The sequence below is a fragment of the Manihot esculenta genome, chromosome 4 (genome assembly GCF_001659605.2).
Source record: "Manihot esculenta cultivar AM560-2 chromosome 4, M.esculenta_v8, whole genome shotgun sequence".
NCBI classification, from domain to species: Eukaryota; Viridiplantae; Streptophyta; class Magnoliopsida; order Malpighiales; family Euphorbiaceae; genus Manihot; species Manihot esculenta.
In genome coordinates, this window is record NC_035164.2 from 30042718 (window position 1) to 30113957 (window position 71240).

At 34.4% G+C, this 71240-nt stretch overlaps 7 protein-coding genes and 1 pseudogene across 8 annotated transcripts in view; 7 read left to right on the forward strand and 1 right to left on the reverse strand.

Moving 5' to 3' along the window:
* The first annotated feature begins 5222 nt into the window (after nt 1-5222).
* On the forward strand, nt 5223-11677 carry LOC110613569 (potassium transporter 4). The gene is made up of 9 exons (XM_021754773.2): nt 5223-5424; nt 7489-7729; nt 7822-8067; nt 8646-8696; nt 8828-9088; nt 9337-9389; nt 9493-9607; nt 9705-9959; nt 10302-11677. Exons 1-9 carry the CDS (start codon nt 5380-5382, stop codon nt 11387-11389), a joined length of 2355 nt encoding a protein of 784 aa, XP_021610465.1. The 5' UTR covers nt 5223-5379; the 3' UTR covers nt 11390-11677.
* Nucleotides 11678-27599: 15922 nt separating this feature from the next.
* LOC110614040 (non-specific lipid transfer protein GPI-anchored 30) lies at nt 27600-28406 on the forward strand. The gene is made up of 2 exons (XM_021755488.2): nt 27600-27981; nt 28131-28406. Exons 1-2 carry the CDS (start codon nt 27648-27650, stop codon nt 28253-28255), a joined length of 459 nt encoding a protein of 152 aa, XP_021611180.1. The 5' UTR covers nt 27600-27647; the 3' UTR covers nt 28256-28406.
* A 573-nt stretch (nt 28407-28979) lies between these two features.
* On the forward strand, nt 28980-33575 carry LOC110612902 (syntaxin-22). Its single transcript, XM_021753746.2, has 8 exons — nt 28980-29298; nt 29383-29476; nt 29582-29721; nt 29840-29911; nt 30163-30320; nt 30440-30540; nt 32870-32934; nt 33354-33575. Coding segments are annotated over exons 1-8 (813 nt in total). The 5' UTR covers nt 28980-29116; the 3' UTR covers nt 33355-33575.
* Nucleotides 33576-34966: 1391 nt separating this feature from the next.
* On the forward strand, nt 34967-36219 carry LOC110612499. The gene has a single exon (XM_021753261.2). It carries the CDS (start codon nt 35097-35099, stop codon nt 35997-35999), a length of 903 nt encoding a protein of 300 aa, XP_021608953.1. The 5' UTR covers nt 34967-35096; the 3' UTR covers nt 36000-36219.
* Nucleotides 36220-39273: 3054 nt separating this feature from the next.
* Nucleotides 39274-46751, forward strand: LOC110614205 (annotated as a pseudogene).
* Nucleotides 44755-53306, forward strand: LOC110614204 (protein SUPPRESSOR OF GENE SILENCING 3). 2 transcript variants are annotated; one of them, XM_043956120.1, is made up of 8 exons: nt 44755-45059; nt 47128-47370; nt 48851-49511; nt 49640-49940; nt 50037-50281; nt 50477-50864; nt 52030-52102; nt 52780-53306. In XM_043956120.1, the coding sequence occupies exons 3-8, from the start codon at nt 48924-48926 to the stop codon at nt 52826-52828; spliced, it is 1644 nt and encodes a 547-aa protein (XP_043812055.1). In that variant the 5' UTR covers nt 44755-45059; nt 47128-47370; nt 48851-48923; the 3' UTR covers nt 52829-53306. The 2 variants fall into 2 exon arrangements, with proteins under 2 accessions (XP_043812055.1, XP_021611406.1); XM_021755714.2 differs by lacking the exon at nt 44755-45059 and having other exon boundaries at nt 46784-47370.
* Nucleotides 53307-58656: 5350 nt separating this feature from the next.
* LOC110613898 (4-coumarate:CoA ligase 1) lies at nt 58657-63960 on the forward strand. The gene is made up of 5 exons (XM_021755297.2): nt 58657-59737; nt 62712-62910; nt 63067-63280; nt 63412-63514; nt 63614-63960. The coding sequence occupies exons 1-5, from the start codon at nt 58739-58741 to the stop codon at nt 63731-63733; spliced, it is 1635 nt and encodes a 544-aa protein (XP_021610989.1). The 5' UTR covers nt 58657-58738; the 3' UTR covers nt 63734-63960.
* A 3500-nt stretch (nt 63961-67460) lies between these two features.
* The window catches only part of LOC110614018 (uncharacterized monothiol glutaredoxin ycf64-like), a 3985-nt gene continuing 205 nt past the window's right edge, over nt 67461-71240 (reverse strand). The window contains exons 1-3 of the mRNA XM_021755465.2: nt 71115-71240; nt 70658-70927; nt 67461-67855 (exon numbers count right to left, since the gene is read on the reverse strand). The exon at nt 71115-71240 is cut by the window's right edge and continues 205 nt beyond it. Coding sequence (XP_021611157.1) covers nt 67800-67855; nt 70658-70927; nt 71115-71240 — 452 coding nt within the window. The 3' untranslated portion in view covers nt 67461-67799. The remainder of the gene's footprint in view (nt 67856-70657; nt 70928-71114) is intronic.

The window sequence follows — 71240 nt, forward strand, 5'->3', positions numbered from 1 at the left end:
CCTCAACGAGGCAGAAGACCTCAACGAGGCAGAAGACCCCACTGGGGCAGAAGACCCCATTGGGGCAAAAGACCTCAACGAGGCAGATGACCTCAACGAGGTAGAAGACGTCACTAAGAGGCAGAAGACCTCAATGAGGCAGAAGACCTCAATGAGGCAGAAGACCTCAAAGAGGCAGAAGACCTCAAATGAGGCAGAAGTCCCCAATGGGGCAGAAGACCTCAATGAGGCAGAAGACCTCAAAGAGGCAGAAGACCTCAATGAGGCAGAAGACCTCAAAGAGGCAGAAGACCTCAAATGAGGCAGAAGTCCCCAATGGGGCAGAAGACCTCAATGAGGCAGAAGACCTCAAAGAGGCAGAAGACCTCAATGAGGCAGAAGACCTCAAAGAGGCAGAAGACCTCAAATGAGGCAGAAGACCTCAATGAGGCAGAAGACCTCAATGAGGCAGAAGACCTCAAAGAGGCAGAAGATCTCAAATGAGGCAGAAGTCCCCAATGGGGCAGAAGACCTCAATGAGGCAGAAGACCTCAAAGAGGCAGAAGACCTCAATGAGGCAGAAGACCTCAAAGAGGCAGAAGACCTCAAATGAGGCAGAAGTCCCCAATGGGGCAGAAGACCTCAATGAGGCAGAAGACCTCAAAGAGGCAGAAGACCTCAATGAGGCAGAAGACCTCAAAGAGGCAGAAGACCTCAAATGAGGCAGAAGACCTCAATGAGGCAGAAGACCTCAATGAGGCAGAAGACCTCAAAGAGGCAGAAGATCTCAAATGAGGCAGAAGTCCCCAATGGGGCAGAAGACCTCAATGAGGCAGAAGACCTCAAATGAGGCAGAAGACCTCAATGAGGCAGAAGACCTCAATGAGGCAGAAGACCTCAAAGAGGCAGAAGACCTCAAATGAGGCAGAAGTCCCCAATGGGGCAGAAGACCTCAATGAGGCAGAAGACCTCAAAGAGGCAGAAGACCTCAAATGAGGCAGAAGACCTCAATGAGGCAGAAGACCTCAATGAGGCAGAAGACCTCAATGAGGCAGAAGACCTCAAAGAGGCAGAAGACCTCAAATGAGTCAGAAGTCCCCAATGGGGCAGAAGACCTCAATGAGGCAGAAGACCTCAAAGAGGCAGAAGACCTCAATGAGGCAGAAGACCTCAAAGAGGCAGAAGGCCTCAAATGAGGCAGAAGTCCCCAATGGGGCAGAAGACCTCAATGAGGCAGAAGACCTCAAAGAGGCAGAAGACCTCAATGAGGCAGAAGACCTCAAAGAGGCAGAAGACCTCAAATGAGGCAGAAGACCTCAATGAGGCAGAAGACCTCAATGAGGCAGAAGACCTCAAAGAGGCAGAAGACCTCAAATGAGGCAGAAGTCCCCAATGGGGCAGAAGACCTCAATAAGGCAGAAGACCTCAAATGAGGCAGAAGACCTCAATGAGGCAGAAGACCTCAATGAGGCAGAAGACCTCAATGAGGCAGAAGACCTCAAAGAGGCAGAAGACCTCAAATGAGGCAGAAGTCCCCAATGGGGCAGAAGACCTCAATGAGGCAGAAGACCTCAAAGAGGCAGAAGACCTCAAATGAGGCAGAAGACCTCAATGAGGCAGAAGACCTCAATGAGGCAGAAGACCTCAAAGAGGCAGAAGACCTCAAATGAGGCAGAAGACCTCAATGAGGCAGAAGACCTCAAATGAGGCAGAAGACCTCAAAGAGGCAGAAGACCTCAAATGAGGCAGAAGTCCCCAATGAGGCAGAAGACCTCAATGAGGCAGAAGACCTCACTGAGGCGGAAGACCTCACTGAGGCAGAAGACCTCAGAAAAGTAGAAGACCTCTCGGAGAGGTAGAAGACCTCACTAAGGTAGAAGGCCGGCGAAGATCTCAAAGATCTCCCGGAGCAAAAAATGGCCGGAATCCCCAAGATCATCCGGTGCTACAAGCAAAAACAACTCATAAGAACACAGTTCTGATCTCACATAAAAGATTGGGGCACGGGACCATAAATGAAAAAGCTAAACTCCGACCTCCCAAAGGAGCTCAAGTCATCAGGTAGAGAGGCTTTGATCTCACACAACAGCCAAAAGTACCAAAGCACCATGCCAATCTCAAGAAAACGAGCGCAGTACTGGTAAAACCAATAGGCAGACCGAATTAAGGCAAGGCGATTCTTAAGCAAACTGCATACCAAAATACAAAGCCAAAACAGAGAATCAGGGGCAATCATAAGAGGCACCGACCTCGGGAATTGACCGCTCACACTAAACCAACTCAACTGGCCTAGAGAAAGGTCCAGGCAACAAAAAGCCCGCAAAACGCTCGAGAGAAGACAACCCATAAATACTCAAGGGCAAAAAACATACACGAGAGTCCGACGCTCAGACAAAAATAATAAAAAGGCAAGAAAGGGATACCTTCGACAAGAACAGTTCTCGGACCACACGGTCATAAATAGAGTTTAAAGATTTATCCCCTCACCAGTCATGGAATAACTGCTGAGGAGATAAAGGGGCAATTGATGATCGCTGGATTTCTTCACCCCGGTTTAAAAGGCCAGGCCCATGAAAACAGTCCATGATCCGAAGGCTTCAAAATTTCCTTCGAGAGCCAGGTCCAGCCCGCTCAGTCATAGGGTCGGACTCCGCCTAGACTCCTCAATCAAACCGGCCCAAACCTCTCGGCCCAGTAATCAGGCCCTCACCAGGCCCAACTTCAGCCCTACCATTCAACCTAGCCCGGAAAGGGGAAAATGACCAAGATGCCCCGCTGGTAGGTCCTTCCGCATGCGTATCAGAGGAGAATCATACGTATCAGAGGAGAATTAATGGCCGTTACGCATGGAGCAGGCGCCTGACACATCCGTACATACGGAGCTAGGCGACAGAAGACAGCTAACATTGTGGCAGAGAGACAGATATATATATCACGGTAGAAGCCACGCAGAAGGGGACTCTCTTCTTCTTCTTTCTCCTTCCTGGACACCATTTTTATTCTTACTGTAACCATTGCCTAAATATATTACTCTGAGCCATAAAATCTGACTTGAGCGTCGGAGGGCCTCTGCCGGGGCACCCCCGGTAGGCCCCTGACCATTCTTTCTTATTTTACAGATTCTTTCACCAGGTAGAACATGGAGAGATCCATCAGGGAGCCCAACAAGAAAGGACCCAGAGTAAAACCAGATCTATCATGGACCAGGAAGAGGAAAATATTTATCAGTTTTTAATGAAAAATTTAAGATTATTATGAAATTTAATTGATGAATTATAAAAATAAAAAAATAATTTTTTTTGTTATTAATTCATTTAAAAGGAAATCAGCTACCTACTTATAAAAGCGAAGTTGGAAAAAATTAAGTTGATTGATGGGAAGGCAACAGTCCAGTTGATTTAATTCAATTTTTATGATTTGGAGTGTTTTTCACATGGCAAGCCTGAATTGCTTTTAAATCAATTTATATATTTTTCATCTTCAAAATCAATTTAAATTATGTTGTAGTTTAACATGTTTTAATTATAATTTTTTTTAAAAAAAATCATTTTTTTAAATTATTTAAAACAAATTTCTTAAAAAGGTTTTTATATGTTTTTTAAACTTAATAATAATTATAAAATCTTAATAATAAGATTCTCAGAATATTCTGTCATTTCTTCTTATAAAGAATGCTCACCCTCTGTTAATACTCTTTAACTCCTTTTTTGGATTTTTTTTTATATCAAATTTTTTTTTAAAAAAAAAACTATTTATTTTCCTATTATTTTCGCTTTAATTTTCACTTAAATAACAAAGAAAAATAGGAAATAAATTCAAGAAAAAAAAGTAAATATACATGAAATAAACCTTGTTTGGATTTATTAATAATATTATAAATAAATCAATAAATTAGCTAATTCTCTCGCCAGACAAGATTAAACAAAATTTTGTCTGCCCATTCGTTTGCGCCTCATCTCCACGCCCCTGTGTTGCGTCTCATTTCCACGCGCTCGTGCTTTTCGCTGTCGGCCTCCCGCGTTCAAAGCGTGGGAAGGATATGAATTTTGGATAATTAAGAAAGTACAAATATAAAAGGTCATGCGATCGTAAACAAAATAGAAATTTGTTAGATTTTATCCTTACAAAAAATTTTATATTGAAAGATTCGATTAATTTAAAAGAAATAAAATCTTTTATCGTCTGAATTTTTTTTTTTGAGATTTTCGTGATCGAATATTATAATTTAAAAAGATTTTATTATGTGGTTTATTTATAATATAGTTTGGATAAATATTATGTTATATTAATTATATTTTTTATAAAATTAATACATAAATTTTCATTAATTTTTAGCAATTCAAACACTCACACACACATACTTTCTATTTAAAATTAAGAATTTTATAAAAAAAATAAATTATGCATGATTTTATATTATTTAAAATTAAAATTATTAATTGTTGGATAATGCAATAAATAGAGAACACTTTATTTCTACTTTTAGTTGTGGGGGACAAGGAAATTGTGAAGGCATTGAAATTTCATCCCTTTAGACTAATTCTAAAAAGGTGGCCAAATAACATTTACTTAAACTCTTATATTTTTGAATTCCTACAAACACTTTAGCTATGGCCGGATGATTTTCAAATTAAACATTCTTTCATCCAGTAGTGGAGTCAGAAGCTTTTCTTTGATAGGACACCGACTGCGCCGCCGCTGCGGCACCTTCATTCCCTTTAAAGCATTTTTCGATTGTCGGTTCGGAACATGCCCCTTGCCGTACCTTTCCTTCGCCCTATTTGCATCTTATTATATTTACTGAAATTTATAATCTAACTTATATAGTAAATAATTTATATACCATGATGGATTCAAAAATTTTATTCTGAGTATTCATTTTAATAAATGGTTAATATAAGAGAAAAATAAAAAATTTTATTTTCTTATTTTTTTTTCTATAAAATATCCATTAATGAATACTTATCTTTTGTTTGAAAAAAAATCATATGAGATTGATAGCAACATACATGAGATTATCCGTTTATTTATATAATTTGTCGGAAAAGATTTTGGATCCAATCGCAAAATGCCAAATGGATGGATGGGCTGCAATTGCATGGGAGTGAGGATGATGGTATTGAGACGCACGTGACACAATGTCTGTTCAGTTCTACACGCGCTGCTTCCACGTGAGCATCCCCCACTCCTAGATTCATTAATTTAACAAATTAAAAAGGATTATATGAGCGACTGAGAGAGCAGTATCCTGTGAGATGACTCTATAATTGAAAAATTAATTAAGAATTAGAGAGCTTGGAGATTATTATTAATATATTTTTTTAATTATATAAATTTTATTTTTTCCATTGTTTAGCTCTTCACATACACAGCGAGTTCCACCAGATTGGCTTTGCTAAAATGGAGCCTGAATCTGGACTTCGCAGTCCTTCTAATCCCTCTCAGGTTAGGTTTTCGTTTTTTTTCATCTTCCATTTTTGTTCTTGTTCTTTTTATTTTACTGAATATGATTCATTTCTTGGTTCTCTGCTAATCTTCCTTTCTTATTTTGGATCATTCTTGATTTCGCTTCCCTGTTTTCTTTGTTTCTTTCTTTCTCTCTCTTTTTTGCTGTGTCCTGCTTTTTTTTTTTGCCCATTTTATTGTGTAATTTATGTTTGAATTTGAAGTTGGTCTATATGGGATTGTTATCAATTATTTGTTGTGCTTTATTGAGTTAATTGCTGATTGAGGATTTTGAGATCTTAAGTGGTTTCATTGTTGAATTTAGGGAATTTAGAATCTGGTAAATCTATCTTGCAATGGGTTTCAATTAGTTCAGTTGGTGTGGTGGCCTGTTCTACTAGTAAACTTGTTGGAATATGCTTATTTTACTGTTGAAAAAATACGTTGAATGATTTTAGGAGAAAAAAATCAATATATGAAGATAGAATAAGATTCTACTTATTTATGATTTGTGTAGATTTGATTTGGTAGATATAGAGATTATCTGTTATGTTTTTTCCTATATAAATTCATGCTTCAAGACCATTAAGTCTCTTGTTTTACTTTCCTCATAAAAATTCAGCTAAATTCTTAAGGGGCTGTGAGAGATTAAGATGAAAAAAAAGAGAAAAAAAGTGAGAAGATGGAAGATCAAGAAAAAAAAATGCCATATGAAGAAAAAAAAATCTAGTTAGAGAACGAAGAAAGATTTCTCCATAAACTCATGCCACAACAGACCCATACCACAACAAATTCAAGCCTTCTATGCTAGGAGAAGAAGAACTTGTCCAAAAACACAACAAAAAACACCATGCCAAGTGAATTGACTTCTCAAACAACAATAATGCCAATGCCAACCTAAGCATGTCCATAAAATACAAATGAAAAAAAAAAAGGCTCGTGAAGAGACCAACATGTCACAAAACTGCAATAATCTATAACAAAAGATTCAAGGAGTGTTGAAATATGTCTCTTTTTGCTATTCAAAAAATATGTCGAATGATTTTAGGAGAATAATTGAATATTTGAAAGACAGAATAAGATCAAATTATTTATAATTTTTTTTAGATTTGATTTGGTAGATATAGCGGTTAAGATTTATATTCTGTTAAGATTTTCAATTATGTTTTTTTCCTATATAAATCCATATTTCAATGAATATAATTGTAAGACCATTAAGTCTCTTGTTTTCCTCTCCTCCCAAAACGCAACAAAACTTATTGTCACTGGTTGTTTGGCCTCTTGAGTTATTTTTAAATATTTTTAAATCCTTACTCAGGGGTTGGTTTGTTTACTTTAATATGCTTATATAAAATATTCTTGGAGTTACGAGTCTGCTCTTTATGCGGGGAAAGGTAATGGCTTTAATGTTTCTGGAATATTGAGGTCATTAAGCCCCATAGGGGTTTGGATGTTGGTTTAAGCCAGAGTTTCAGTGGTTTCATAGGTCTGAGCCAGTATTTTCTTTTTCCTCCATCTATCTGATGGAGACTTTTGAGAATATGAATCACTGCCAAGACCTGGTTTTGCTATTTGTTGGCTTTTGACGTCATCTGAGGAACAATAGAGATCTACTCACCAGTGGCATCACTGTTAACAAACAGTTAATCCTAGGCATTTTACTTTTGACCAAGTAAAAAAATGATAATATTACCTTACATCTATGGTCAACGAGTTGGCCATACATTGGTTATACTAATGGCAAAAATCAGGTCCCCTATTTACGATCAAATTTGGATGAGTAAAGAAAGTATTCCTTTTTTCTGTTTATTTCTGCCTGACCAATAGCATGTCAATCAATCTGTACACCATGGCTTTGCAACATTGAGTGCTATGGTATCTCATCTCCTTCTGTGTTTAATTATTTCCTTGTAAAGTCAATTTGTGCTTTTTTGGAATGTATTGTGTGCTTTCTAAGGAAGCTAATATTACCATCTTATGATGCAACAAAATTAGCAGTATTTTATGACGCAATAAGCTGAGGATTCAATTTGTATCTTAACTTAAATTTGTGTGGCTTTTCAGCTTTCATGGGTTAATCTCTCCAGGAATCTAATATTAGCATACCAAAGCTTTGGTGTAGTGTATGGAGACCTGAGTATTTCACCTCTCTATGTTTATACAAGCACATTTACTGGCAAGTTGCAGAACCATCAAAATGAGGAAGCAATATTTGGTGCATTTTCTTTGATTTTCTGGACCTTTACACTGATGCCTTTGATTAAGTATGTCTTTATCATATTGAGTGCAAGTGATAATAATGAAGGTAAGATAACTCAAATTAACTGGATATTTCCCTCCTTTGAGGGCTGGTTTCATACTCTCAAGTCTTTACTGATACACTTTGTTTCATGTCAGGTGGCACATTTGCTCTCTACTCACTGCTTTGCAGGCATGGGAAGTTTAGTTTACTTCCCAATCAACAGGCAGCTGATGAGGAGCTCTCAACCTACAAATATGGTCCGACAGCACAGCTTGCACGCACCTCTGTGCTGAAGAGATTTCTAGAGAAGCACAAAATGCTACGGACTGCCTTGCTTATTGTTGTACTATTTGGTGCTTGCATGGTTATAGGAGATGGTATACTTACTCCAGCAATGTCAGGTAATGGGTTGCTATGGGGTTACCAAGAATGTTCTGGACCTTGTGGTACCCAGTCTAATGGATACATCATATCCATCTCTATTTTCCAAAGTTGAATCTGCACTTCTATGTCAAACCATCATTTAAACAATAATAGTAAGAAAATGTTTTACGTCCATCTTTCACTCAAGTCATTTATCCTGTATGAGTTATCTATGAACACATGGGCAATGCAATTTACAGAGCACATATATATGGTTTTTAAAGCAGAATTTGTAGGTTAATATATTCAGTTGATCTCTCTCATTTGCAATAGGGTGTAGATGATTGACCTTGATTTTATCATGAGAACCTTAGTGATCATATTAACAGCTGTCAATGGCATATTGAGTTTTAGTTTCCCCATTCAGTTAAGTTCATGAATTCCCTTTCCCCCCACGTTCTGATAATTTATTCTTCAGCAGGCTCTTCTGCTTGGTCTTTTCTTGTTTGCTATATATATATTTTTTTTCTAGAAATGGCAACATTCTTTTTCTTAACTCAATTATTTTTGTTTGTGGATTGATGCATTATCTGATGGCAAACATTTTTCCTTGCAGTTTTATCATCAATGTCAGGTCTGGAATTTTATGAGAGTAGATTAACAAAGGGTAACTTTTCTTTAAGCCAATTTCTCTTAAATTTATTGATCTATTATGCACGTTAATTCTTGCATATTGCTTTAGGGCATCATAGTATTTTTTTTTTCCTTTTGAAATACTATTCTTGTTATTGTTGTTAGGTGAAGTTCTCTTGCTTGTGTGCATCATTTTGGTGGCCCTGTTTGCTCTTCAACATTGTGGCACTCACAAAGTAGCATTTATGTTTGCTCCAATTGTGATCATCTGGTTGGCGTCTATATTTTCCATTGGGTTGTATAACATTATATACTGGAACCCAAAGATTGTTCGTGCAATTTCGCCCCATTATATTATCAAGTTCTTTGTTCAGACTGGTAAAGATGGTTGGATTTCTCTTGGAGGGATCCTTCTTTCAATAACTGGTATGCTTTCTCTGGACATTATTGAAATTTTTACTCGCATATGCGCATGATTCATTTATTTGTCTTGGTGGAATTTTACTCTATATACTGATTCAATACATGTGATTTTATGGCCACATCTTTGTGAACTTGGTTCAGTTAAAGTGATGATTTGGTTCAATGAAAAACTGCTGAGTTCTGCAAACATAAAATACCTGATCCATAATATTTTGGTGTTGACTACTAAGAAAATTTCTGGAACTGACCAGGCACTGAAGCTATGTTTGCTGACCTTGGTCATTTTACTGCCTTGTCCATTAGGGTGAGTATAAAGCCAGAACTATCCTATTTGCAATTCAAATGCTATTTTATATATTTTTTTCTTGTTGAAGTAATTAATTTAAATAATTTTCTTGCATGTGCAGATTGCATTTGTATTTGTTATATATCCATGTTTGGTGGTGCAGTATATGGGTCAAGCTGCATTTCTATCTAAAAACCTCGGTGCCCTTAAAAATAGTTTCTATGACTCAATACCTGGTATTTAATGACTTTGACTAGTATTACTCCCAGAATTCTGCTTCCATGTTGGACTTGGTTTTATTTTGAGTTTTTGACACCTATCTGTATCTTGCAGAACCTGTATTTTGGCCAGTATTTGTTATTGCAACCCTTGCAGCTATTGTTGGAAGTCAGGCAGTTATTACTGCCACTTTCTCAATTGTTAAACAGTGCCATGCCCTTGGTTGTTTTCCGCGAGTTAAAATTGTCCACACCTCAAAACACATTTACGGGCAAATCTACATCCCTGAAATAAATTGGATTCTCATGGTCCTTACACTTGCTGTAACTCTTGGATTTCAAGACACAACTCTCATTGGAAATGCTTATGGTAATTCATTCCTCTAAGCATTAGGCATTCATGTCCATCAGTTTTGCAATCATAGCATGTATAGCTGTCAGTCTTAAGTAGAAGTTTGAGATTTTATCTCCAAGTGTTTAGTTTAGAACTTCAGTAAACAATGGTCTTTGCTCATCTATGGATTTTCCACCTCTCAATTTTGTAGTCTGGTTATTTAGGCACTGAGTTTTATGATTATTTATTTGAATTCTTAGTCTTATGGCTGCCACTATTGAAAGAGAGGGGAAAAGGGAGGACATATTTTCTTTTCCGATACTATTATTATTATTATCATGATGTAACTAAAATGACTCTAGGTGTTTCCCTTTGCAGGACTTGCATACATGTCGGTTATGATCATCACAACATTTCTCATGTCGCTTGTCATAGTCTTCATTTGGCAGAAAAGTTTCTTACTGGCTGCCGCTTTCCTGCTATTTTTCTGGTTCATTGAGGGTGTCTACCTTTCAGCAGCACTCACGAAAGTGCCCCAGGGGGGTTGGGCGCCTATCGTGCTGTCTGTCATCTTTATGCTCGTTATGTACATCTGGCATTATGGGACTCGTAAAAAGTACAACTTTGATCTGCATAACAAAGTATCTTTAAAATGGCTACTGGGCTTGGGTCCCAGCCTTGGCATTGTTCGTGTGCCAGGGATAGGCCTCATATACTCAGAATTGGCAACTGGAGTACCTGCAATCTTTTCCCATTTTGTAACAAACCTGCCTGCTTTTCACCAGGTTCTAGTTTTTATTTGTGTAAAATCAGTCCCTGTTCCTTATGTTTCCCCTGAAGAGCGCTTCCTTATTGGCCGAGTATGCCCAAGGCCATATCGCATGTATAGGTGCATTGTGAGGTATGGGTACAAGGATATCCAGAGGGATGATGGGGATTTTGAGAACATGCTTATACAAAGCATAGCAGAGTTCATCCAGATGGAAGCTGTAGAACCACAATTCTCTAGTTCTGAGAGTTCATCACTTGACGGCAGGATGGCAGTCATGAGCACCAGATCTGTCCAGTCAAGCTTGAGTCTAGTAGTAACTGAGGAAGATACTATTGGTGTTGATAACTCTATCCGAAGCAGTAAATCTCCAACCCTCCAGAGCCTGAGGTCTGCTTATGACGATGATACTCCACAGATGAGGAGGCGCCAAGTGAGGTTTACATTGCCACAAAATCCTTCGATGGATCCTTCAGTTAGAGAAGAGCTGATGGATTTAATCCAAGCGAAGGAAGCGGGCGTTGCATATATAATGGGGCATTCATATGTGAAGGCTAGGAGAACATCCCCGTTTTTGAAGAAGCTAGCTATTGATATTGGGTATTCATTCCTTCGGAAGAACTGCAGGGGTCCTGCTGTGGCACTTAACATTCCTCACATCAGCCTAATTGAAGTTGGCATGATATACTATGTGTAGCTATTTGGAGGAGTTCTTCATGAATTGACCAAAGTTGCATCAGATTTTTGGACAGATGGAACACAATGGTAGCTAATGCATTGCTTGTGACGGTGGAAAATTTGTGAAAGTACAAGGATCATAGGTTGTTTTGGTGCATATGTTTCAAGAAACATCTGTTCCTTTTTCCTTTGTTACTCTACTTTCCCATATGTAGATAACTTTCTGCAGCTTTTACTTTCATTTGATGCATTGTTTAGGCATTTCACTTGGTTAGTTATTGAAGAAAAAAAAAAGAATGTTCAGTTCTGAATTGGTCTCTTTTGCACGTTGCCATTTCCCTCTGCCCCATCTCAGTGATCCCCAAGTTTTTCATAGAACAACAAACTTATGAATGTTTGACATCTGTATCCAGTATAGTTAGATTTGCATAGCACACAGTTTAGAGTTGATATATCTTTGTCTTTTAGAATAAGCAGTATTTGATTCTGAAGAATTTTGGAAAAATTTAGAGAATTCTTATATTTCACTCTTAATCTTTACAATTGGTTTATATGACTATTTATACACAAAAAATTATATCTAAACAGGAAGTAAATAATCAAATAATAATTACAAAAATAATTAAGGATTCTAATGAAATCAAATCAAATCATATCATATCCCTAGAATCAGTTAGGATCAGCAAATAAGTCAACATTCCCCCTCAAGTTGGTGCAAAGATGTCGCATATACCCAACTTGCAAATCAAATTATGGTAGATCTTGTTGTTGAGCCCTTTAGTAAACACATCCGCAAGTTGTCCAGTAGAAGTCACATGAACTAGGCTCAAGATACCGTCTGTTAATTTTTCTTTAATGAAGTGCCGATCAATTTCAATGTGTTTCGTCCGGTCATGGTGGACTGGATTTTGTGCTATACTTATAGCAGCTTTATTGTCACAATATAAAGTTATCTTGTCTCTCTTGAACAACCTCAACTCCTCCAATAACTTCTGTAATCATAAGAGTTCACACACACCTTGGGCCATTGCTCTGTATTCTGCTTCAGCGCTTGACCGAGCAACAACACTTTGTTTTTTGCTCCTCCAGGTGACAAGATTCCCTCCCACAACTGTGCAGTAGTCAGAGGTGGATCTCCTGTCATCGAGAGATCCTGCCCAATCTGCATCTGTAAAAGCTTCAACTCTGTAACACCCCTTACCCTATCAAAGAGTAGATAGAGCAAGGAATGTCACAAACTATACCTTTTTAGATATATCAGGACTAAACAATTTCTTTTATCTGTAAATACCAAGTTTCATCAAGATTAAAATAAGCGTGAGATTTTTAAACCAAAATTTTCGGCAGAGTTTTCTCTGTTTTATTAGCACTTTAACCTGTAATACATATGAACATCACACTTATAATAACACTAACAACTGTCACTTGATATCTTACTATTCTTTGATTTACATAACCTTCACAACTCACTCTATTTAATATGTACATGCCAAAATAAAACTGTACTATGACTCCGAGACTCAAAACAACCAGCTATGATGATGGCCTTGATATCTGATGTAGATCTCTGATAACTTCTGTTGCCCTATTTTATCTACAACCTGCGTGAGGTAAAAACCAACACGCTGAGCTAATGCTCAGTGGGTGATAGCAAACAAATAACAAAATAGAGCAAACAAGTTCACGTATACAGATAATCGGAATAAAAACATCTTCTTTTTCCGTTATTGCACATTTTCTATTTATAATAAATTACCACAGCTTAGGGCATGTAAGAGATGCAAACATATTAACACTCACTAATAAGTTCACAAAATCAAGTATCAATCTTAATTAAGATCTTAGCCCTTATAAACACATAGTAGGATCGACTAGGTAGATAAGGAGTTATAACGGTAGGCACAGAGTGCCGAACGGTAGGCTCAGAGGCCAGAACTGTGAGAGCAGGGCTCTGTGACCGTGCTTATGATGTCCCTGATAAAAATCATGTATCGGTAGCAGTACTGCGAACTCTGTATGTTTATATGGCATGCCATACCCTTATACTAACCTCGACTCCTATTACGTTTACCAGGGCCAAGCACTATTAATTCAATGTATCAATGTAAAATGCATGCCATTTGAAGCTATTTGAATTCATTTTCCAAGTTACATATATCATATGCCAAGATTTACAATATGGAAAACTCATGGCAAATAGTGCAAAACTTTATTGACTTAGCATTTTAATGTAGAAAACTACATTCTGCCATATATTGCATCAACTTTTCAAGTAGTTTAGAGTTATAATTTAACTTCATTTTCTTCATAAGAAATGTACATTTATGTCTTATCTTTCCAACAAGGTATGATTCATGCAATTCTGATCATCCTAACTTAAGTTATGAATTTTTCTTTACAAGCTGCTCAATCAGGTCTTAATCAGTCCAGTATTAGTACCTGTTATAGTATCACAAAATTATCAGATTCATACATTTCCATACAAATTCAAGCTTAAGTGTCTTCTACAAAGTTTTAGGTATACTTCTTAAGATTCAATTGGAACTGGTCTTAACAAATTTCACTGAGTACAAAATTAGTTATGGTATCATCAATAGACTCTGTTCCGGATGCACTACCACTGTATCCAGTTTAGGTTCACTTGCAATTTTCATCATCTTAAATACAGATTTCGAATTTGGTCAATTCATAAAAGTTTTAGATCTTTGTCTTATCTTTCATTTGGTATATCTTAGGACTAATTTCAATAAATACACAATAAGTTATAAGGCTTCCAACACTGACTGTCCTGTTAGAACCTATTCTGGCAGATTTGCACTTTTAGCTCTCATGTTAAATTTCTTTACTCTAAGCCTTTCAAACATCATTTTAACATTCATATAACATATTTATACAGTCAAAGCAACATTTCCAGCAAGTAAAATCAACCCCTAATTTCACTTATTCATGGCAGAATCCAAGGAAAACAGAAAATCATACAAACACCAAACCTTTCTTGAATTCCTCCTTTCTTTTCCTCTTCTAAGCTCTAGCTATCTCCTTTCCCTTTGATGTTCCTTCACCTAGGTCAATTTATGTCTTAGGAAAGGATTGAATAAACTATAAATTAAAGCTTTATAATTCAAATCCATGCATGAAGAAATGAGATGATGCTATTTCCTACTCATTTCTAAACTTACCTTTGATTTTCAAGCTTGGTGTATATGGAACCCTAAACTTTTCTTCTTCAATCCCTTCAATATATGGCTCTTCCTTTAGATCTTGATCTTAGGATGAATTTTGGTTAAAGAAAGAAGTTGATTTGGTGAGGTTTGGCTTGGCTTTGGTGGGAGAAAGAAAAGAAATTCTTTGGTTTCCTATGGTGTGAGCTACGGCAAAGTGAAATGGAGAAGATGACAATCCCTTTTTCAAATTGCTTGGTCATTTCTTCATCCAATAGCTAGGTGACACATGGAAAGTAAAATTTGACTTTTATATTTTAACTTTCCATATTTATACTTTAACCCACTAAACTTTTTACCATATTTCAATTTAGTTTTTAAACTTTCAATAATCATAGATTGACCTACTAAAATATGCTTTTAGCCTTTAGAAGTCCTTTCCACTTAAGCAAGCATGACGGATTTAAAACAAACACCTCAAGCAAGCACGTCAGAAAACCCTAAGCACCTCCCAAAAGTGACTCGTTCCCGACTCGCTAATCACACTGTCTACTTTATTTCTGAATATGTCCGTTTCTATATTTGAGTTTTCTATAATTCAGTTATTAGCAGATTAGAGTTATGCTAGTACCTCCCCTAAGTAGCTCGGGGTAAGCTAGCACCTCCCCTAATGCCACTTACTTTAGTAGTGAAATAGCCTAACCCATACCTAGTGATGTCACTGCTCTAGCTATGGGTTTGAGGATGTTACAACTCTTCCCCTCTTAAGAAATTTCGTCCTCGAAATTTTACCTGCTTTGAATAGCTGTGGATATTGTTGCTTCATCACCTTTTCACTCTCCCATGTAGCTTCTTCTGCCTTGTGATTTCTCCACAACACTTTCACTAAGGGAATCTTCTTATTCCTTAACTCTTTTATTTCCCTTGCTAAAATTTTCACTGGTTCTTCTTCATAAGTCAGGTCAGACTGTACATCAATGGTTTCAGCTGGAATGACATGTGATGGGTCAGATCTGTATCTTCTTAGCATGGATACATGGAAGACATTATGTATTCTGTCTAACTCTGGAGGTAAAGCTAGCCTGTAGGCTACTGGACCCACACGCTCAATTACATCATATGGACCAATAAACCGAGGGCTTAGCTTACCTTTCTTGCCAAATCTTAGCACTTTCTTCCATGGTGAAACTTTCAAAAACACTTTATCCCCAATAGCAAATTCTATATCTTTTCTTTTCAAATCTGCATATGATTTTTGCCTATCTGTTGCAGCTTTCAATCTTTCTTTGATAATCTTCACTTTCTCCTCAGTCTGTCTTATCAACTCTGGACCTACAAGTTTAGCTTCACTGAGTTCTGTCCAGCACAATGGGGTTCTACATTTTCTGCCATATAATGCTTCATAAGGAGCCATTTTAATACTAGCCTGATAACTGTTGTTGTAAGCAAATTCTACTAGTGGAAGATATCTTTCCCAGCTTCCTTCAAATTCAATTACACAACTTCTGAGCATATCTTCCAAAACTTGAATTACTCTCTCTGACTGGCCATCTGTCTGAGGATGAAAAGCTGTACTAAAATTCAATCTTGTCCCTAGAGCTTCATGTAGTTTTTCCCAAAATCTGGATGTGAATCTTGGATCTCTGTCTGATATGATAGAGATAGGAACACCATGCAGTCTCACAATTTCATTAATGTACAATTCTGCATACTTCTCCAATGTGTAATCCATTCTGATTGGCAAGAAATGCGCTGATTTAGTTAACTTGTCAACTATTACCCAGATGGCATCTTTCTTCCTTGGTGTGAGTGGCAATCCTGTTACAAAATCCATGGTAATTCTATCCCATTTCCATTCTGGTATAGCGATAGGCTGCAACAACCCTGATGGGACTTGATGTTCTGCTTTTACCCGTTGACATGTCAAACATTTTGTTACAAATTCAGCTATATCTCTTTTCATACCCGGCCACCAATAATGCACCCTCAGATCTTGATACATCTTAGTGCTACCTGGATGCATAACATATGGACTATTGTGTGCCTCTATAAGAATACTCTGTTTCAGCTCTCCAATGTTAGGTACACATACTCTGTTACCATAGTACAAGTAACCATCATCACTTATTACATGCTTCTGCTTCTTCCCCTCTTGTACTTGTCTAGCCCATAAAGCTATCTCTGTATCTTCTTTCTGTGCTTCTTTAATTTGTTGCAGTAAGTTGGGTCTAACCTTCAATTCTGCTATGATAGCTCCATCATCCGCTATAGTCAACCGCGCATTCATCGCTCTTAATGCAAATAACGATTTCCTGCTAAGTGCATCTGCTACCAAATTAGCTTTGCCTGGGTGATAATCTATAATGCAATCATAATCCTTCAGTAACTCCAGCCATCTTCTCTGTCTCAGGTTTAGCTCTTTCTGTGTGGGCAAGTATTTCAGACTTTTATGATCTGTATAGATGTAACATTTCTCACCATATAAATAATGTCTCCATATCTTTAGTGCAAACACTATGGCCGCCAACTCTAGATCATGAGTAGGATAGTTCTTCTCATGTGGCTTCAGTTGTCTAGAAGCATAGGCAATCACTTTACCTTCTTGCATCAAAACACATCCAAGTCCATTGTGAGAAGCATCACTGTATATCACAAATTCCTTGCCAGAAACAGGTTGTGTAAGTATAGGTGCTTCAGTGAGCATAGTCTTCAATCTGTCAAAGCTTGCCTGACATTTATCATCCCAAACATACTTAACATTCTTATGTAGTAATTTAGTCAATGGAGCTGCTATAAGTGAAAACCCTTTCACAAACCGTCTATAGTACCCAGCTAGACCCAAGAAACTCCTAACCTCTGCAACATTCTTTAGTGGCTTCCATTCCAGAACAGCTTTAATCTTCTGTGGATCTACTCTGATTCCCTCTGCTGATACAACATGTCCTAAAAATGTTATTTCATTGAGCCAAAAATCACATTTACTGAACTTAGCATAAAGTTGCTTTTCCCTCAGAGTCTGTAATACTATCCTCAAATGTCTGTCATGGTCTTCTCTAGTTCTAGAGTATACCAGAATATCATCAATGAATACTACAACAAACTGGTCTAAATATGGATGGAAGATACGGTTCATCAGATCCATGAATGATGCAGGTGCATTTGTTAACCCGAATGGCATAACCAGAAACTCATAATGTCCATATCGTGTTCTGAATGCAGTTTTAGGCACATCTGTCCCTTTAACTCTCAACTGATGGTAGCCCGATCTCAAATCTATCTTAGAGAAAATGCTGGCCCCTTTCAACTGATCAAACAAATCATCTATTCTGGGCAGTGGATATTTATTCTTTATAGTTACCTTATTCAATTGTCTGTAATCAATACACAATCGAAGAGATCCATCTTTCTTTTTCACAAACAACACTGGTGCACCCCATGGTGAAACACTAGGTCGAATAAAGCCCTTATCAAGTAACTCTTGCAACTGTATTTTCAACTCTTTCAATTCTGTAGGAGCCATTCTGTAAGGAGCAATTGAAATAGGTGCGGTGCCTGGCACAACTTCTATAGCAAAATCCACTTCCCTTTCTGGAGGTAACCCTGGCAACTCTTCAGGAAATACATCTGGAAAATGACATACTGTGGGTAGATTTGACACACTAGGACCTTCCTTCTTAGTTTCAATCACACTAGCTAGATAAGCTGTACAGCCTTTTCTAATCAACCTCCTAGCTGTAGTGGCAGATATGACATTAGAGAGGTAATCTGACCTCTCACCCACAACTATAACCTCAGAACCCTCTAATGTTTTGAGTGTAACCCGCTTTAACTTACAGTCAACTATGACATGATGTCTAGACAACCAATCCATACCTAGAATCACATCAAACTCTCTAAAAGGTAACTCTATCAGGTCACCTAAAAAGGTATGACCTTGCACACATATAGGACAATCTCTGTAAACTCTATTCACAATCACAAGATGTCCTAAGGGATTGGTCACTGCTATGTCATGCTCTAAAGGTTCTCCTTCAATTCCCATCTCATTATTAATGGGTATGCTGATGTATGAATGTGTGGAACCAGGATCAATTAATGCATAAATATATTTGCCAAAGATAGAAAATTTACCAGCAATAACATCTGGTTTGTCCTGGTCTTCCTTTGCACGAATGGCATATGCCCTGGCAGGTGCTCTAGTGTCTGGTCTATCTACTGTCTCTGATACTCTGTGACTCTGAGCACTGCTAGATTCACCTCTACCTCTACCTCTGCCTCTAGACCCTGTCGGCAAAGATCTCTCTGTCTGTATAGGCTGTACTGACTGGCCTCTAGGACAATCTCTCATAAAGTGGTCTGAGCTTCCACATAAGTAGCAAGCCCCAGTTAATCTCCTGCATACTCCGCCATGTCGCCTGCCACAATGCTCACATACAGGTGGCAACCCTCTACCTGGTCCTCCTGTACTGGATACGGAGGTTGTCTGCTGTCCAGACCTCACTACTGAACTTTGCCCAGGTCTTTGAATCTGCCTAGGTGGCCCTCTCTGCCCTGTCTGCTGAAATTCCCTCTGTCTCTTACTACTTGTCTGAGATGCAGAGGATTGTCCCTGATATTGGCTCTGGCTCCTCTTCTGCTGCCCTTTCTGCCTTCTACTTTGCTCTTCTTCTTTAATTCGCTCCAGACTGTGGGCTGTCTCTACTAAAACTGAGAGTTCCCTAATATGCATAACTGTGAGGTACATCCTTATATCAGCATGCAATCCTTGCTCAAAGCGTTTACATCTCTCTTCCTCTGTAGGAACTATCTCTGTGGCATACTTACTAAGTCTAACAAATTCTCGCTCATACTCAGTTACTGTAAGCCTGCCTTGTCTGAGGTATAAAAATTCCCTTCTTCTCTCCTCTATATATAAGGCCCCAATATATTTCTTCTTAAACTCTGCTAAAAAGAATTCCCAAGTCTGCCGCTCTAGTCTAACCATCTGTGTCAAAGTTGTCCACCATCTATAAGCTTCATCTTTCAGCAATGATACTGCACACATCAAGCTCTCTGCTGGTGAACACTGTAGCTGCTGTAAGACCCTTTCTGTACTTTCTAACCAGAATTCTGCAGCTGAAGGATCATCTTCCTTTTTACCTCTAAACTCTGTGGCACCATATTTCCTGAGTTTTTCTATTGGAGGCCTAGGTTGTGCCTGGGCTACAACAGATGGTGGTGGTGGTACCTCTGGTACATTTTGTGTAACCCTCCTAATCAACTCAGCTATTTGCTGAAACAATGCATCCTGCCCTGGTCCGCCAGCAGCAGCAGGTGGAGGAGCAGCAGCAGGTGCAGGAGCAGCAGCAGCAGCTGCCTCAGAGGGAGCATGACTCTCTACCTCTTCATCTGCTGCTCTCTGTGACTCAGATGACATCTTTTATATGACCTAAAGACACAAAGAAGAGATTTACATCAGAACCATACCATAGCTGTAACTCATTTTTGGCATGTATATATATGACACATATACACATACATACTATGACCTAGAATCGCCTAAACCTTTGCTCTGATACCACTAATTGTAACACCCCTTACCCTATCAAAGAGTAGATAGAGCAAGGAATGTCACAAACTATACCTTTTTAGATATATCAGGACTAAACAATTTCTTTTATCTGTAAATACCAAGTTTCATCAAGATTAAAATAAGCGTGAGATTTTTAAACCAAAATTTTCGGCAGAGTTTTCTCTGTTTTATTAGCACTTTAACCTGTAATACATATGAACATCACACTTATAATAACACTAACAACTGTCACTTGATATCTTACTATTCTTTGATTTACATAACCTTCACAACTCACTCTATTTAATATGTACATGCCAAAATAAAACTGTACTATGACTCCGAGACTCAAAACAACCAGCTATGATGATGGCCTTGATATCTGATGTAGATCTCTGATAACTTCTGTTGCCCTATTTTATCTACAACCTGCGTGAGGTAAAAACCAACACGCTGAGCTAATGCTCAGTGGGTGATAGCAAACAAATAACAAAATAGAGCAAACAAGTTCACGTATACAGATAATCGGAATAAAAACATCTTCTTTTTCCGTTATTGCACATTTTCTATTTATAATAAATTACCACAGCTTAGGGCATGTAAGAGATGCAAACATATTAACACTCACTAATAAGTTCACAAAATCAAGTATCAATCTTAATTAAGATCTTAGCCCTTATAAACACATAGTAGGATCGACTAGGTAGATAAGGAGTTATAACGGTAGGCACAGAGTGCCGAACGGTAGGCTCAGAGGCCAGAACTGTGAGAGCAGGGCTCTGTGACCGTGCTTATGATGTCCCTGATAAAAATCATGTATCGGTAGCAGTACTGCGAACTCTGTATGTTTATATGGCATGCCATACCCTTATACTAACCTCGACTCCTATTACGTTTACCAGGGCCAAGCACTATTAATTCAATGTATCAATGTAAAATGCATGCCATTTGAAGCTATTTGAATTCATTTTCCAAGTTACATATATCATATGCCAAGATTTACAATATGGAAAACTCATGGCAAATAGTGCAAAACTTTATTGACTTAGCATTTTAATGTAGAAAACTACATTCTGCCATATATTGCATCAACTTTTCAAGTAGTTTAGAGTTATAATTTAACTTCATTTTCTTCATAAGAAATGTACATTTATGTCTTATCTTTCCAACAAGGTATGATTCATGCAATTCTGATCATCCTAACTTAAGTTATGAATTTTTCTTTACAAGCTGCTCAATCAGGTCTTAATCAGTCCAGTATTAGTACCTGTTATAGTATCACAAAATTATCAGATTCATACATTTCCATACAAATTCAAGCTTAAGTGTCTTCTACAAAGTTTTAGGTATACTTCTTAAGATTCAATTGGAACTGGTCTTAACAAATTTCACTGAGTACAAAATTAGTTATGGTATCATCAATAGACTCTGTTCCGGATGCACTACCACTGTATCCAGTTTAGGTTCACTTGCAATTTTCATCATCTTAAATACAGATTTCGAATTTGGTCAATTCATAAAAGTTTTAGATCTTTGTCTTATCTTTCATTTGGTATATCTTAGGACTAATTTCAATAAATACACAATAAGTTATAAGGCTTCCAACACTGACTGTCCTGTTAGAACCTATTCTGGCAGATTTGCACTTTTAGCTCTCATGTTAAATTTCTTTACTCTAAGCCTTTCAAACATCATTTTAACATTCATATAACATATTTATACAGTCAAAGCAACATTTCCAGCAAGTAAAATCAACCCCTAATTTCACTTATTCATGGCAGAATCCAAGGAAAACAGAAAATCATACAAACACCAAACCTTTCTTGAATTCCTCCTTTCTTTTCCTCTTCTAAGCTCTAGCTATCTCCTTTCCCTTTGATGTTCCTTCACCTAGGTCAATTTATGTCTTAGGAAAGGATTGAATAAACTATAAATTAAAGCTTTATAATTCAAATCCATGCATGAAGAAATGAGATGATGCTATTTCCTACTCATTTCTAAACTTACCTTTGATTTTCAAGCTTGGTGTATATGGAACCCTAAACTTTTCTTCTTCAATCCCTTCAATATATGGCTCTTCCTTTAGATCTTGATCTTAGGATGAATTTTGGTTAAAGAAAGAAGTTGATTTGGTGAGGTTTGGCTTGGCTTTGGTGGGAGAAAGAAAAGAAATTCTTTGGTTTCCTATGGTGTGAGCTACGGCAAAGTGAAATGGAGAAGATGACAATCCCTTTTTCAAATTGCTTGGTCATTTCTTCATCCAATAGCTAGGTGACACATGGAAAGTAAAATTTGACTTTTATATTTTAACTTTCCATATTTATACTTTAACCCACTAAACTTTTTACCATATTTCAATTTAGTTTTTAAACTTTCAATAATCATAGATTGACCTACTAAAATATGCTTTTAGCCTTTAGAAGTCCTTTCCACTTAAGCAAGCATGACGGATTTAAAACAAACACCTCAAGCAAGCACGTCAGAAAACCCTAAGCACCTCCCAAAAGTGACTCGTTCCCGACTCGCTAATCACACTGTCTACTTTATTTCTGAATATGTCCGTTTCTATATTTGAGTTTTCTATAATTCAGTTATTAGCAGATTAGAGTTATGCTAGTACCTCCCCTAAGTAGCTCGGGGTAAGCTAGCACCTCCCCTAATGCCACTTACTTTAGTAGTGAAATAGCCTAACCCATACCTAGTGATGTCACTGCTCTAGCTATGGGTTTGAGGATGTTACAAACTCGGAGGTGACCTTGTTTGGAGTAAAGGAGCCCTTTCCCTGGCGCAGACTTTAGGTATCTTAAGATGCGAAGTACAGCTTGCATATGAGTCTCGCGAGGGTCATGCATAAATTGGCTGACTAAGCTAACAACATAGGCTATATCCGGTCGAGTGTGTGAGAGATAAATCAACCTTCCTACCAATCTCTGGTATCTTCCAATATCCACGGACTTACTAGTTCCTGCTGAGATTCTGCTGGTTTACACCCCATCATACCAGTTTCTTTCAACAGATCCAGAATGTACTTTCTTTAGGAGATGAAATTCCTTTTTCTGATCTAGCCACATCGATACCTAGGAAATATTACAGTTTTTCTAGATATTTGATTTTAAATTCCTGAGCTAACAACCTCTTTAGTTGAGTCATTTTCTCTTTGTCATTGCCTGTCATCACTATATCATCAACATAAACAATAAGAAAGGTGATCTTACCCTTGTGATGTTTGATAAATAGAGTGTGATCAGCATTGCTTTGTTGGTAACCAAAGGACATCATGGCTCTGCTAAACCTGTCAAACCAAGCTCTAGGAGATTGTTTTAGCCCACACAAAGCCTTTTTTAACCTGCACACCTTTCCTTGTGTCTTCTCATCAGCGAACCCAAGAGGAATTTCCATGAACACTTCTTCCTCTAAATCTCCATGGAGAAAAGCATTCTTCACATCAAACTGTTGCAAGTCCCAATCCAAGTTGGCTGCACAGGATAACAAAACTCTGATTGAGTTCATTTTTGCAACTGGGGCAAATTTCTCTTGGTAATCCACTCTATAGGTTTGGGTGAATCCTTTATAAACCAATCTGGCCTTAAACTGTTCAATTGTGCCATCAGTTTTGTGTTTCACTGTGAACACCCATTTACAGCCAACGAGTTTCTTCCCAGGTGGGAGAATGACAAGCTCCCAAGTCTCATTTTTAGCCAATGCTTTCATCTCTTCAATCATTGTTTTCTTCCATTTAGGATTTGCAAGAGCTTTCTTCCAATCCTGTGGAATAGACACAGAGAAAATAGACAAGACAAAGGCTCTATAGGAAGGAGATAAGGATTCATAAGAAACAAAGTTAGAAATAGGGTGTTTAGTACAAGATCTGACCCCTTTTCTTTGTGCAATAGGTTTATCTAAGTCATTGAAACATTCAAGAGTTGTGGGTAACTCACCAGAAGAAAGAGTTGTGGGTAACTCACCAGAAGAAGATTCATGACTGAGTAACTCACCAGGAGAAGATTCTTGACTCTGAGTAGACTGCATAATGGCTTTTTTTTGCCTTGTCTCTCCTCGAATACCTTCTCAAATCTAGCTTGTCCAAACGTCCAGTTCTCTCTCCCTGATTGGACATCTCCCCTTGTCTACTAGAACTCAAACTTTCTAGTTGAGCCATATCATTCAGAATCACAGAATTCGGGATCACCTCTTCTTGCTCATTATTCTCCCCCTGAAGAGGTGAGTGGGTGGTACTAAAGTAGGGTTCGGTTTCTTGGAAGGTAACATCCATACTAACTAAATATTTCCTAGAGGGAGGATGATAACACTTGTATCCCTTCTGTGTTGGAGAATACCCAACAAACACACATTTAAAGGCCTTGGAATCCAATTTTCCTGCCGTCCTACTATGGACAAAGCAAACACACCCAAATACTTTTGGTGGAACAACGTATGAATTCTTCCCTTGTAGAACCGCCAAAGGACTCATAAAGTCAAGGGTCTTGAGAGGCATTCTATTGATAAGATAAGCAGATGCAAGAATTGCATCTCCCCAATATGCTTTGGGTAGATTCATCGTGAACATAAGAGATCGAGCTACCTCCAATATATGCCTATTTTTCCTCTCAGCAACGCCATTTTGAGTACTAGTATAAGGACAACTAGTCTGGTGTACTATCTCATTACTCTCCAAATAAGTAGAAAAGCTACTATCCATGTATTCTCTTCCATTGTCAGTTCTCAAAATTTTGACCTTAGTATCAAATTGAGTACAAACCATCTTATGAAAGGATTGAAAACAAGAAAAGACATCACTTTTAGCTTTAATCAAATAGACCCAAGTCATTCGAGTGCAACAATCAATAAAGGTGACAAACCATCGATTACCAGACAAGGAGACAGTTTGAGTAGGCCCCCAAACATCAGAATGAATAGTCGCAAAAGGAATTTGACTTTTATTATGACTCAAAGGATAGGATGTTCTAGTGTGTTTAGCATACTCACAAGCATCACAAAATAGAGAATCAAACTGAGTTTTAGCAAACAAATTAGGATAAAGTTTTTGTAAGGCAAAAAATGATGGATGCCCTAACCGTTTGTGCCACTGTATTATTTCCTGATTGACATCCTTATTTTCTCCAAAATAGGCTTGAGATATCGAAGAACTTGGATCACTCTCTAACATATATAAACCATCATGCAGCCTACCATTGCCAATTCTCTTTCATGTGCGAAGATCCTGAATAACACAATGATCAGGAAAGAATTCAATTTTACAATTAAGGGCATTGGTAATAGCACTGACAGATAAAAGGTTGACAGGAAAGTGGGGAACATGAAGGACAGATGATAATTTAATGTTGGATGTGCAAATAACAGAACCTGTTCCGGATATGGGAGTAAAAGAGCCATCAGCAATTCTGACACTATCTTTGGTTAGAGAAGGAAAATAATTGAGAAAGCCTTTAGAAGAGCCTGTCATGTGTCTATTCGCACCAGAATTGATAATCCATGGAACATTATTAGGAGAGGAAGCATTACCTGACTTTACAAAGTTAGATGTGGTACCGGAGGACGAGGAATCAGAGTTAGGAATCGAGACCCTTTTACCTTCTGACATGGTAAAGATTTGTGAGCCGTGAAAGAATAGGAGGTACACAAGGTTGTACACACAAGAGAGCCCAACCGATTCACCAAAATACCGGGTAGCGGCACGGGAAGGCCGAAAAGATGGTTGGAATTGTCGCCGAAGTGATTGCAGCCGCGATGCAGCGTCAGGCGATTGGTCACGCGCCGGGAAAGGGAGCCGCATGAGCCTCACGTGCGGGGTTTTTCGACGTCGGAGTTGGGCAATCGGCCGGCGACAGTTCTGGTGCCGGCAATGAGAGGAGGAAAGGCTCCTAGATAGGTTAGTACAAAAAAAGGTAGATCTAGGGTTTTAAAACCCTAAAGAGGAAAAAATTAAATTTGAACCCTAAAATCAGGAAAGACTCTGATAACATGAAAAATTTAAAGAATTCTTGTATTTCACTCTTAATCTTTACAATTGGTTTATATGACTATTTATACACAAAGAATTATATCTAAACAGGAAGTAAATAATCAAATAATAATTACAAAGATAATTAAAAATCCTAATCAAATCAAATCATATCCCTAAAATCAGTTAGGATTAACAAATAAGTCAACAGATTCAAACTGAAATAACTGACCAAACTGAATAAATTCGAAATTTCATTTCTTTCCCCTTACCGGTTTGGTTTTAGTTTTAAGAAATTTCAATTATTTTGATTTAATTTGATTCGATTTTGATAAAAAACATATTAGTAACCGAATTGAATTAAATAGTTATTTTTAAATAATTTTGTATGGATGGGTATATAAAGTTAGAAATTTATTATTATTATTATTATTTTTATAGTTTTTAATTTAAAATTTATTATATTTTCTGGTATATATTATTTAATGGTTATTATTAAAAAAAATAAGATTAAAACACTTTAATTAAATTTTAAAATACTGAAAATAAAGTTTAAAATTAAAAATCTAATTAATTAATCAAATTAATCACAGCGGTTCGTTTAGATTTGATTTTTTTTACCTTTGTTTTCACAAATTTATAAAAATTAAATTTCAGTTTATTTAACTAGATTTAATTTTAAATTCAACTTACTGATAACACACCGATGGATGATTTTCTCCTATTGGGATAAAAATCACAAGGCTTGGCTTAGAGAGGATATTTGTGGATGACCTTCAATTTTTTTTCAATTCTTTTTCTTTTGGTTTTGGCTGTTTTGGGGCATGAAGCCAAAATTAGATCTAGTTGGGATGCTCCACATCTGAAAATGATGTTTTGTCAATGAAGGTAGGTACTGGAAGTGTTGACCATCCATTGTTCTGAATCTCAAGTGGAAGCCAACATCAAAACACCCAATCTGGAATTCATTAACAACAAATGAGGGAGAATGAAGCAAAACTAAGAACATACATTTACACAAATTCTAACTGGGCACCAATTCAAACTAGGAAATATACATAATGACCATCCATTGTTCTGAATCTCAAGTGGAAGACAATCCATGCTTGTCTGTTGGTTCTGGACAACTCAATATGATGCAAAAATCACAGCATCTTGTCACCCATTTGTCTCGTAGCCTTGTTTGAGTTGCTGAAATATTTACTTAAGCTAAAGTTAGATTAGCAAATATAATTATCTTGTGTTGCAGGCAGAGGTTGGTCGAAAGTAGCTGAGGGTGACAATCTATCTTTGCTGAAGGGACTCTCTATTTGCTTTAGTCTGCTATTTCTGTGGGGTGGCATAAGGTTTATGCTTATAATATAGATTTTGTGTATTGGTCAAATGGGTAGATTCACCTATCCAGCGCCCTCCAGCTGCCTATTCTTGGCCCCCAAGCCCCTAACAGAGAGCAATCTCACAGTCAACTAAGAATCCACAAGTTGGATTACCAACTTCTCTAATGCCAACACTTCATATTCAAACATCTCGCTTTGACACTTCATATATATACACCCCACTTAGGAGGTATGTGCTGCAAACACACAGAAAGAAAACAAAAACGATGGGCAAGTTTTGGGGAAGCAGCAGCTGGGGGATTCTTGCAGTATCTCTGCTAGTGTTGGGCGTTTTGGTGCCAGAAGGATGTTGTCAAGACACCTCTTGCCTAAACCAGCTTGTTCCTTGCCTCAACTACCTTAATGGAACAGAAGATGTACCCAGTAGTTGCTGTGATCCTCTACAAAATGTAATAAAATCAGACCAACAATGCATATGTAGTATGATAAGCAACCAAGGTAGTAATCAAGCTGAGCAGGCTGGAATCAATGTTACTGAAGCTCAACAATTGCCTGCTAGATGTGGAATCCATGTCAATCCTCTCAATTGCCTTTCTTCTGGTATATATCTTCCTTTCTTTCTTCTTTCTATACCATTTTCTTCTAAGAAATGCTTATCTGTACTCGTATATGATGGATTTCATTCCGAATTAAAGAATTCACTTTTCTTTGTTATCTAAATCTTTTTATGTGTTGATTTTTTGTGCCAGGTTCTCCTAATACCAAGAACTCAGTTGATAATTCTTCAGGGATTGTGTTGTTCCCTTGTTGGAGCATGATGGTAGCCGCAGCTTTATCAATTGCTCTTCACATTTTGTGGTGTAAAGCTGATTGATAGCTTAAGACTGGTCATGGAAATACAAGCAAAAATGAACACTTGAGATCAATAGAGAGTGTGTTGATTTTTGTTACTTTCTTATAATTTTCTTATTGTTACTATTATTATTTTCTAAGCATAAATAAGTAAATTATTGGTTGAGATTCCATATTCCTTTCTGATGCTTTAACCTTGTGTTTAAGTGTAAATACAATATTTAAAATCAACATACACCCAGTAACACTTACAAACAACAAGGTTTATAGTAAATTTTTTTTTCTTCTCAAAGATAATTATACCATTGAAAAAGGCCTAGACCCATTACAAGATAAGCCCAGTAAAAATCAACATACACAACACAAGGCTCACCAATAAAAATAGTTCAAATATTCTAAGGCTAAAATTTTATTTTATAATAAAATTCCAATGGAATTTGGATGAATGATTGGATGCCACGTTTTAGCATAGTTCAATTATTAATAAGTTTGAATTTTTAATAATAAAGTTTTTCTACACTAAAATAAACTATTAATTAATTCCCCGCCCAAAAGTCCCTTTCTCTTTATTTCCCGCGTCACTCGAAGGGCCCCACCTTTTTCTTCTGATTGAAGGGTCCCACATCTAACTTTTCCATTTGTTTCAAACCGTTATATTCTTCCACGTGTTCTATGTTGGTTGCTCACTTAATTAATAATTTATTTTTTTTCGAATAATTAATAATTTAATTAAATTAACTGAAAAAGCTTTTTCTGGATCACTGCTCGTATGTTGTAGCTGTTGGCTTCCACTTTCCACAAATTTGAGCTCCGTCAGCTGTTTCTGGTTGTCCTCTGCAGGCTTTAAGCTTTAGGGTTTGAAGGGATCTCTGCAACCGTCGAAATGAGTTTCCAAGATCTGCAAAATGGCAAAAGGTCTTCCGCCGCTGCTTCTGCAATGTCCAGAAGCCCATCCCAAGCTGTTGCCGCCGGTATTTTCCAGATCAACACCGCTGTTGCTGGTTTTCGTCGCCTTGTTGATGCCATCGGAACCGCCAAGGACACCCCCGAGCACCGCCAGAAGCTGTTAGTTTTCTGTTCGATTTTATTGCTATTAATTGCTTCTTCTGTAGATGAATTGGACTATAATTAACGGAGATCTATCTGCAGGCATAATACAAGGCAGCGGATTCTGCAGTTAGTTAAGGATACTTCTGCTAAGCTCAAATCTGTCAGCGAAACTGATCACGATGCTAAAGTTAACGTACGACTCGGTTTCCCTACCTTTTTCTTTCTTTTAATGGCTTATGAGATAGATAATTGTTGATTAACATTTAATTTTTCCCTGGTAATCTGGGAAATTGTTTAGCCGAGTAAGAAAATTGAAGATGCGAAGCTTGCAAGGGATTTTCAAACTACATTGCAAGAATTCCAGAAAGTACAACAGCTTGCCTCCGAGCGCGAATCCACTTATTCCCCTTCTGTTCCTTCGTCGTCTCTGCCTGTCGCGTATTTTACTATTTTGCTCTTTCCTTTTTTTTTTTTCCTCCCCATGTTTGTCTGAGCATTTGGTTATCTATTGATCGCTGCCTTCTAAGTTTGGTGCTTGATCCTTTTTGGGATACAGGTCCGGCTCAGGTGAATATGTGGCACCTGGCATGGATCAGGATACCCAACCTTTTCTTATGGAACAGAAGAGGTGTGTGTATTATTCCTTTCTGATTTCTCCAACTGCAATCGGTAATCATTTGCCAACAAGTCTCTAATTTGGTTATTTCTAAAATATTTTCTATGTTATAAATGCAATAGTTCTACCTATTATCCAAAAAAGAAACTAGTTCCACTTATTATCCGAAAAAGAAATTAGTTCCACTTATCATTACTTTTACTTTCTGGCAAGCTTGGAAATTCCTTTGGCTATGATTTGATGCTTTGGTGCAAAACATACAGGCAAGAGGTGTTTCTTCTGGATAACGAAATTGCCTTCAATGAGGCCGTAATTGATGAAAGGGAACAAGGCATTAAAGAAATACAAGAACAAATTGGACAAGTAAATGACATATTCAAGGATCTAGCTGTTCTAGTTCATGAGCAGGGTGTGGTTATTGGTAAGTTGCACCATCTCTAGAAGATGAACTATTCTCCTTTATAAGCTCACTCTTGATTGACGCTGGTGGTCGTGGAACCTTTTTGTATTTCTTATGCATATCTCATGAATGCATTGCAGATGATATCCATTCCAACATTGAATCTTCTGCTGCTGCAACAAATCAAGCAAAAGTTCAGCTTGCAAGGGCTTCGAAAAGTGTGAAATCCAGATCCTCATGGGTAAGTAGTCAATCTTATTAAGATGAAGCATTAAAGGATACCATCAGGCAAAGGTGGCTTTTTACATGTTGATCAGTAGTTGTTTATTGCCCATTTGGAAGAAACTAGTTCAATGAGGCTACCGGAAAGTTCAAATATAGTTTACATTCCCTTGATTTCCGAGACCAGCTATTAACTGACCATAGTTTTGAAGGAAGGGTGAAAAATACTAATGGTTCTATATAGAGATACTTAGAAACATTTATTTTTAATTATTTTCTAAACATTTTGAAGTGAAGTTTCTCATATATAATCTTCTAGTGAATAACTCATCTCAAAAGGAGCCTCAAAACAATATTAAATAAGGATAGTGGGTTTGTTCATATTGTTTTGTTGATTTTTTGAAAATTTTTTCTTTCATCTGAAGTGGGATTTGATTAAAATATGTGAATGGATAAATTAGAGTATCACTTTGGTGTCACAGTAAAATTACTCCATTTGTCTTCCATCCATGTGTGACATGGAGGTCATGGATTTGAGTCACAGAATAGCCTCTTTTGTAAAGCAAGGGAAAAGCTACATGTATTAACCTTAGAGCCACAAGTGTATGATGCTTCATGCAATAGGTATCTTTCTATATGAATGGACAAATTATACTGAAGAAAAGCTATAGATTATGCTCATCTGAGAGAAAAAAGGAAGACTTTTCCTTTTCTGATCAGTGTCCCCTAAAGTTTCTATTTGTGGCCATGATGGTGGTAAAAGTTTAAATATAAATGTGATGTACTTTTGAGTGTAGCTATGCGAAAATGAATTATAAGTTATGGTAGTTGAATCTATTATGATGATGTGTTTTCTTTTATATTTCAATTACCCGGCATTGGCTAATAGCTATGATGCTGTTATTCCTAAGGATAGAGTTGTATAAATAGTATAGTGTTGTATTGGACAAATCATCAATTCATTAAATATAACAAATGTTTCTCTCTAATTCTTTCTTCCATTTACTTTTATCCCAATTCCCCTTCTGCTCTGTTCTGCTATTCCCCCTACTTCACCTTTCTTCTTTTCTTCTTCCTCAATTCTGGAGTCTTGCAACGTTATGCAGAAACTTACTACTTAAGAATTGGTATCAGAGCTTGACTTTGATTGGGAATTGCATAATGAATAACAAGAATCTCTATGATTTTCTTCCCAATTAACTTTCTCTTTCTCTTGATCCTTCTTTCTTTCTCTCTTATTTCTCTTCCAGATTGATTATAAGGTTTCTATTTTTGTTTTTTCTTGTTCCAGAACCCTTTTACAGGTTCCTTTCTTTCTTTCTTTCTTCCGTTCCTTGTTTCTTCTTCAATTTCTTTTCTTCCCCTATTTCTCTATTTCTTCAATTTGGTTTTGCAACCTTCTGAGGAATTTCCAAGGGGAAAAAAAGAAGGAACATGGTAGAAATTTAGAGAGGAGATGCAACAGCTAGGCTTGAGACCAGGAGCGCTATTCTTGAAGAATATTGGGTGTTAACGACAAGAGGGTTCTTCCAACCCCAAGCAAGTTGTTAATTCCTCAGAAGGGATTTACAAAACTCTGGTTTAATAAAACTCCATCTTTTGGTTTTAGGAAAGAACCCTAACAATAGATGAGAAAAGAGATAGAAATTAGAGAAGAGAAGAAGATAGAACAGAGAATAGAGATTAGAGAGAGAAATAGACAGAGAAACAGGAGGCAATTGAGCGAAGGAATTGATATTTTACTGATTGGAAAATTGTATAACGATACCAGACTTTTCCAATAACTGCTACTAACAACTCAGCTTAACATTTATAACTACCTAACAGTTTTCCCTCCCAGACTTAGAATAACAAACATTCTCTTCAGTTCCTTTTAACTATTAATCTCCCTCTAAAACTCTTGAATCAACTATTCTTGTCGCAGCTCTATTCCTATACCTTTTCCTTCTACATGTAACATTTGGCTCCCAGTCCAAACATTATGCATGAAGTCTATTGGGATTTGCTTCTTCTGCAACCACAATGGGGATTCTAGCCTCAATACAGCATTGCCATTGGAAATAACAACTGTTGAGAAAGAAGAAATAATGAATTGACATTTCAAGGTGAACATGCTAAATGATGAACAAAACCATAACCAACTGAAGATAGACTGGGAAATATGTCTTGGTGAACATTCTTTGTCGTAATTTAACAAGTATACAAGTCTTGAATTCCATAACCAATTTAAAAATGTAAATGACATAGAAAACCCCAATAGTTTAAATATAGTTTGTGACTGTTTCTATCTTATTTCCCTTCTGGTAAGAAATGAAATTTATTTTAATAATGCTGTTTATTTTTTGCAGTGTTGGTGGCTACTGGGAATTTTTATACTGGCAGTGGTCATCGTTCTCCTCATCCTCATTATGTAGTGAGTACATATATGCAGCTGTGGCATGCCTTCCCCTATGAAAGTGTGTTTTGTGATTTTTTTTTTCTTATCATTCTGTTAGTTCCTTTTTGAATTATTTATCTAATTTAAAAGTATTAGAGTGGAGTATTGGTCATAAACTTTTTCTTCTCCAATTTTGGTCTTTCGAAATGGTTTTTGTGGGCAACAGTGCTTTTGTAAATGGATGATTGTTTGTATTAATTTAGCACAAAACAGAATAAATCTGGCTGTTATTTTTTCAGTGTTTGCATATAAACAATAATGCAATTTTCTTGTGCGCTTAAGGAACAGCAGAGCGATTGTTTTTTTTGAGTATTTCTTTATAATAGAAATTGATTCATAAAGCCAGTGTTTGGTTCAAATTGTAGGGGAACTTTTTTTTTTCTTTTTGGGTGCAGGAGAACTGCAATGCTAACCTGGGGACTTGCTCCATCTTGATCTGTTTGTAAGCAGGCTCAACTCTAAAGCTCCTCTCCTTTGACTCAAGCCCAATCAAATTTTATGTGCTTTCTTTTTCTGAATCCCTTGTTCATACCCTCATTTGCCACTAGCATATCTTTATTATATACATGTGTGTGAACTGAGAATTTTATTGATAAAACTTGGTAGAGCTTCCCTGAGAAGGTATGAGAACAACCAGTAGGACAAGATCTGGCCTATTGGCTGATTGCCTACAAGGCTACTACTTCGGCAGTTATATCCTCCCCCCCCTCCCCCCCTTGAAAGATTGTAATTTCATTATGGCCTTCAAACAGAGTGATCAGTACAATAGGGTTTGGCCCAAAAACAATACAACCTAGCTAAAGACCAAAACCAAGTCTTATAACAGAAGGCCTAAGGCCCAAACGAAAGAAACCCCAAGTTAAACTTGGTATTCAATCGGGGATCAGAAGCATAACCCTGCAGCAGGCAGCTCAACTCTGCCACCAAAACGAACAGCATGGACCTCCATCTACTGGTGCCCATTCATCTCCCAGTTGGAGATTTCCAAATCAAATCATGGAAAGAAACTGTCTCAGCTAGACCACTGAGGACCCAAGACCCGTCCCATGAAGACCAAGACATGCAAGTATAGGTGTGCTGCAACAAAGGAACTCGTAAAAAAAAAAAAAAAAAATCATTGGTGAGGGGCGCAAGCGTTGAACTGTTTGGCGAATTCACTCGTGTTCTTTTTTCAGATCAATCTGGGACCTTGCAAGTTACCAACAACATGCAAAGGATTTTATACCCTTTTGCTGGACCAGGACCAAAAAGAGAGCAGGCTTTGAGTTCCTCTAGCCAATCCCTATAAAATGTAAAAACAGAACCCCCATGGAGGAAGGAAAAAACCAAACATTTGAAAAGCAGCTCCACATAAATGATAAAATTCCTCGTAATAACAATCCAGTTGCAAACAACAATAAAACAAAACTATATTCACACTCTAACCCTACAATATCGAACCCCTCTCATTAGGAAAGAAGATCAATTGGCATACTTGGAATAAATAATGAAAGGTAGAATTCTTCTTTGATTACGAGGTAGATATGAGATTCGGACCTTTTAATAATTATTAAATTAAATAATTATATACAATTTAATAATAAATGTATATGTAGAAAAATACACTTGTTATTAAAATTATATCTCACAGTAAATAGGTGTATTAAATAAATTTTGCCCTCGTTAGAAAGAATTTTGTACTTACTAAAGTTTAATGAATAAAATTATTTATTATTGTTACATTGATAATTAAAAAACATATTTTATTATATTTTCTATAAAATATTATTTTTATTTAATATTAAAATTTTAATTTAAAATTAATAATAAATAACCATATTTCAACCTTAATCTCATCAATATTCAATTGTTTATAATTGTTTCATACGTGAATGCCAAATAAAAAATTTTGTTTATTAAATCAACGGGTTTGATTTCACCGAGTAGAAATCTTAATTTATTTTTTAAAAAGAATATTTATTTAATGTGATTTAATCAAAATATAATAATTTAATCAGGTGAAAACGTCAACAAAATGAGTAGCAATTGAAGGGTAAGAAGAAGAAGAGGAGATCTGAGTGATCATCCCTGTGAGTCATGTCTCAAAAGTCATCAGCAAGCAGCTGTGTTGTTCAAAATCAAGAATCCAAATTCCAATCATGGGAACCCTAATTTACCAGATTTTCTCCTCCTCTGCTCTCCTCTCTCTCGGTCTCTACCACCTCTACTTCACCATCCTCACCTTCCTCAAATCCCCTCCCTCTTTCTCCGCCCGACCCCACCACCCTCTCCCTTCCTCCTCCTCCCGTCTCAAACACCTCCACCTCTACCTCCTCCTCCTCTGCCTCCTCATCGCCATCTCTCACCAAATTCTAATTTCCTCCGACTCCGATCCTCTCATTAAAGGCCACACCCCTGTCCACCTTTTCTCCTCCTTCCAATCCGCCGCTCTTCTTTTCTTCTTTTTTCTTGTCTCCGTTGCTCTTCTTCTCTCCGAAACTACAACTCTTTTCCCTCTCCCACCTGATGCCTTCTTCGCTCTGGGTTCTGCTCTCTTCTTATTGCAGTATTTCGTCTCTTCCTCTGCTGCTTCCGTTCAGACCTCTGATCTCCAAGCCAAATGTGACTCTGTTTCTGCTCAAATTTCCGCTGTTGTTGCTTTCCTCTGCTCGATTCTCGCCTTCCAGCCCAAGTTCTTTATAGCTGATGTTGGGTTGGCTGCCGCCATTTGTTTGCAGGGGCTTTGGGTCCTTCAGACTGGGCTTTATCTTAATGTTGAAGCGTTTATTCCTCAGGGTTGTCATCGGTTGCTTGATGTGGTGAGTGGGGTTGAGAGTTCTACGGAGTGTGATCTGGAGGAGTCTAGGTTGAGGGCTGTGGCTATTTTGGATCTGCTTTTTGTGGTTCACGTCACGATTGTGGTTCTTATTGTTATGGTTACATACGCAGTTATGGCTAGGACTAATGGAACCAGGAGATTGGGTTCATACGAGGCGTTGCCTACTATTGCTTCTGATTCTAATCTTATTCAGATGAAGGCTTTGACCGGCACCCAGGCATGAAAGTTTGAACCTCGATGGTGCTGTGATTTCCTCTTGATTTTCCTTCTTCTTCTTCTTCTTCTTCCTCCTTCTTCTTTAAAAAGAAAATATCTTTTAAGTCGTTTCTTATGATTCTTTATGTTATTGGCAAATCATATATTGTATAAGTTATCTTTTAGTTTATCTCAATTTTATAATCTCCTGGAAATAAAAGTCTCTTCTTTTTATTTTATTAAACTAATTGGGAGCGCTCTGGTATTTCAATCTCACTGATGCTATTACTCGTAATTCCTTTCCACTGCTATCTGGTATTGTGTGTACTTCCTTTTGTCCTTTTTTTTTTTTGCTGTATTTATTTTGTGCAAGGGTTTTGACTACTTGGTTCTTTGATAGTGCAAATTTCTTATGCCCACATGGCCTGTTAATATTTTCTCTCTCACTGCTAGTAGTGATGTTCATATTTCAAAAAAGAATAAAAAATGTCTTTTAATATGTAAATGAGGGAACCAGTATCTCATAAACTAGATTTTACATCATATCGTTCAATGCAACTTGTTCACTTATTTACAAAATGGTATTATGGTGCTAATTCTTACATTTCGTGTGCCCAAGATCGCTTCTATTATGCTCCATGTTCAGTGATAATGAACGCATAGGTGGATTTGAACGTGTAGTATGCCTTTCCTAGATAAAGTGAAATACTGGTGAGATTCTGTAAATTTGTTGGAGTTGTAAGACTGGGACTGCAAGATGGTGATTTATGTTGTATGCTTATTTATAATGACTTGAAAGTTAGTGCACTTCATATCACAATGCACTTTGAATGCCACCTTTTCTATCAGATATAATGATGTTTAATTCTTGGTATATGCATTTGAGTTGGTTAACTGGCCGAACTTAAAGGTAAATTTTCAGCATCCTTTGGGTTCTTGGCTCTCTGTGATTTTCTTCATTCTCTAAATCACAATGGCAAATCTATTTCATGAACTTTGGTGGTTTTTTAATTGGAGTTTGCAAGCTAAACATGGGCATTTTATAATAATTGTTGGTTTTAGGTCGGTTTGAATATTTCATCCCATATAATGTCAAAACAGAAACATCAACGTTTACATCATCATTGTAAGTAGTTAGTTGATATGTTATTGTTTGGTTGCCAAACGTGTGCTTGTAGTAATTGGGGGGAAAGAGGAATATTCACCTGTTTAATTTGACTTGTTTCAAGGAGGAAACCTACTATATGGCATATTTGTTTATATTATACAACTTGTTCTATTTTGCAATGCATTTGGAGTAAGAAGAGGTTGTCCTTACTATGTCATTATTTTCTTGTGTTGGAAACATCCGTAAGCTTGAAAATGAAAATTTGTGAAATATACTAGATTGTCTGCTGCTGCCTGCTGCTGGATCAGACGAAGATTGTGATCCTATGTGTGCAAATTCCTACTTGAGGATTGAGATCCTCGTCTGCAGGTTACAATCATATTACTTGATGTTTTCAGCAAATTTCAGTGTTCCAAAGCATGAATTGGTCGGGAAAAAGAAGAGGTTTGTGGTGACCTGAAAATTTTGCAGCTTTTCTTCTTATTTCTCTAGAAGATTAAGCAAAAGTACTTCCTGGGTGCTACCCAAGTATTGTTTCTCTATCAGCTTTGCTCTCCCTCTCTATTGATCCAAGGGATGAAAGTTACGAAATTTTGAGAGGTTGATATCAATTTATGCTACTTGCTATAGCAAAGCTTAATCCAATTAAGTCTGTAGTCTTTTTGCAAAAAAAAAAAAAAGAATTTCACTTTAATTGCAACTTTCTCTGGACTTTTTCTTGGAATGGCATGAGTTAGTTCAGTGACTTTTTTTTGGAATGGCATGAGTTAGTTCAGTGCCGTAACGCCTAGTAAGGCATTTTCTCTTCCCCTGTTGAAGATCCTGTAACTCCTATCTTCCAAATTAACCTCCTATGATGACAAATGTGGTATTATGGCCTCGATCCATCAACTCTTGAACAAGTGTCCTTTTTTGCATTCCTTGGATTAATGTACGCCCTATTATAGTTCTTGCAAAGTTTGATACCAAATTATAGTTTTCGTTTTTTTCCCTATATATTTTTAAAAATTTAAGATTATCTTAAGACTTTCCTTATTGCTTTCTAAACAAATGTTTAGGATTGTTCTTGGATTTTCTCTTAAGATAAAATCAAGAGAATGTAAAATAATTTAAAATTAAATTTTCTAAATTTTAATTATAATAATATTACAATAATCAAATTACTTTTTCTGAATTATTTTTTTCAATGATATTAAAATGTGTTTTTTTTTTCTTGAAAAGCTCTTTTAACTCCAAATGTCAATTTTCTTTTTCTCTCTCCTTTTATCATTTCAATGTGGTCAAACTCAATTAAATATTTATTAATCAAATAAAATTTCAGAGTTTAAAATTCCAACTAACTGAGAGTAATTAAATTTAAAATTTTAACTATAAACACAAATCTTAAAACCTTTTTTCATTAAAAATAAATAAATAATTGCTTTGTGGTCATCAGTTTGATTGAGATAGAAATTTTATAAAACAACGAGAGATTCGTTAGCCACGTTTATTGTTAAATGGATGATTGCAATGCAATTAGGCCTTTTTCACCACCGCTCTCCCGCGTCACATTCACAGCGCCCCTTCCTTGTTCTCCTGGTTGAACCCCTTGCTTTACCTGGCTTTTGGATTTTCCCAGAGGAAAACGATCAAACAGTTGCTGCGCAATTTCTCACATTTGGCTGCCAAATTGAGCCTACCATCTTAGTAAGATTCAGCGCTATAATTGAAGCAAATTATTCATAGTTCAACTTAGCCAAATTTATTTTCTAAATAAGTCAAAATATATTCTAATTTTAGTCTTATTTAATAAATGATTCAACTTTTTAACTTGTTAATATTCAGTTAATTATAACTCACAAACCCATTTATTTAATATATTCATAAATTAGCTTGGAAATACATCTATTTAAAGAAAATTATTTATTTTAAATTTGTTTTCTTAAATATAAAATTCCCTAGAGTTTATATATATATTATTTATGTACTAGATTCAATTTTCAGACTAGTTTATTTTAATTATTTTTTTTCATTTAATAAGAAAATATAATTTTTCTTCATAGATGAAAGATCGAAAAAAAATTCTTTTTTTTTTAAAGAAAAAGGAGGATTGGAACAAAATCAACAAAATAGAAAAGATTTAAAAATTCAAGTGAATAAAAAGAGAATAATAAAGGATGAATTGAATGATGCGTTTCAAAATATGAATTGATAGAAAAGAGATTTCATAATTGATAAAACTGGCATAATTAATTTACTAATGAAAACATATTTACATATTAAATTTTTAAAAAGGAAAAGAAAAAAAAATCCAACATGCATGAAAGCTGAGTTGTGACAAAAGATCATGATATATGCAATTACAGTGACATATATCTAATAATTTTCCCTCTGCAAAGAAATTATATGAAAATTTGATGGAAGTATCTTGTATAATGTATACCTTTTGGCTTCATTTGAACTTCCCATCTAATCAACTTTAGGTTCATCCCCTCTTTTTTCTCATAGAAATTTCTTCTTTTGGCTTCATTTCAACTGCAAATCTATAACTGCATCCCCTTTCTTCTCCTCTCTCCCTCTCTCTCAATGAGACAAGGAAAAAAACAAATGATAAACAATTCACACAACCCAGTAAAACAAAAATGGCAGTAGTTGCTTTATTAGAGACTCAGCTTTTTCTGAACTCTCTCCCTCATAGGCTTCTCAAAACTTGCCTATCAAACCTCCACATAAATTGGCAAGATTGAGAAGAAGCCTATGGTGAGAAAGTTCAAAAAAAGTTTGGTTCTCTGTTACCACAGTTGCCAATATTAACCACTGAGGTGGCCAAGTCTGCAAGGTTTTTGTCCACATAATTCATTTTTCTTCATAATCATCATTAGTTTAAGAGTAGATGATAAGTGCAGTGCTTAATATTACTAATCTTTTCTTTTTTCTGGGTTTTGCTTTTTCATGCAGATTTCTTTTCTCAGTTCTCAGGCAGCTGCTGATTCTTGTTCCTCACCTCAGTTCAGAAACAGAAACATCATATTCAATGCCTGGAACCTTCTTCTTGATGCTACTGTCTCCCAGCCTAGTAGGACAAACCATGTACAGCTGTCTGAACTAATTAACATTTTAGCTGATGCTGCTAAGCCAAAGCTTTTTTTTGCTGCAAGATGTTAACCAATTAACTGCTACAATTGTCTGTTTATAAGGCAAGGGATCTGCTAAAGGCAACCAAAAGAAGGTAAACCTTTCAACAAGTTGTAGGAAGTTCTTACAACTCAGTCATGGAATCATAAACTTTTACATATAGTTCATCATTTTTAATACAGCTAAAAGTAGTTTGTGAATTTTCAAGAGGCAACTTTGAAGCTTTCTGTTTCTCTTGGCTGAAGTACAAGGTGAACATAAGAAATTATAGAACTTTTGATCTCAAATAAAGATGATGAAGTTCAACTGGGGATTGAAAAAAAGGAGTATCGAAATAATAGATTTGATTTCTTTCTGAAATGAAATAAATATTTATACAAATGAAGATTATAAAATATTTCAACAATTCTTCCAGGAAATAAAGCAATTATATGAATGCTTCACCTTTGTTCTACAGTAGATAACTCAAGATAAACTGTAACAGAGAGACAACTCTGAATTCAGAACCTCACCCTGCAGTGATAAATTTAAGGGTATTATTGGTTGAAATCTAACTGAATAAATCAAAATTTTAATATTTATAAAAATTAAATTAAATTTTAATAACAATCTATTTAAATCAAATTAATTTAATTTAATTCGATTTAATTTAATTTTATTGGTTGAAATTTTTAATCTCAAACAATCTGTCCAAGCAGAGACAACTGAGAAGCCAGCTTCCACGTCAGTTCTTGGTCTGTCTATCAGGTTATTTGTGCGAACCTGCGAGGCAAATGTAACGTTGTTTTTTTCTACATTTTTTTTTTTTAAATTTTCTGAGTAACGGAAGGTAAACATATCACCCATTAGTTGACAAAACGGCACTTGCTTCCAAAATCTTCCTCTCACAAAGCGTAGAACAACCCCCTCAAAGATCATCAACCTAACATGCAATAGCCACGCATTGATCTTCTTCTTTCTAAATAATGTCCACTCCCTCCCTCTCTTTAACAAAAACGAAAATGACTAGGTTCTGCTGCTGTTAGATGCTGGATATGCTTAAGAATTGTTGTTCGAGGGGACTCTAAAAGCCTATCTCTTCTCATGTCAAATGGCAACTTCTGAGCCAAGTGCCGAGCCATCGCTTCATGCGGAAGAAAGAGGTGAATCTTCTTTGGATTTCTGTGAAATCTGCAGGGAAAGGAAAGAAAATGAACAGCTAATCAAGAATGAGAACTGTGGTCACCCATTTTGCTTGGAATGTATAAGCAAACGTGTGGAGGAAAATATCGAATTGGGCTTGAAAACTGTTGAATGTCCAGGCTTAAACTGTGAATGTGTCCTGCAATTGGAGGCATTTAAGCATTTAATCTCTAAGGACGTGCTCAGCCTGCGGGAAAAGTCGCCGTCTTTGGAGGTGGTTCCAAATTCTACATGCAGGTCAGTGCATTTTACAGCTAAAAAGCAATTTTAGTTTTTTGTTTATTAGTATCATTTTATTCAGATGTGCTGCAGCTTGTTAACGGATAACGATGATGCTTAATTAAGTTGTTCTAGCTTAAGCAGCCACTAAAATGATCATTTTCAACCTTTACTAACAATTTAAAACCTTGGATGAATATGTTGGAAGTTTGTGACCACAAATTGTTTGTGTTTATGTGAAAGAGAAAACGAAGTAAAAGAAATTGATGGAAAGAGATGTGGCAACTGTGATCTCTTGGTGAGCATTAGGTTAAGGGGTTGAGAGTGGTTATTTAGGATTTTCTACAGATATACTATTGTCTTTACCTTATGGACATAGACCAAGATGAATGAAGATCATTAGGGATTCTCCACAGCTACTGCAATTTTTTTGCTTCTTTTGGTAGGAGGAAGTCGTTCTAAAAGGCCATCTTTATAATAAATGTTAATTAATTAACTTGCTTTGAGTTTTGGGGATTTTGATCAAATCAATTATGTTTTTTGCATTCAGATGCAAGAGTTTATTGTGCTTGGAACCAAATAATTATGGAATTATTTTTCAATATGCAAATTTAATGTACAATAGTTTTATACATAAATTCTCATCTTTGGCATTTTATATATATATATATATATTTCATTTCTAGGTACATAGCATGCATTTTTAATTGGTTTTATAAATCATTTGCATATTTTTGCCAAAATTTAATTTAAATAAAATCATTTTCATAAAATTAAAGGTATAGCATCCAATAGGAATTTATGAGGTTTCAAACAAATCAAATATGGGTTCACAAATGAATTCAATAAAATTTTATGAAATTTATCCATTCCAATTTTGAGAACATCAAGAAAGAGGAAAATATAGCTGCTAACAATCATAATTAGTTCTAGAAATTAAAGTTGAACTAACAACTTCATATTATTTATCGTACTTTCACAAACAGATTATTCTGTATTCTTTTGCTCTACTTCATAGGCTATTTATACATCTTAATTTGACCCAATTGCATTTAGAAAAAATGATAAAGCAAAGAATTGCATGTGGAGACGAGTTCAGACAATGGCAATGCAAAGCTTTTGACTGCTAGAACCCCTAAAACTTAGAACCACAGGAGGTGAAAAAAATTGTGCAGTTTAGTCAGCATGTAGGTACCAGATAGTTCCTGAAAGGAAGTATAAGGAGACATCTGCAAGAACTGTTCCAAAAGTTTCATTTTTGAGCCCAGGGAGGTTCAATCATCACTGCACCACAGATATAATTCTCTTTCTGTATTATCTCTCTGCAGAGGACAGGAAAAGGTAGCAGATGATGTAGAGAAACTTGGAACTGCTTTTTCTGATGATGCAGATGATGATAGCGACTCTGATGCATGGCCCGATACTGATGCCTATGATTCAGAAGCAAGTCCAAGAAGCCCTAAGAGTTGCAAGAAGAGCAAATGGTTCAAGAAATTTCTTAAGGGATTTGACTATATGAGTACAGAGGAGATCAATGACCCAGCTAGACAATGGCACTGTTCTGCATGTCAAGGAGCTGCAGGTGCCATCAAGCGGTACTTAAGCCTGAAGACCCTGGTGAAGCATGCCAAATCCAAAGGGTCAAGAAGGGTGAGGCTCCACCGAGAGCTTGCACAGCTGTTGGAAGAGAAGTTGCATGGTGGTCAGGCATCTTCTGCTGCTCTAGGTGGTGAAGCATGTGGCAACTGGAAAGGTCTAAAAGAAGAAAAGAAATATCAGGAGATAGTTTGGCCTCCTATGGTTGTCATTACAAATACAATCCACAAGAAGGATGAAAACAATAAGGTGAGGTTTATACTTTTTTCATTCACAGTTAGATGTTTAAGTTCTTTGTGAAGATATAATGATTCAGTTTTCTAATTACCTCTTGCTTGGATCGATGAACTTGTGGATTAGTGGACTGGCATGACAACTCAACAGCTGCCGGACTTGTTTAGCTCATACAATACTATTGTCAAGGCTCAACACTTTTACAATTCAGATGGACAATGTAGGATGAGTATTTTGAGTTTTGAGAGCTCAGCAAGAGGTTGTTTGGAGGCAGATTGGCTGCATAGACATTTTGCAGAGGAAGAAGCAGGTAGGAATGCTTGGAACAACCGGCCTGTCTACTTCCTACCCAGTGGAGAGCACCAACTCTATGGTTACATGGCAGTGAAAGAAGATGTGGACACCTTCAACCAGCACTATTTGAAAGGTACGCATTGGTATATGTTTGAAATGGATAGTAATCAATATAATTTCAGAGGGAAAAGAACAAGCAAGAGAAATAATTCTACTTCATAATTAATCAGGGAAGCGTAAGCTGAAATATGAGATGAGATCCTACAAAGAAATGATGGTGGATGGAATCAGGCAAATGAGTCGAGAGAACCTTCAGCTTCCTTGGTTGCAGAACAGAATTGCAGAACAACAAAGCCATGCAAAAGACCTTGAAAAGTCCAATGGCATGTTGAAGGAGAAGCTAAACAAGGCAACGAAGGACTTGGAGATCTTGAGACTAAAAGCCAAACAGCAGCATGAGCAGGACTTGGAAGAGGTGACTCTTTCTTTCCATGTAAGAAGAAAGCTGAGGTTCTGAGCTTATGCTAAAATGGAAAACTCATTTCATTACTTTTCAGTATGCTCTATTAAATTCCACCAAAAAGGTTGTTTCTTGAGGTGATATCTGCTCTTTTTTTATCATGAATCATCTCTTTTTTGACTGATCATAGCAATGCTTTTCCTTAGATGCAATTTCTAGAGCAATTATAAAGGACCAAGTCAAAAGTATTCTTGAAGCAAGAAAAGGTAAGGACGGAGATTTTGTGTATACACCGGAAATGCAAGAAACGACGTGGTCACAAAAGATTTGATTTGCATATGTAATTCTATATCCATTGTCAGTACTGCAATTTTTGCTTTAAATTTCCTTATGCTATTATGGATTTTGGGCAGTGCTCCTTATTGATGTTGCCAACTGTTGCTATGGAAAATTTAGCCTTTGTCTCTTGCAATAATACAGTGAGGTTTCTTTTTCTGTCAGGTTTACCTCTCATCCAAGCAAAAAGGGTGACCACAGTTCCCATTCTTGATTAGCTGTTCATTTTCTTTGTTCTCCCTCCACATTTCACATAAACCCAGAGACGATTCACCTCGTATTTCCGCATGAAGCTATGGTTCGGCACTTTGGCTCAGAAGTTGGCATTTGACAAGTGAAGAGAGAGGCCGTTAGTGCCTCCTGGAACTGCAATGCTTTGCATATTCAGCATCTAACAATAGCAGAACATTGTCATCTTCGTTTTTGTTCAAGAAAGGCAGGGAGTGGGCATCATTTTGAGGAGGAATATCAAAAGCTTTGACCATTGCCATGCTATAAAATCTTTGGATCTTGCAAGGGGTTTTAAAGACTTGGCTTGCCAAGAGGTAATATCGCTTCTCATTAAATGCTAATAGCTCTAGTTTCTTTTTCTCTAAAATTGTTGCTGTTAAATTTCTGGATATTGGTTTATCTGCCAGATTTAATGTTATTTTACCCTTCTAATATGATTTTACAGACCTTGCATTCCTTTTTTTTTTCTTTTTCTTTTTTACTTCTTTTGTGTTCTTCTGTTTCTCTTTATTACCAGTAATGCTGTAGTATTGTTGCCATTTTTCTTCCCACCCTTATTAAATCATAGCTTTAGTAATGCAGTAAAGCACTTTATTGCAATTTGCATGCATTTTTTTCCTTCAAATCTTCAAATACTGTGCGATATCAACGATTTCATTGGTTTACTCGTTTTGCTGATTTCCTGCATTTAAAGCTTATCATTTTCCCTTTTTATGAAAAAAAAAAAAATCAATTCCATTCAATAGCAAATAAATTCAACACTGTAAATAAAATGATTCTTACTGAACTCTACATATCATATACTCGATCTTTAGTATTTATACAACTTGATCTAAGAATAGATGGAATAACCACTATAAAGCCAAGATTAAGGCTTCCTTTATTTTTAAAAAAAAAAAATGCATATGAAAATGATGCTCACTCTTACCAAATCAGGATAGTGCATGGGTAGAAGATATCCAAATCTTCCAGCCAAAATCTATTTGAAGCTAAAAGTTAAGCTTAACAGCAAACCCAACCAAACAAGACTTAGGGCCCCTCACATGCAAGCCCAAAAAAAAAAGAATCCCAAAGCCTTGAAATAACTAAACCCTTACAGCTTAAATCATGATAAGCTTGAAGCACTGCTAGTAAGAAAAGGGGCTAGACTGTAGCACGGTTGAGAAGAGCCAAAGAAGGCATTACATGACTAAGTCTATTCCACCATCAAGACAAAATGAAGCTCAAATACACGGTGTTGATGGTGTAAAACTAATTGGTGACCTCTGATGAGAGAATACAATTTCGAGAGCATTCCATTAATTTTTGACCACTTTTACTTTCTATTCGATTCGCCGGCTACGTACCTTTTACGGCCAGTCATTCTAAAGAACACTTGCCTCCTGTCTTACCGCGGTTGCTAAGTCGGAATCAGTCGCGGCTTCAATTTGGAATCAGTCGCGGCTTCTTTCTTGATTGTGCACTCGATGAAAAAGTTTTACAAATGGCATTCTCCGTCTTCACTCACACCGAAAGTGTGTCTCAGACTTTCACTTAAAAGTTTAAGTCCTATTTAAATTCATTAAGTTTTATTTTTTTAATTACGTATTGTAATAGTATTGAATTGATATATTTAATAATTTTCTATTTATTTTTTTGAAATATCAAAACCTTAAATTTAAAATCCGAAATATGACTTTTTTTTATTAGTTGATGATAAAATCTCAAATCAAATAAAAGAATGAACAAATAGAAGAATTAAATTACTTCACAAAAACAACCTCTTGAGAACAGAACCATGGTTGTTGAACTACATTGTTATAAAATAAAAATAAAGAGACAAAATGGCTCAACAGAATGCGCATGAACCTACACTTCTTCACTGTAAAAAGCTGAACAACTCATTTGTTCTATTGCACAAGTCCAAAAGTGCTTAACCTCTCAAAGAATCTGTCCAAACAGAGTCTCTTAATTACAGGTTATTTGTGCCAACCTGCCAGGCAAATGTAACGTTTTTTGTTTTTTTTCATTTTTAAAATTTTTTTTAAGTAACGTAAGGTAAACGTATCACCCATTACTTAACAAAATCTCACTTGCTTCCAAAATCTTTCTTTCACATAGTGTAGAACAACCCTCAAAGATCATCAATCTATCATGCAATAGCCAAGCTTTGATCTTCTCCTTTCTGAATGATGTCCACACCCGGCCTTTCTTGAACAAAAACGAGAATGGCTAGATTCTGCTACTGTTAGATGCTGTATATGTTTAAGAATTGTTGTTCGAGGGGACTCTAAAGGCCTATCCCTTCACTTGTCAAATGGCAACTTCTGAGCCAAGTGCCGAGCCATGGCTTCATGCGGAAGAAAGAGTTGAATCTTCTTTGGGTTTTTGTGAAATTTGCAGGGAAAAGAAAGAAAAGCAACAGCTAATCAAGAATAGGAATTGTGGTCACCCATTTTGCTTGGATTGTATAAGCAAATGTGCGGAGGAAAATATCAAATTGGGCTTGAAAATTATTGCATGCCCAGGATTAAACTGTGAATATGTCCTGCAACTGGAGTCATTTAAGCATTTAATCTCTAAGGATGTGCTTAGCCTGTGGGAAAAGGCGCCGTCGTTGGAGCTGGTTCCAAATTCTACATACAGGTTTGTGAATTTTATAGTTAAGAAGGATTTTTAGTTTTTTGTTAATTAGTATCATTTTTTTCGGATGACGTGCAGCTTGTTAATGACGATGCTTAATTAAGTTGTTCTAACGTAATCAGCCAATAAAATGATAATTTTTCAATTTTTACTAACAATTTAAAACCTTGGATGAATATGTTGAACTTTGTGACCACAGATTGTTTGTGTTTATGTGAAAGAGAAAATGAAGTGAAAGAAATTGTCAATGATGGAAAGAGATGTGGCAACTGTGATCTCTTGGTGAGCATTGGGTTAAAGTTAGCCAACTGTGATCTAACATTCACCCCCCTTCTGGAAGTTTTCGCCAGAATTCAATTCAATTGAGTTCTTTTCTAACAGCTTTTTTGTTTGAAATAAAAGAATTCAATATTTTTTTAACTTTAAAAATTTTCATTTTAATAGAAATTGAAATCTTACATTATTTTGTAAGGATTCAATTGAATTATTTTCTTAAAATGAATCATGCCAATTACAGGGTCAAGTATCTTGGTTGAGAGTGGTTATTTAGGATTTTCTACTCCCAGAATTCAGATATGGAAAAAATATCTTGCACCCTGTAATCTTCATGGTTATAGTGATATACTATTGTCTTTACCTCGTGGACATAGACCAAGATGAATGAAGGTCATTAAGGATTCTCCACAGCTACTACAATTTTGTGCTTCTGGTAGGAGGAAGTCGATCTAAAAGTCCGTTTTTTAGAATAATAAATGTTAATTAATTAACTTGTTTTGAGTTTGTTGGATTTTGATCAAAGCAATTGTCTTATTTGTATTCAGATGCAAAGAGTTTATTGTGCTTGGAACCAAATATTTATGCAATTCTTTTTCATTTTGCAAATTTAGTGTAGAATAGTTTTACAAATAAATTATCATCTTTGGTACTTTATATATATTTCATTTCTAGGTACGTAGAATGCAATTTTAATTGGTTCTAGAAATCATTTGCATATTTTTGCAAAATTTTAGCTTAAATAAAATCATTTTTTCACAAAATTAAAGATATAGCATCCACTAGGAATTTATGAGGTTTCAAACATATCAAATATGGATTCACAAATGATTTTAATAAAATAGATTATTCTATATTCTTTTGCTCTATTTCATAGCCTATTTATACATCTGAATTTGACCCAATTTCATTTAAAAGAAAATGATAAAGCAAATAAATTATATGTGGAGATGAGTTCAGAAAATGGCAATGCAAAGCTTGACTGCTAGAACCCCTAAAACCTAGAAGCACAGGAGGTGAAAAAAATTGTGCAGTCAGCATGTAGGTACTAATAATTCTGCAGGAACTAATAGCAACCAGATAGTTCCTGAAAGGAAGTATAAGGAGACAGCAGCAAGAAATGTTCCAAAAATTTCATATTTCAGCCTAGGGAGGTTCAATCATCACTGCACCACAGATATAATTCTCTCTCTGTGTTCTCTCTCTGCAGAGGAAATGAAGAAACCAAATCAGCTTATAGCTATTACAAGGACACGCCTCCAATATTTGATGATACGACACCTATGGAACCGGGATTGGATAGGCAACAGAGTACTGGTTCTACTCAATGGAAGGTCTCAGGAGAGATCCAGGAAAAAGTAGCAAATGATGTAGAGAAATTTGGAACTTCTTTTTGTGATGATGCTACTGCTACAGATGATGACAGTGACTCTGATGCATGGCCCGATACTGATGACTATGATTCAGAAGCAAGTCCAAGAAGCCCTAAGAGTTGCAAGAAGAGCAAATGGTTCAAGAAATTTCTAAAGGGATTGGAATATATGAGTACAGAGGAGATCAATGACCCAGCTAGACAGTGGCACTGTCCTGCATGTCAAGGAGCTGCAGGTGCCATCAAGCGGTACTTAAGCCTGAAGACCCTGGTGAAGCATGCCAAAACCAAAGGGTCAAGAAGGGTGCGGCTCCACCGCGAGCTTGCACAGCTGTTGGAAGAGAAGTTGCTTGGTAGTCAGGTATCTTCTGCTGCTCTAGGTGGTGAAGCATGTGGCAACTGGAAAGGTCTAAAAGAAGAAAAGAAAGATCAAGAGATAGTTTGGCCTCCTATGGTTGTCATTACAAATACAATCCACAAAAAGGATGAAAACAATAAGGTGAGATTTATACTTTTCTTATTACAAGTTAGATGTTTAAGTTAAATCTTTTCTTATTAATTGTGAAGATATAATGATTCAGTTTACTAATTGCCTCTTGCTTGGATTGATGAACTTGTGGATTTTAGTGGGCTGGCATGACAACTCAACAGCTGCTGGACTTGTTTAATTCATACGATACTATTGTCAAGGCTCAACACTTCTACAATTCAAATGGACATTGTGGGATGAGTGTTTTGATTTTTGAGAGCTCAGCCAGAGGTTATTTAGAGGCAGATTGGCTGCATAGACATTTTGCAGAGGAAGAAGCAGGTAGGAACGCTTGGAACAATCGGCCTGTCTACTTCCTACCCAGTGGAGAGCGTCAACTTTATGGTTACATGGCAGTGAAAGAAGATGTGGACACCTTCAACCAGTACTCTTTGAAAGGTATACCTTGGTATATGTTTGAAATGTATAGTAATCCATATAATTTCAGAGGGAAAAGAATATGCAAGAGAAATAATTATATTCATAATTAATCAGGGAAGCCTAAGCTGAAATATGAGATGAGGTCCTACAAAGAAATGGTGGTGAATGGAATCAGGCAAATGAGTCAAGACAACCTTCAGCTTCCCTGGTTGCAGAACAGAATTGCTGAACAACAAAGCCATGCAAAAGACCTTGAAGAGTACAATGGCATGTTGAAGGAAAAGCTAAACAAGGCAACCAAGGACATGGAGATCTTAAGACTAAAAGCCAAACAGCAGCATGAGCAGGACTTGGAAGAGGTAACTCTTTGTTTCCATGTAAGAAGAAGCTGAGGTTCTAAGCTTAAGCTAAAATGAAAAACTCTTTTCATTATGCTCTTTTAGATTCCACCAAAAAGGTTGTTCCTTGAAGTGATGTCTTCTTCTTTTTTTTTTTTTCTTTTTTTATCATGAATCATCTCTGATTTGACTGATCATAGCAGTGCTTTTCCTTAGATGCAATTTCTAGAGCGATTTTACAAGGACCAAATCAACAGTATTCTTGAAGCAAGGAAAGGTAAGGATGGAGATTTTGAGTATACACAACAGAAGGAAATGCAAGAGAATGCAGAGCAATCATCTGCAAACCCTTCAAATAGAAATGATTACATAAATAACCCGAAGAAAGAGAAGAGGCGAATGACAGAGAGCTCTGAGCAGATTATACAAGAAAACCTCAATGTAGCTCCAATTGCTTGTGAAGGGACAATTTTCAAGACAGTTATGGGAAGGAGACCCAGAACTGAGCCAACTCCTAGAGGAGAAAAAGGCCTTGGTTACCCAGAAAAAGGAAGAGCCGAAAGACAAGAGTCTTTTAGGAGAAAGGCCACCATAGCAGACCCTGGTACTGCACAAATTTTTATTAATAATGTCAAGTCTTCAACCATTTGATGATGCTTTAGGAGTTTGCAAATTGTATTTGTGTTGTATTTTTACTTGAAACCAAACTATCTAATTAAGCTCTATATGACTATATTTATATTTGAATTTGCATTGTGCTACACCTGCAGGGTAGCCTAAATGGCAGGTCTAGCTCTCAAGTTTCAAGTCCTCTTCTCACACTTTTGAAGAAAATTTATAGTGTTAATTATACGTCTTTACTGAATAGTTTATCTTGGATTTGTGTTAATTTAACCTGTTTTGTGCTTTTTTTATTTAATTGAATAAATCCATATTTTTCCTGACATCTCGACAAATTTATTATCAAGCGGTTTTTATGTTTTTTGAGCTAAGAGTACTTGTGTAATTTCAAAATAACTCAATCTGAGCACCTTATTCTTACTAGTGCCAACTCAACCATTTCCATTTCAGTTTTGCCAGTTTACGTTCTAACCAAATTCTGTATATTAGAGATCTCTATTAACTACATTAAAACTGATCTTGCTTAGGAAAAATGAAATCCTGTCCATGGTTTTCATGATCTGCTTAGCTGGCTTTTCTTGCTATTTCCTGTTGCGCCAATTTTTTTCCTTTTTTGTCATCTTTTACGTTATGGGGAAGATTCTGTGGGCCTCTTTGGTGCTTCTTTTCTTTCCTGGCAAGTGGATGGCCGATTAAAATGACCGTGATTGGTTGAACAATGTCATGCTACAGGATTTGGTTTTATCCTAATATGTGAAAAACGACGTCGTATATATAGCTTTTCAATTCAATACGCTTTGTTCAATGGTTTGTTATCATGTTGTGTTTGGTTGATGTCTGTGGAGTAGAATATTTTATGTGAAAAACGACGTCGTATATGTAGCTTTTAGATTCAACACGCTTTGTTCGAAGGTTTGCTATTATACATGCTTGCTTGATAGAATGATAAAATGTTGATGTCTGTATAGTAAATTTTTGTATGCGAAAAACGACGTCGTATATGTAGCTTTTAAATTCAATATACTTTGTTCAAACGTTTGCTATTGCATTGTGTGTGCTTGATAGATGATAAACTGTTGATATCTGTAGAGTGGATTATGTACTATCATTCTTATGATTTTGCTGTATTATGTGTGGTTGATTCTCAGGTGAAACTATTGCATCTGAAGCTACTTACGGCCACATGGTTCATATTTGCTTAATCATGATATCTGGAAATTGGTATGTTGGCTATCTTTGCTTAATCACAGATTTCTTTTACCTTTAATTTCTTTTTTTGTCTTGGAATTAGTCATGCTCTTTGATTTTTCTTCTTGTTCTTCTACTATTTTCATTTAATTGTTCTTTGTTTCAATTGTATGCTAACATACATTATCTCAACACAAATAAGAAAGAGAAAAAGAAAAAAAAATTATTGGCTTGCTTCCCTGTTTCTTGGAATGCTTTTCTAGTTGTTGCCATCTTCAACTTGGCCATCCAATCCATTTTGTTGTTTTGCAGCGGCGGTTGCTTTTTAGTGTTCCTACAATTTGAACTTCCACCATTGTTTAAAGGATGTTGCCATTACAAGATAACTTTGGCAATGCTTAAAAATGCAGTACAAGTATTCTGTTGTGTTTAGGATATATCTTTTTGCTCAAGTGAACTATTTAGTCTGGTATCAACGTGGTCACAAAAGATTTGATTTGCATATATGATTCTATATCCATTGTCAGTACTGCAATTTTTGCTTTAAATTTCCTCATGCTATTATGGATTCTAGGCACACTGTATATTTGTTTTTTTTGTTTTTTAAGTTTATACTATGCAGTGCTCCTTATTGATGTTGCCAACTGTTGCTATGGAAAATTTAGCCTTTGTCTCTTGCATTAATACAGTGAGGTTTCTTTTTCTGTCAGGTTTACCTCACATCCAAGCAAAAAGGGTGACCACAGTTCCTATTCTTGATTAGCTGTTCATTTTCTTTCTTCTCCCTCCACATTTCACATAAACCCAGAGACGATTCACCTCTTATTTCCGCATGAAGCGATGGTTCAGCACTTTGGCTCAGAAGTTGGCATTTGACAAGTGAAGAGAGAGGCCGTTAGTGCCTCCTGGAACTGCAATGCTTGTGCATATTCAGCATCTAACAGTAGCAGAACTTTGTCACCTTCGTTTTTGTTCAAGAAAGGCAGGGAGTGGGCATCATTTTGAGGAGGAATATCAAAAGCTTGGACCATTGCCATGCTATAAAATCTTTGGATCTTGCAAGGGGGTTGAAAGACTTGGCTTGCCAAGAGGTAATGTCCCTTCTCATTAAATGCTAATAGCTCTAGTTTTTTTTCTCTAAAATTGTTGCTATTAAATGTCTTGATATTGGTTTATCTGCCAGATTTTATGCTATTTTACCCTTCTAATATGGATTTTACAGACCTTGCATTCCTTTTTCTTTTCTTTTTTACTTTCTCTTTCAAATCTTTAAAAATTATGAGACCATCCTGGCCTAAGCCAATCTTGATTTTAAAGAGTTATGGATCACCATCAGGCTAGTTTGGATTTAACATTGAGGTTGCTATAACGAACTTCGACCAAAAAAAATTATAAAAATTGCTATAATGAACTTACTACGTTAATAATTCGTTGAGAATTTGATTTATTAATTTTTTACTTTTTCTCCTATTTTACTAATGAATTCAAAAATAAAATGTTAGGCCCAGTAAATTGATAAATTAGAAGAGTGAATTGTTATACCCAAATTTTAAAAAATGAAAGTAAGAAACTAAATTATTTTTAGTTTCAATTTATTAACTATAAATTGGTTAATAATAGAAATATCGTTGGTTATAATTTTTCATATTTATTGAAAAAAAAAAAAACCCTAATAAAGAGCCCAATCAGATAAAATAGACTAGTTATACTGTTTTTTACTATCTAAGATCCTTAGATTTTCTCTTTACTTCTCCCGTCTCCGTCTCCGTCTCCGTCTCTGATCGAGTACTGATTTAGCAGGTAATCCACTCTATTTTTAACTCTAATCTAAATTACTTTCTATTTTTTTTTTTTTTTATCTTTTATCATGTTTTTTAGAAAAGTAAAGGGACTGCTAATTTAACCAACATCTTGAAAAAACTGTTGAACAAGTTTTAACCAATAATTTAGGTAAAACCGCTAGCTGTTTTTTTTGCTCATAATCAAAATTTGCCCGAGACCTCAAATAAAAACTGCCGGATGACCAAATCAATCTTTGACCAGAGTCTTCCTCAAACTCTTGGACAAATTTACGGTATGCGACAAAAGGCGTATCTGACGAGAAAAAAAAGAAGAAAATCATATTTAAAGATTTGTAAATTTTACGGATTTAATTTCTCTTAAAAATTAGAGAATCTATCACACTTTGCTGCTAGGATTCAACTATAAATATCACACTTTCGTGAATAGAAAGCACTTCAATTTTTTTTTGTATTTTCTTACGGTCACGTATGATTAATTTTTTTAATTGAAAATAAATTGAAATTTTAATTTTTTATAAATTATGAAATCTAAATATTATTATTCATTTTTATTTTTCTAATGTTTATCCAATTTTGATTTTTATTTTTATTATTACTTTGTTAATTGATTAATAGGGCTGTTATTCATATTTTCAAAATAATATATTGCTAATTTGAATGGTTGAGTTATTCAATAATAGCTTCTAATTTTTAAGCTGATTGAGAAATTTAATTCAATAAACATTATTTGTATCGTTTATCATTAGGATTAATTAGTTTGAGTTTTCTTTTGTATTGCTTACATTTAACGTCTTATGTTACTTTAGTTGAATCTTCATCGATTTATTTATTTTATTTTTTTCTATTTTTCTAATTATTAATTAAAAGTTTTCAGTATCAATTTATTTCACTTATACATAATTCGTTTAATTTGAATAAATTATTTTTTTTGGTATCGACATTCTGTTTCTCTTTTAGAAAGTTTATTCATGTCTTTCGTAGGTTTTCCTACCCCTTGAAAGTCATCATGGTCATCCTCCCAGGTGTGAATTCCTCTTGTTTAGTTGGAGTTTAAAAATATCTAAATTTATAGATTAAATAATAATTTATCCAATATCTATTACAATAAACAAGTAGTACTCTTCCATCCAAAAAAATAGGCCTATATATATATATATTAAGAAAAAAATTTTAATATAGTTAAAATTAACGAATTTTGTATTATCTTTATTAATATACCCTTTACTCTTATTACCCTATTATTAAATTATTGTTTAAATTAATAAATTTTTATTTTTTCAATACATATTAAATGAGGATATATTAAAAAGTTAACTAATAAATTATTATTTTAAAAAAGAAAATTATTTATTATAATTTCATATGAATAAAAAAAAACCCATTTTTATGAGATGGATGATTATACCATATGAAAATATAAATGCAATAGGTGCATTAATTTAAAATATGATAACTATTATTAAAAAATCATGAAGAAAATTCTGATTAAATTTAAGAAAAAAAAAAAGCCATGTACATTATTGAGAGATTTGAGACATTACTCTACGTCCTCATTCATTAACACACATCTTTCTACTCAACTTGTTGCAATGAGATTCTTTAAAATGATTATATATATATATATATATATAAAAGAAATTTTAAGTATTGTTGTATGCATAAATAAGTTTCAGTCTGATTTATTAAACCAGAAGTTTTTGGTAAGAATTGATTGTAAATCTGCAAAGGATGTTTTACAAAAATATGTTAAAAATTTTGCCTCTAAACAAATTTTTGCTAGATGGCAAACGCTTCTAAGTATTTTTAATTTTGATATTGAATATATTAAAGGAAGTAAAAATAATATCCCAGATTTTCTAACAAGAGAATTTTTACAGAAAAATGGAAAGAAAGAAGAATAAAGGGGGGAGAAGAGAAAGGTGCCGTCAACACGAGCTTATACAAGTAGCAAAAATAAGCAATACAGAAATAAAACTTACTATATTTAAATAACACTTCGAACTTTACAAAACTTCTGAGAATCTTTTAGAGGAATTTTACATAGAAGAAGTGAAGAGAGAATACAGAGAGAATAGGGTTACAAGTGTGTGCCTTCACAAGGGGAGAGGCCCCCTTATATAGAAAATCCTGAGCTTTTACTGTTGATTCACGAGAACCTTACTGTTGGTTCACGCGGATTTTACTGTTTATGAATAGTGCCGTGAAGGCACACACTTGTAACCCTATTCTCTCTGTATTCTCTCTTCACTTCTTCTCTGTAAAACTCCTCTAAAAGATTCTCAGAAGTTTTGTAAAGTTCGAACTGTTATTTAAATATAGTAAGTTTTATTTCTGTATTGCTTATTTTTGCTACTTGTATAAGCCCGTGTTGACGGCACCTTTCTCTTCTCCCTCCTCATTCAGACTTAATTCTGGGGATCCCAGGTTAAGGTTGCAGGAACCCTGACCGCCGTAATAAAATCAACCATAAGTATGCTCTGTGGTTGCAGCCTCGGCTGATCTTGAATACTAAAAATATTAGTCTAAGTATCAACATAATCAAAATAATTATATAAAGTAGAATATCTTTTTAATTTTTTAAATGCAATCTCAGTATATAAACTTGGCGCAGGTCAATCCTTAGGATGCATAACACTCTTTATTTGTTTTAGCTGCGGCTAACATGGTCTGGCATTGAGCCTTTTGGGCTCTAAATGTGGGCTCTCCTTGCATTGTCAATTTACCAGCATATGAGGTTTCAGGAAATTGGGCCTTTTTAATAATCCATTGTTTTACTGTTTCTTCCATGGTATATATATATATATATATATATAAATATAATTTTGGAATCTCTCTTTTTTTTGTATTTTTTATTATTTTTTAAAAAATTTCACATTTAGTATGTTTGGAAGTGTAGCAATCCACTAGTATTAAAAAAAAAAAAAAATGCATGTTATATTACATTACGAGGTTGTTAAGGCAGAAAGGAAACAATCTTAAAAGTACTCTTTGTAATTCAGATAAAGTATAATAATTTTAAAATGAGAGTAAACGAATCGAATTAAATTAAATTTTAAAAATTTTAAATTTAATTATTAGATTTTTTTTAAAATTCGAGTTGAATTCAAATTTTATTAATTTTGAATTAAATTGAATATTAATAAATTTAAATTTGGCTTGTTTAGTACACGACGAGTTAAGATTTTACCGAGTTTAGTCTTAAATATTTATGAATAGTTCAATTTATTTATTTATATATATAATAAATTTTATTTTAAAATTAATAAATTTAAAAATTAAATAATTTTAATCAAATAAATATATTTATAAATTAGTTTGTAATTTATAAAAATAATTCAAATATATATAAGTTTTAAGAATTCAATTAAATTATATAAAATCGAATTCGAAAATATCTAAGTTTAACTCATATAAGTATATATAAAATATAAGTTTATTTTTTTTATAATATTATTCTTAAATTATTTACTGAAGCTATTCATAAATTTATTTATGAATTTGTTCATAAAAATAAAAATAAATTTAACTCATAAATTTTAACGAGTTAAATACTATAAAGTTTAAATTTAATTTTTTATTAAATAAATTTAAAAATTAAATTTAAAATTAATTCGTTTACAAATTAAATTCAATTTTTATTAAAATGAATATCAAATAACTCACTGAAAGAGTTAGCTTATTTATGCTTTAACAGTAACCGTCCACCCTATCAAATCACAAATAATTCAACTATTTTTATCCAAGAAACAGATCCATGCAGTCCGCATATCAAGTTCACCAACCACAGCTACTATGATGCAGTGTACATGTATTACTCACATTGTACAACTATTTCCTAAGTAAAAAAATGCCTATCTTCACATCCCAAGAATAATAATAATAACAAAATGGTAAATTTTGTAAAAATTCTCAACCAATTCCATCTTCAGAGACTTGGTTCTCGGGCTGGGCTTTCTGCTGCATTTATAGAAAGTATTAAAGCAAAATAAACAAGAAAAAGAAAGAGAAATCTTATCTAAATTCCAGATTTGGGTTAAAAAGAAAGACCCAGTTTGCTATTGGTGTAGTAGGTGAAGGGCAGTAGTCCAAATTGGCTGACAAATTTTTCCCAACAAAAAATGGATTGGTGTTTGGTAGTAGGTAAATCAAAAGACAAATCCTAGAAAATAAAAGAAAATTAGAGCCAGCCAAGCCACCTCCTCTCTGTTTCTCCAAGTCAACCTTTCAATCTCTCTCTCAACCAAACCAATGGACCCCACCATCCAACTCCCACCAATAATAATCCTTTCTCACCAACCCAACTCCACAATACATCTCCTAACTCACCAAACCAAACCTATTGTTTTTTTAAAAAAATTACTATTTAATTTTTTATGATGAATAAATTGCGTTAATTTTTTATTTTAAAAAATATATTAAAATATTTTTAATATTATAAAAAATTTACTTTTATAATATTCAATTTATTAATTACTCCTTTATTAATTTTAACTATTAAATATTATTAAAAAAATATAATATATTTAATAAAAATTAATTAATAAATTTTTTATAAATTTAAATAATTAATTAATAAATTTTTTTAAAATTATAAAAATTAAATAATAAAATACTTAATAAATGGATGGAGAGATAATTCCATGATTTTTTTAAAAATAATTTTTCGTTTCACAATCATTTTTCTCATTTTGCCCTCCAGTATTTTCATAATCCCAACCTTATCCCTTCACCAACCATCTTCAAACACATTGACCCACCAACCATCCCTATATCACCAGCAGAAATTTTCGTCCATCTTCCTCAGGGGGAACTCCAGCCTTCCAAACAGAGTCAGAGCTCCCTCATCATCTTTCTGCAACTTCTGAAAATGGAAACGCAACTCATAAATCAACAGGGAGAGATCATATTTCGATCCAAGCTCCCTGACATCTACATCCCCAAGCACCTCACTTTGCATTCTTACATATTTGAGAATATCTCCAGCCACTCTTCACGGCCCTGTTTGATAAATGGCGCCACCGGCGATATCTACACCTACGCTGAGGTCGAGCTCACCGGACGCAGAGTTGCCTCCGGGCTTAACAAACTCGGCGTTAAACAAGGCGATGTTATAATGCTTCTGTTACATAACTCTCCCCAATTCGTTCTTTCATTTCTTGGAGCTTCATTTCGTGGAGCCATTGCCACAGCTGCTAATCCTTTCTTTACTCCGGCGGAGATAGCCAAGCAAGCTAAGGCCTCTAACACTAAACTCATAATCACTCAGGCTGCGTATGCAGAGAAAGTCAAGGATTTAGCCCGCGATCATGGTATTAAAGTTTTGTGCATTGATTCAGCTCCCGACGGTTGTTTGCACTTCTCCGAGCTATCGGAGGCCGATGAGAGAGACATGCCAGACGTCAATATTAGCTCTGAAGATGTGGTGGCGCTCCCTTATTCGTCGGGGACGACCGGATTGCCAAAAGGGGTGATGTTAACTCACAAGGGGCTGGTCACAAGTGTGGCTCAACAAGTTGATGGAGAAAATCCCAATTTGTATTTTCATAGCGAAGATGTGATCTTATGCGTTCTTCCCATGTTCCATATCTATGCTCTGAACTCGATCATGCTTTGTGGGTTGCGAGTTGGGGCGGCCATTTTGATTATGCCAAAGTTTGATATTGGTGCCCTGTTGCAGCTGATACAGAAATATAAGATTACGGTTGCTCCGATTGTGCCGCCCATAGTTTTGTCAATTGCCAAGTCGCCGGATACCGATAAGTATGACTTGTCGTCGATACGGATGCTCAAGTCAGGAGCAGCACCGCTGGGGAAGGAGCTTGAAGATACTGTTAGAGCCAAGTTTCCCCAAGCCACACTTGGTCAGGTGCGTTTCCTCTGTTCCGTGCTTTTCTCGGGGGGGGGGGGGGGGGCTTCAATCTTAGGAACAGTGATTTCACATATCACAAAATGAAAATCTATACGAATCTGAAATATAATAAGATAGAGAGTTATTTTATAAAAAAAATGCTTGGTGATTTTTATTTTAGGTTCACTTTTTTAGGATATATTTTTTTTATTTATTAAAATTTTTTAATGGCTCCCTATTATATATCCTTTAAGAAAAAAAAATTGTATCATAAATTCCAGATATAGATTCGAGAGATCTAAGAAATGGGTGCCTATAAAAAAAATCAGACGAAATTTACTTTATTTTAAATTCTTAATGAACCTGGGAAAATTTTTAGTTGCTTTGTAGGGTATAAAATTTTGTATTTTCAATTAATTAAAAATAAGAAATTATATTTTAGGAAAAATTACGTTTTAGTCTCTAAAATATAGTATAGAATTTATCTCTTATTTTTAAAACTTAACACTTTTATTTTTAAATTTTAATTCCGTCAAAATTAGAGTTCACTTCATACAAATACCATTAAGTAAAGGAAAAATGATCGAATTACCTTTTCTAAAACCCAACACTTTAGCCTCTAAAATTTAATTTCTATAAATTTATAGGCCCCTCTTACAAAGAATTGAAGAAAAAAATATATTTTCATCCCTAAAATATTACATAATTAATAAGTTTGTCTCTCTATTTTTAGAATTCAATACTTTAGTTTCTAAAATTTAATTTTATCAAAATTCAACAAAAGAAAATCTCAAATTTAATCTTCATAAATAAATAAAAATTTCAATAAATTTAATATTTAAATTCAATAAAAAAAATTAAAATTAAAATATATAAAATTTAAATTATTAAAGATAAAAAATTAAAGTTGAATAGAAATTAGTTTTGTCATGTCGTTGTCATTTAAAAAATTTATTAAAACATTTCTCACATTTTAAAAAGTTTATTAATTAGTGTTTTCATTAATTTTAGTCATTAAATATTATAAAAAAAAATCTAAAACACTCTTGAGATGGAATGACTAATTAGTAAATTTTTTAATAATTTGAGGGATCAACTAATAATTTTTTCTAAACTATAAAAATTAAATAATAAAATATTTAATGATAAAATCAATTGGAAAATTAATTAGTAGATTTTTTAAAATATCAGAGACATTTTAATATATTTTTTAAAATTAAAAAATTAAATAGCTAGTTTTTTCGTAGTATAGGAATTAAATAGTAATTTTTTCATTTTATTACTGATAAGGGTATTTTTAGAATTATATTTATTTATTTTTATCAAATGAAAATTATTGATTTACCAGAAATTTTATTTGACTAAATGAAAATTATTGATTTAACATAAAATTTTTAAGGGGGGATTTTAAATTTTAACAGAATTAAACTTAAAAAATAAAAACATTAGATTTTAAAAATAGAGAATATCTGAAAGATTAAAAAATATTTTTTTTCTATATTTTATATTGAGATCTACAATATATTAAAGTTGGATCCACTGTGAGTCAATTTTTGTTAAATGGGTGTATACATTGATAATTCTCATAGAATAGTTATTGTCTGTGTTAAGTGTGCTTCTCTTTCGTACCCATTACTATATAAGTACAAAAATATCGTTATTTCTGTCACACAATATCCACTTAAATTAATAAAAATAATTAATAATTTTAATTTTTTTAAAAATTATTTTTTAATATGTGAAAAAAAATTAAAGTAAATAAAAATTATGAGAAAATAAATTAATAATTTTTAAGATATTTAATAATTAAATTTAAGGCATTTAATGATTAAATTTTTAAAGCATAATTACCACGTAATGATTTAACTATTAAATTATTAACAACATATATAATTTTTTTTTTAATAAAACATAAACTTCATTCTATTTAACAACCATCAATTCAGAAATATAATTATTAAATATTTAAAAATTAAATTATTAATGCATAAATACCATTTAATCATTAAATTATTAACAAAATATTTGGGTTTTATAGTCATTAAATGGGATGGAGCCACAAAATTATTCTTAAGGGCCAACACCAAATAAAATTACATATTACTAATTATTCTCAATTTATTTCCTCAACTTTATGAACATATGCTTTTTAAAATCTATATAATATATTTTCAATAAGGTTTCATTAAATTTTCATAAAAAGGGTCCAATTATATTTTAAATTAATATATATATATATATAGTTAATTTGACTAATTAAATAAATATCCCATGAAATAAAATTTTTAAGATTAATTTATATATAAAGTTAATTTTTAAAAAATTATTATACACATTACTTATAAATTTTGAATGAATTAATCTTATATATTTTAAAAATACTATAGTAAAATATAACTAAACCAAATAAAGTTGCCAATATCAAAAAAACCAATTAAACATATAATAATAAATTAAAAAATTTTAAATATTTTATATTATCTATATTATTAATAGATTAATAAAAAAATATATTTATAGAGACATTATATTCTCTCCGTCTTATAATTTTTGTTCACTTTACTTTTATTAATTTTTCAATTATATTTATTTTAAATATATTAAATTTTATTAAATACTAAAAAGTATTTTAAAAAATTTATTGAAAATAAAATAAAATAAATATATTATATATTATTATAATAATTTTTAAAAAATAAAAAAATTATGAGACAGAAGGAAGGAATATGTATAGTAGGGTTGGAAGGAGGGGCATGACAAATGAAGCATTCATGTGAAGCTTTTATTATTGCCAAAATTTTAGGTGAGGATTCAGGTATTCCACCTAAATAATAATGCAGAATTGTTCTTTTATTTATATCTATGTAGATAAGGCCTGTAACATGATAAATTCCTAGCCGCCCACACCTGCCTTGTCTCTTTTGTGAGTTAAGTGAAGAGGAAAATAGATTTTTTTTAAAAAAATTATTCATAATGGTTTTAATTTACACAGGGCTATGGAATGACAGAAGCAGGGCCAGTGCTAGCCATGTGCTTGGCATTTGCCAAGGAGCCCTTCAGTATAAAACCAGGGGCTTGTGGAACTGTAGTCAGGAATGCAGAAATGAAGATAGTTGATCCTGAAACTGGAGAATCCTTGCCAAGAAATCAACCTGGAGAGATTTGCATTAGAGGAGATCAAATCATGAAAGGTAGTAAATTCATACACGAGGAACATTAAAAAATAGTGCTTTCCTAGACACAAAACCTGAATTTCTCCAAGGAAAATCCTGACATTAATGTGGTGGATAGGACATAATAGTTAATGATGTAATAAACTAATATGGAAGTTCTTGTAAATGTTTCAGGATACCTGAATGATCCTGAGGCCACAGCAAGAACCATAGATAAACAGGGATGGTTACACACGGGAGATATTGGATATATTGATGATGATGATGAGCTCTTCATTGTTGATAGATTAAAAGAAATAATCAAGTACAAAGGGTTTCAGGTAGCTCCAGCTGAAATTGAAGCATTGTTACTTGCCCATCTTGAGATATCAGATGCTGCTGTTGTTGGGTAAGTTCAAAATTCAAGTAAAAAGCAAATTTGACCTTTTATCTTCAAAATTTGTCAGCTGATTCCAGAAAAGAAACAAACAAAAATGACATAGCATCAATCTTAACCTTTACATGTTTTGCAATTTTCAGAATGAAAGATGAGAATGCTGGAGAAGTGCCAGTTGCATTTGTAGTGAGATCAGACAAATCCCAAATAACAGAAGATGAGATTAAGCAATATATTTATAAACAGGTAAGAATTTTTGTTTTTTGGTTGGTTTTTTTTTTTTTTTTTTTTTTGTAAATTAAGTTTGCTGATTGGGATTGGATGGATTTGTATATGATGATGCAGGTGGTGTTTTACAAAAGAATAGGAAAAGTGTTCTTCGTAGAATCAATTCCAAAGGCACCCTCTGGCAAAATCTTGAGGAAAATCTTGAGAGAAAATTTGACAAGTGATTTTCAAAAGTAAACTTATTTTCCTGTATGTTGTTTATTTTTATAAAATTGGAAGGGAAGGAAAGGATGATGCCTGAGTTGGTGTCATCATCAAATACAAGATGTGAAGCTGTGTTCTATGTATGTTGATTTATATCTTGGAAAAAAACAAAATGTCTCTTGTTAATTAATTACCTCATTATTGTTGTTATTATTATTATTTTGGTTATACTTTCTTGTAACGAAAGCTTTCTTTAATCCTGTTTTAAATCAACAAGAATTTCAATTCTACTCATAATTTATTTTAATTATTTGAAACTAAATATTAAATGTGATTAAAATTTAATTCACATAAAAATTAGCTTAAGGAAAGAAATGTTTAAAATCATGTCATTTTATTTCAAATCGACGTGAGATTTAATATTTTCTCACACTTAAATTAGAACGTATAAGACACATTATTTTTTTTTTAAATAAAACTACTGATTGTATTAATAAAATTCTATTAAACAAAGAGAGATATTATCCAAAGCAGAGAGACGATTATATCTGATAGATTCTCTAGTCAAAGTATGAGCAGTTAGAGTAATATTACGATGAACTCATCTAACAGAAATATCAATTCTAGAGTCTAACAAAAATTTACAATTATTCAAAATCAAACCGGTGTATAAGATAATTTAGGTCGTTATTGTGATTCCGTAAATCCATAATAACTAGTAAACTTCCATTAGAATATTACCTTCCAAAACAATCGAATCAATAAAATTTGAAGAAAAGTCAACCACAAACTCATGACTCTTTCACGTTAACGAAATACATCCTCCCAATTCTTGTCTATTGACTGAGAAGCGATCATCAAAATGTAAAAAACTATGAAAAAAATTCCATACGAGAACTAAGAGTTTTTGTTTTCATTAAAAATAAAATATCCGGCTTGTAATTAGGAACCAAATCTTTCAATACAATAACCGTCTGAGGATTGCCGCAATAAATCTGCCAAAAAAGTCTGCATATTCTGAAAATTTATTAGATTGTATGTGATAAATATACCTACCATACAGAAATAACAAGTGACGATCGGAATATCTCTGAAACCTTAATAGGGACAACAATATCTTCTTCTTCCTGAATAGTCAATTGACGCAGATAGTTTTCCATTGAGAAGGGGAAAGAAAAAGTTAGATTTAAGGAAGAGGAAAATGTGATAGTATCGAATCACAAAGAGACAACAGAGGGAAACTTTTCAATATACTGTTACTGTTATGTATAAGACACATTACGTCTCTAATATTATGTTAAATTTGAATCATATCTAATTTAAATGGAAGAGCGACTAAAACTCTTATAAAAATTATATTAACTCTATTTTAAGCTGTTAGTAAGATTTAAATACGAAGTTAAATATTAAATTAAAAAAAATCATGACTCAAGATTTTTTTTTTCGAGAATGCCATAAAAGAAAAAAACAAAAACAAAAACACCTTAGCAAGATAAACTCAAAAGCTTTTGCTAAAGAAGGTAATACTTGTGCAATAATTAATGTCTGTGGGCAAAATTTAATTAATTAATGAATTGAGTTTGCGTATATTATCTTCCATAAGGTAGGTTGGTAATGGTAAAGCTGAGGTTTTCTGGTTTCAAAATGGAACATATCAATCTAACAGTTCTTTTATTACACGGAGTATATATTTGCATTTTTAAATTTTATTTTTAAAAATTATATTCTTTATTTTGTAATTTTTACTCATTTTGTTTTGTATATTTATTAAAAAAATAATATTTTTTATTAACTTTCTAATTATATACATCTTAAATATATTAACTTTTATTAAATGCTAAGAATTATTTTGAATATTCACTTAAAAAATAATAATTAATATGAGATTTTTTTAAATGGTAATATGAGAATATTTTAAAAATAAAATAAAATAATAACTAATCATTTAAAACAAACAAAAAAAATAGATAAAAATTATGAAACGAATGGATTCCTATAAATCTTGTATGGGATTATTTGAACAATTTGAATTTTAAATAAAATATATTTTATGACTCTCTTTATTTACAGAAAATAAAAAAATTTATTTGAAATTTTTTTATGTGGAAGATATTTTTTAAAAAATTATCTTACTTTTATTATTTTATTTTATTTTAAATAATAAAATATGTTAATAAATTTATATAAATGTGTTAATAAAATATTTAAATTTTTTCTTTACTAAAAACATTTTTCATTCATTTTTTAAATAATTGAAATATCAAAAAACTGAAAAATATTTTTCTCAATCAGACAAATGGAGTTAAGACCAACTGCAGCAATTAGGAGTTGTATAAACTGAAATAACTGAATCATGAACTTTGCGTAGCGTTAAATCATGGCCCCCAATCAATGCAAATTACTTGTGGGATGATGAAAATTCATTAGAAAGTACATGAACCATCAAAGTAAGAGGAAAAGTTATTCGCAGAAAAGGAAAGTTGTGGCGTCCAAAAACTTAGAGGTCACATGTTAGACACGTAAATGAATAAGTTGAGTCGAGTTTTGAAAAACTCAAATTTATTCGAATTTTACTCATTTTGAACTCGAGTCAAGTATTGCGAAACTCAAACTTGACTAGTTTTAGCAAACGAATTAAGACAAGTCGAATTTTTATCGAGTTTAATCTGAAATAGTTCATTAGTAATTCAATTTATTTACATGTATAATGAGTTTTAATTTAAAATTAATAAGTTTAAAATTAAAATAATTTTAATTAAATAAATATATCTATAAAGTAGTTCGTAAACTTATAAAAATGAGTCTTTAAATTTTAATAATCCAAATATATGCAAAAATGTAACTAAATTATATAAAACTGAATTTTAGAAAATTTAGATTTGTCTCATAAAAGTGCATGCAGGGTTTGAGTTTATTTTTCTTATAATAATAATCTCAATTTACTTAACGAAACTATTCACGAGCCTACTTATGAATTTAAAAACAAGCCGAATTAGTGAATTTTAATGAGATAAAATACTATGGAGTTTAAGTTTGACTCGTTTATCAAACGAGTCTTAAAATTAAGTTTGAATTTAGCTTGTTTAGAAATCGAATCGAACTCAATCGAGATTTTATCAAACCGAATCTCAAATAGATCACGAATAATTTGATTAATTTACATCTCTAATTAATTTTAAAATAATGTATTATTTGAAATAATTCAAATACATTATTGATTAAATAAGTAATTAAACTTACCACAAATCGTATTTTCATAAATTAATATGAAAAACTTACTAATAGTATTGGGTAGAATTTTTCATAATACCATTTTCAACACTCTGAAAAATAAAACTCATTTATTTTTGTTTTAAATCAATGATGTATGGAGTTTAAATAAATATTTTTAAAAATATAAAAAAAATAAAATATTATTTTTTTTTTCAAAATTTGTATTTATTGTTGAATTAAAAAAAATAAAATATTCATTCAATATTTCATTAATTAGATTTAAAAAATTACTAAAATATTATACAAATTTTTTATTTTTATATTATATTAAAATTGTTAACACATGCATCCTCAATTTTTAAGCATAAATATTTAAATTCCTTAATTTTTTTTATTTTATCAAATTGAAAATTTTATCCTTTTCCTTTTGCCATGCCAAGAAAGGAACTCATGTCCTTCCCATGGCAATGGAAGTGATAATACCAGCAAATATAAAAATCGAGTTCGATCCTCATTCATGGGATGCACAGATATAATTTCAAAGAGATGTACCAAATTGTTACTTGTTTTATTCGTACACTTTGAAATGCAATTTTAAGAGTCTTTGGATAGAGTCCACCTTATACACGTTAACTGCCATTTGCTTCATTCAGCATCTCTGAAGTAGACAACCCCAAAGCACAGGCAGTTGGAGTCCTCCAGGCTACAGCGACATATGTAAATTCCCGGCTATGAAGCAAATGCCCGGTAAATATGGTGAATAATTTAGTTTCCAGTGTCAATATGAACATACTCAAGTTGTCATACAACACATTATCCCAACAAAGCCAAGAGTATCAAGCAAGTGAATGAGTATAACAATCTTCAGGTCTTCTACAATTGAGATTCATGAGCACATTGCTCTCTCCAATAGTTCTTGCAATTCTCCGCTCTTATATGCCTCTGGAAAAACAAATATATTCCATCAGAAGTTAAAACATTAATATCAGATATAAATAGGTGTCTTAAAGGCACTTGCACACTCCGATCAAGCAGGCATGCAATGCCAATTCTTTCTAGTGTAAACTGTAATAAAATTGGAAGAGAGGATAAAATCACCAAATTGTGCTAAAACATAATTCAAACTCTACTAAAGAAGTTAGGAAAGTTTGTGAAGCAAAAGAAAGATAAAGCAAGGCAAACAGATAGGATGACATGTAATTTAGCATCTTTATCGTGGACAAATATAGGATAACATGTAATTCAGTATCTTTATCCAGGATATCGAATATGACTTGCCTATAAATCATCCATACCTTCTCAGAATCTAGTAGATCCATACACCACAATACCACATCAATCTTAGATGTTATGTCATGAGCTTATTCGTGCCTAAAGTACAAGGACTTACTAAATCTGCTGAAAAATGAGAAGCCTGAGCAATAATCAGCTAACTTCTCTACATAGAACATTTGACTTTCATCCCACAAACATAATAGCTGTGAAGCAACAAAGAAAATAATATCTCAACAAAGAAAATAATATCTCCTAACATCTATATTCACAAGGTTTCAACATATGGTGAATAAGAATATTGGTCTAAATAGGGTCTTAAGATGAGGTAATTGATGAGGAATACTTTGGAACCAAAACAAAGGGAAACAATTCAAGGAAGGAAGGAGTATCAAAAGCGCATAAATCAGCAGCAAAAAAGGCTCCACATGCATCAGGGTAAGTCCAAGCAAGGCAACCCAGAACACGCACTGGGGGCAGGTCCAATGCAGGGAGATTCAAGCAGACTTAATCCTGCTTCAATACACTTTAGGGCATGCTCAAGGAAGTCCTACACGTCCTAGGGCATGTGGCTCTCGAGTCAGCTACAAAAGTCAAGTGAACAGCCCCAAACATTGGTAAGTTAATTACATCTCTAAGTTGGTCCCCGACAATCCTAACATGATCCAACCTATTTTGAAAGAGTTTCCACCAGTTTTGGGGAGTTTTTAGCTGCCAAATTAGGTTGGTTTTCTATTTCTTTTTTCAATTAGGATTATTTATGCAAGTTCCTTGATTTAATTAGGGTGTAGTTTTCCCATTTAATTTACATCTTTCTATTTGTATTTCATTTTATCTAAAGTTTCTAAATACTAGTCTTTTGTTTAGGAGTTTAAGACCTCTATATATAGGCCTTAAATCTGTGTGATTTTAGTTCAGAATTTTTCATAACCAGTCATTAAAAATCCAGCAGAGATTTTTCTCTCAAGTTTTACTCACATGTGAGAGTGTGTTGTTTTTGTAAGCTTCATGCTGTGTCAATAATAGTTATGTTTGACTGCAACACAATGTTATGTACATCTTTTTAGCTTTTGTTTAGATATCTCATATAATTAGGAACAACCTGACTATGTCCATATTTTGTGTTCCTCTCAACCCATAGCAACACAAGGTTACGTATATGTTTTAGATCATGTTCAGATATCTCAAATAATTAGGAATGGCCCAACTAACTCCATATTTTGTGTCCTCTCAACTCCCAAAAGAGTTCAGGGTGGTGCCTAACTACAAGCTCTCTCTAATTTCATGCCATTGATATCCATTTTCAAATTTGGCATAAGTTCACCAGCAAAATCATTGAGCAGGCATTATTGTTGACCCTCTCTCTCTCTCTCTCTACAAAAACACAAGTGCTTGCATAAAAATTATTCATACATGTTCTTAATATATTACAAGCAAAATTGATTAAACAGAAGGGGATGAACAAAAATTTTAATTTGATTAAACCTTTAAGCTTGTATTAGGGCTAACATAGAATTTGCACTAACAAAAGGAAAAAAAAAAGACCTCAAAAAGAACATGCTTATTACCATCTTCATATAATTACATATGAATAAGACGTAAGAACAATGTTCGATATGAAAGGATTCTTCTGATCATCAAAATACACAAGGAGACACTATAAGTATATTGGGTATAATACCTATCTAGACTCACCAAGAAAATTTTGGAGCAAGAATTTCTGATAGGTAAATTACAACCACCGCAAATAACTGTTACATCTTTTTTACTAGTGCGTGACATATTTATGGGAGGCCCAACATCGGATGGGAGGCTCTGATAACGTGTTAAATTTGGGTCAGGCCTAACTCATTCCAAAAGCTAGCTCAAGGGGGAGGAGTGCTTATGACCCATACAAGGGACACATTATTCTTTCCACAACCAATGTGCGATTCAACAAAGATCTTTCCCAAACCGTCATTCTATAATGGGACATGTACAATTTCACATGCTACTCAAATTTCTAAACAGATTTTGACAATTTGATCTCAGGTAACATTCAATTATTTATCATACTCATAAACTTCTTGAATATGCACATTTAGATTATGCCAGGATCACAATTTGTCCCTACATCATTCAGGATACAATTTGAAGCCAAAGAACAAGCATATCATATAATATGCGCTGCTGCAGGGCTAGCCTACACTGAAAAACCATATAATACATTCAAATAATCCTTAATGACATGTCAGTAACACACAGTGAAACTCCCCATGAACGCATAAACTCATGTGCAATAATCGAGTCCTTGTTGGGAAAAAATAACAATAAATGCTTTTGATGGCCAGCAATGATCTAAATGCCCAAAAGTTAACCGCAATTGAAATCCACTCATCTAAAACCATACTGGTACAAAACTCACAAACAACATTCCAAATGGAAGTAACATTTTCCAGCATGATTGGAACCGCAAAATAAAACTGAACTTACCAACAGTTATATCACAGCCACCGAAGAACTCTCCATCTATATAAAGTTGAGGAAAGGTTGGCCAACTAGAATACTCCTTCAATCCTTGACGCAGAACTTCATTCTCCAGAATGTTAATTGTTTCATAAGGTACATCTAATGAATTCAATATTTGCACTACAGTGTTTGAAAATCCACATTGGGGGAAATCTTTAGTACCCTTCATAAAAAGAACAACTTTCTGCGATGTAACAACTTTATCCAGCGTATTCTTCAAGTCAGGAGACAAAGCTGCGACCACAAATTCCCAAATCAAGAAGGGGAAAAACAATTTTCCAGAAAGAAACCAACTTTGATCGGCAGGTAACTCGAAGAAACACAAATTCCAGTAGATCCGATTCAAATCGTATGCTGTGCAATATATATTATACGGATGAGAAGAAGAAAAAGAAAAAGAAGGAGATATGGAGATGAATACCGCAACGGATGGTGGAGATTCTAGAGGGGGCGGAGCTGACTCTGAAAGCCAGGTTACCAGGTACAGTGGCGCGGAGCGGGAAGGAGAGGGAGAGAGAACGAGAGCGAGAGGTCAGAAGCAGAGGAG

Bases quoted from the DNA above. Each gene is read 5' to 3' on its own strand.
- LOC110612499 (XM_021753261.2), top strand. From the start codon at position 35,097: ATGGGAACCCTAATTTACCAGATTTTCTCCTCCTCTGCTCTCCTCTCT.
- LOC110614204 (XM_021755714.2), top strand. From the start codon at position 47,042: ATGGCAACTTCTGAGCCAAGTGCCGAGCCATGGCTTCATGCGGAAGAA. The intron at 49,512-49,639 runs GTGAGATTTATA...TGTGGATTTTAG, and splicing joins AAAAGGATGAAAACAATAAG to TGGGCTGGCATGACAACTCA. The intron at 50,865-52,029 runs GTACTGCACAAA...GTTGATTCTCAG, and splicing joins GGCCACCATAGCAGACCCTG to GTGAAACTATTGCATCTGAA.
- LOC110612902 (XM_021753746.2), top strand. From the start codon at position 29,117: ATGAGTTTCCAAGATCTGCAAAATGGCAAAAGGTCTTCCGCCGCTGCT. The intron at 29,722-29,839 runs GTATTTTACTAT...TTTGGGATACAG, and splicing joins TCGTCGTCTCTGCCTGTCGC to GTCCGGCTCAGGTGAATATG. The intron at 30,321-30,439 runs GTAAGTTGCACC...AATGCATTGCAG, and splicing joins TGAGCAGGGTGTGGTTATTG to ATGATATCCATTCCAACATT.
- LOC110613569 (XM_021754773.2), top strand. From the start codon at position 5,380: ATGGAGCCTGAATCTGGACTTCGCAGTCCTTCTAATCCCTCTCAG. The intron at 5,425-7,488 runs GTTAGGTTTTCG...GTGGCTTTTCAG, and splicing joins GTCCTTCTAATCCCTCTCAG to CTTTCATGGGTTAATCTCTC. The intron at 8,697-8,827 runs GTAACTTTTCTT...TATTGTTGTTAG, and splicing joins TGAGAGTAGATTAACAAAGG to GTGAAGTTCTCTTGCTTGTG.
- LOC110614040 (XM_021755488.2), top strand. From the start codon at position 27,648: ATGGGCAAGTTTTGGGGAAGCAGCAGCTGGGGGATTCTTGCAGTATCT. The intron at 27,982-28,130 runs GTATATATCTTC...TTTTTGTGCCAG, and splicing joins TCTCAATTGCCTTTCTTCTG to GTTCTCCTAATACCAAGAAC.
- LOC110613898 (XM_021755297.2), top strand. From the start codon at position 58,739: ATGGAAACGCAACTCATAAATCAACAGGGAGAGATCATATTTCGATCC. The intron at 59,738-62,711 runs GTGCGTTTCCTC...TAATTTACACAG, and splicing joins CCCAAGCCACACTTGGTCAG to GGCTATGGAATGACAGAAGC. The intron at 62,911-63,066 runs GTAGTAAATTCA...TAAATGTTTCAG, and splicing joins AGGAGATCAAATCATGAAAG to GATACCTGAATGATCCTGAG.